The sequence below is a fragment of the Electrona antarctica genome, assembly GCF_951216825.1.
Source record: "Electrona antarctica genome assembly, chromosome: 13".
NCBI lineage: Eukaryota > Metazoa > Chordata > Actinopteri > Myctophiformes > Myctophidae > Electrona > Electrona antarctica.
The window spans coordinates 7,938,029-7,998,976 of NC_136794.1; the positions used below are offsets into that span (position 1 = coordinate 7,938,029).

At 44.2% G+C, this 60,948-nt stretch overlaps 1 protein-coding gene across 1 annotated transcript; it reads left to right on the forward strand.

Moving 5' to 3' along the window:
- Window positions 1–41,640: 41,640 nt before the first annotated feature.
- On the forward strand, window positions 41,641–42,739 carry LOC306935245 (transcription factor Sox-1a; the record flags this gene model as incomplete). Its single annotated transcript, XM_079518210.1, has 1 exon — window positions 41,641–42,739. One exon carries the CDS (start codon window positions 41,641–41,643, stop codon window positions 42,667–42,669), a length of 1,029 nt encoding a protein of 342 aa, XP_079374336.1. The 3' UTR covers window positions 42,670–42,739.
- Window positions 42,740–60,948: the final 18,209 nt, after the last annotated feature.

A 60,948-nucleotide genomic window follows, 5' to 3' on the forward strand; every position in this document is an offset into this window, starting at 1 on the left:
CTGCAGTAGCTGTGTATTTCCCATCGCCTAGTTAAGGCTGCGAGGCAGAGGCCAGGAAACTTAATTATAGCATAAGTGGATAGAAACTGCGGAATAATAAAGAGAAACATGCAGACAGATTGGGACTGGCAAGGACAGGTTTAACCCATTTTGGACTGAGATCAGATTCTAAAAATGTCTTCTACATCCTGACAGTTTTCTGAAAAAGGTATGTTTCTATGTCAGTCGTTCTTCGATTTTTCAAAAATAGCAGACCTACAAGCACGCCACTCGGTGGCGCGCTATGAGCTTGTAGATCTGCTATTTTTCAATAGCTAAAGCATAACATAATGCTAACACCAAAAGGGGTTATTTTGGACTGAGTTTGATTAAAAAAGCTTCAAAATCCTAATTTTTTTCTGAAAAACCAATGTTTCTATGTCAGTGGTGCTCAACCTTTTTCATGTCAAGGACCCCCAGAATTATCTCTATTGGGCCACAGACCCCCCATCTCAAAATATGTAGGACCTCCCCCAGAAGCCAATATTTTAGTTAAAAATGTTCGCTCTGAAATATATATTCAAAGATTTGCGCCACATTTTCACGACTTTTCAAAAATAGCAGACCTATAAGCTTGTGGCGCGCCACTCGGTGGCGCGCTATGAGCTTGTAGATCTGCTATTTTTCAATAGCTAAAGCATGACATAATGCTTGAAACACAAAGCGGTTCCCGCCCAAAATGGTTTAATACTATCTTCTCCCTGTCTGCCTCCCTCCCCACAATGCAAGCCGGGTGCCTGCAATCACACCCCGTATGCCCGGCGCTGACAATAACCCTTAATGCATATCAAAATTACATACTCCAACAAAAAGCGCAAGGCTCGTTCGCATGACCACTATTACATTCCAATTTTTGTGCGTTCGAAGAAATTTCCGCGTTGCCCATGTAATGGTGATATGAGGAGGAACTTATTTTCCGCGCCTGCCTATACCGTAAGTCAAAGTGTCAGATAAGGGGGTGCTTCACCTGGTGGTACACGCCGACCAGTGGCGCAGAGACAAGAGTTATTAACCCATTTAGGCCTGACATTGAAATTTAAAATCCTGACAGTTTTCTGAAATACCTCATGTTTCTATATCAGTGGTGCTCAATATTTCATGTCAAGGATCCCCAAAAATATATGTAATTGGCCGCTGACCCCCATCTGAAAATATGTTGTCCCAGGGACCCCCCCCCCCCCCAGAAGCAAAGATTTTAGTTAAAATGTTCACTCTGTAAGAATATATATTCAAAGATTTGTGCCACATTGTCATGATTTTTCAAAAAATAGCAGATCTACAAGCTCGTAGCGTGGCACTCGGTGCCGCGCTACGAGCTTGTAGATCTGCTATTTTTCAATAGCTAAAGTATAACATAATGCTTAAAACACCAAGGGGTTCCCGTTCTGAATGGGTTAAACCGTATCTAATGTAACGCGATAGGCGCACGGGAATAAATCAAGCCATTAGTTTAATTAATATTCCCAAAATGCAAATGATTTGTTCTACAGATAATTTCACATATCAATCTTGTTAACCTCCCATACAGAATGACGTTGGGGAGGGGAGGAAGTCTCGTAATTCTCCTGATTTGGATTCGGCCCAGTACGTGTGCCCAAACCCGGGGCAGCCCAGCCCCAATACACACTACTACACACACAGTACTACTGACGGTAATGCTCCCCGCAATCTATTTGCACTGTGTGAGATTTGCATATCTCCCGCTCATAAAGCAAGGGCTTTAACCCATTCTGGACGGGAAACACCCCTTTTGGGTGTTTTAAGCATTATGTTATGCTTTAGCTGTTGAAAAATAGCAGATCTACAAGCTCGTAGCGCGGCACCGAGTGCCGCGCTACGAGCTTGTAGGTCTGCTATTTTTGAAAACTCGTGAAAATGTGGCGCAAATCTTTGGATATATATTCTTTCAGAGCGAAATATTCTTTGCTTCTGGGGGGGGGGGTCCCTGAAACAACATATTTTCAGATGCGGCTCGGCGGCCAATTTCATATATTTTTGGGGGTCCGACTGACAGAGAACGACTGACATAGAAACATGTGTTTTTCAGAAAACTGTCAGGATCTAGAAGGCATTTGTAGAATCGTCCTCGGGTCTGAATGTGTTAATTTCCTCCTGGTGGAGAGATAAACATCACCTTGTTGGGGCAGATGGGAGGAGGGCAGGGAGGGTCAATGAAGGGGAAGCAGCACAATGCCATTGGTTCAGACGCCCCCGAATAGAAAGAAGTAATAAAATTGAACAATTTCCATACGGTGGGCCAATTTTATTATAATTTTCTTCTAATATAAATTAGGATCAGATTTGATATAGATATTGGGGAAATTCTCTGAGGCAGCTGCATGGGGGAAAAAAAGGACTTTGCAATGAGGTGAATGCAGTCGGAATGAGAATTATATTCCTCGTTTTTGGCATTTTAGATCACGGCACATCACGGGATGTCAGAAAGAAAGTTAAGATGGGTGTTTTGCTCTGTGCACGACAGAAATCTTGTGCTGCATGCACGGGTAACCGAAAATATTGTTTGCTTGATAGTTGTATTAGACTTTGATGGCCGTAATTGTGTGTGTGCACACGTGTGCGACCGTGCGTGAGTGCGTGCGTGCGTGTGTGTGTAAATAATAGTTTTGGGGCTTGTATGCCTTTATTTCTAGGACAGTATAGACTGACAGGGAATGGGGATTGACAGTTGACACGCAGCAAAGGTTGGTGGAACCCACAACACGCTGTCAGGCTGGATTAGCAGCCCTATAGGTGCCCGGACATCTACGCCATGAGCTGTCCCGGGCTGTAAAAAATATATTTTGATATAGTTCATTTATTCACACGATATGTCATCGTATGTGTACGTTGAACTGACTACTGTCTGTATTGAATTTAATTAACATTCTCACAAGTCGCCCCCCGATACTATTTCTTGCCACTGTTGGCACATTGTTTCCGATCAAACCAGGCGAGAGGTGCCATACTGTATGAATTAGCCTATTTAGGCCTGACGTCTTCTGAAAGAATATATATTCAAAGATTTGTGCTGCATTTTCACGATTTTTCAAAAATAGCAGACCTACAAGCTCGTAGCGCGCCACTCGGTGGCGCGCTACGAGCTTGTAGATCTGCTATTTTTCAATAGCTAAATAATGCTTAGTTAAAACACCAAAACGGGTTTCCGTCCAGAATGGGTTAGAGTGTCTACTAAGCACCTTTCTCGTGACAATATTGGACACAATAGAAATGATTAATTAGCCCCAGAAAGATGTAATTTAATCAATGTCTGAGAGTTAGAATTGAGTTCATGTTGTAAGTAGAGGATGGGGAGTTGGAAGTAGTGTTGGACATGAGTGAACTTTTCCTAATTTGACTTCTTTGACCCTATTGGACGAGGCCTCCACCGTCGCGGTCGCAGTGCATTCTGGGAACCGCACGACGTTCTTTTTGCACTTGTGTATTGGAGGGGCGAGACGGATGGGGATATGGTTGAGAATGGTTTCTGAATAATGATCTTGCTCACGCGGGACTTGTATATAAACCTCTCGTTGCTGTGGACGTGAATATACGTTGCAATTAAAGAGCTTCTACTGGGGATGTCTGCCGTTGCCTTGAGGAAAGGATGGTGTACGGCTGGAGCCTGGAGGTGGTTTTCGCAGTGGAGTCGAGTGGTTTGTGTGTGAGGTGCAATGGGGGGGGGTTATACGCTCTCGCTTGAATTATCATAGATACCTACGGTATCATCGCTGTCGCGTGGAAACCATGGACATCCAAAACTGTTCTTTTTTTTTAGGCCTGACATCGAAAAAAAAGGTCTTCTGAAAGAATATATATTCAAAGATTTGTGCCGCATTTTCACGATTTAAAAAAAAAAAGACCCACAAGCTCATAGCGCGGCACTCGGTGCCGCGCTATGAGCTTGTAGATCAGCTATTTTTCAATAGCTGAAGTATAACATTATTGCTTAAAACACCAAAAGGGGTTCCCGCCCAAAATGGGTTAAATAAAATATTGAAAATGGCCTAAATACAAGCTCATTTGTGAGCTTGTAGATCTGCTACTGTACGTCGTTCACTATACTTTTGTGCGTCACTCTTGTACGACGTTGGCATGAATTTACAACAACAACAAAAATAACATAGAAAAGTTGAAAATATATGAAGATACGAGGTTTCTGCCTGACAGCAACGATATGCAAATCAGTGCCCCGATGTAATGGAACCAACTAATAGTGCAGACAAGAGTAATTAATTAGCGTAGATCTGCACGCACGCACACACACACATACACACACACACACACACACACACACTGTAAGTGCAAATACTCTGATGGCTTAAGTTCAACAAAATAGTATGGAGGACACAATGTGGGCAGATAGGGGAGAGAAGAAAAAGACAGGGGGAAATCTGCATCACGGAGTTAATTTAATCAGACTTCTGTAATGCAGAAGCCTCGTCTTCTCCCCAGGCAGCTCGCGGCTTCTCTCCTATACCCTCAGGAGGAGATGAAGGGAAGCTTTTAGCCTCTTAAAAGACGAGGGTTAAGGAACTGAGAGATTAAGAGAGAGAAAGAGAGAGAGAGAGAGAGAGAGAGCGCAAGTGAAGAGAGGGCCGGGGAGGATTATGTCATCTGGAATTGATGTGTTCTCTTAATGTATCTTTAAACATGAGCAGTTTGGTGTCTACTTTTATAACGTCTCTTCATTCGTGGCTGGGTCAGCGTACATATTAACCCAGACACACGTATACTTGCAAGTCACACTTACACATGCGGTGCACACGCGGTTATCAGGGTAGTATGTCACTTTGATATACTGCGTGCGTGTGTGTGCGTGCGTGTGCGTGTGTGCGTGCGTGTGTGTGTGTGTGCACGTGCGCTCGTGCATGTGTGTATATATATATATATCCTCCTTTTCAAAGAAAGTCCATTCCAGCTCTCCATGCACTGTGATGCACTAGCGCTGATCTCCATATCAAAGGAGAGATCCTTTATCAAATGATCATAGGGACAAAATGTGTCTCTATTCCATCTTTTGGCTCCAGTCAGTGTGGAAATGTGCCCAACGATCCGGTCCAGGCTTTGGACCGTCTCAGAGTAAAGGATTTTTTTAATGAATTGACTGATTCTACATGAAACGCTTCCACTCTCCAATTGCTGCTTGTCTCAACAAAATGACACGAGCAAGCCGTGTGTAGGAGTTCTAAAGATCTTATCCCTATAAGAGTGTTATGGGGTTAAGTGTCCAATAAGGCGTGCACGCGTGTACACACACACACATACGTGCATGCACCATTGCATCGTGTGTGTGTGTGTGTGTGAGTGATTGTGAGTGTGCGCGTGCAACGTGCGCTCTTGTCTCCATGTCTGACTCTCTCTAGTGTGTGCAACCATTCGATTAAATCCACAGCTATCACTAACAGGATTAGCTGAGTGGACAGCAGAAGTCTATCATTGCTTATTGATTTCTCCCCAGCTGATTCCCATCAGCCCATCAGGGCCAGGACATTCTTGTGACCGTCCCCCCAGGGGGGGAATGGCAGCTCACAGGGGCTAACGCATTGTGTGAGACCAGTGGTTCGTCAAGGCAAAGACGACACCCATCTTTCTGTGTCAGGTGAAGTCAAATAAGTCAAAGCTATCAGTGGCAACAGATGCTACTGCACTTCCTATACCTTCCCTCTTGGAAAAAAAAAGACACTCCAACTCCATCTCGAGTCAAACGGTTTTTTGGGGGATCAATCCAATCAATGGATCTCGATCTGAGCCAACCTGAGCGAGAGAAACGCGCATCACGTCCATGAGTTGGCTTTCCGCCTCGCCTGGCCGTGCGGAAGATTTCCACATTCCATTTGGGAATGTCTTCCGTGCGGTGGTCAGTTTGTTCTTATAGGAAGCATTCGGTGTTTTCCCCTTCTCTTAGGGGGGGTGACACCTGCCTTCGCTGCCCCACATTGTCTCTCTGACATGCACTCATGCAACACTCTTTTGGTAAACCACCTGCAAATCACATACTGTATGAAAGTGACTGTGAGGCTTCCAGTGCAGATACACAGTGGACAGATTGACACAAAATAACACTACATGAACCAGACTGCAGTCAAAGGTGTCGCGGTCGCGGCGATGATGATGGCTCTGTTTCTCCAGGAGATTGCTTACACAAAATTGGAGCTCCACTGATGATTGTTGATTATAGCCATTTTGTCTCTGTCTGACTGTCTCTCTCACACTCTTTCTCCCTCTCCCCCCTCCCCCCCCCCCCCCCCCTCTCTCTCTCTCTCTGTGGCACAATTGACGACCACCATTACTTCTGTCCATCAGGGATGAGAGAGAAATGATAAAGCAATGAGAGAGAGAGAGAGAGAGAGAGAGAGAGAGAGAGTGGGAGCGCGCGGTGAGAAAGGGCAAGGACAGAGTGTGTTGTGCGTGTCTGCGTAAGAAGAAGAAAGAGATGGAGAGATACCGAAGGGGAAGGCATTAATCCGGAGAGGAGATGACAGGGGTTCACCCTCCATGACTCAGGTGTCAGCGGGGCTGAAAAGAGGGCGACACAAATTTGTGAAATTAATAATAGCGTTTGTCAAGGGGGGGGGGGGGGGGGGGGGGGGGGGGGGGGGGGGGGCATACACGAGGAGCTTGGTTTAACCCATTTAGGCCTGATTTAAAAAATGTCTTCTAAATCCTGACAGTTTTCTGAAAAACCTTATGTTTCTGTATCAGTGGTGCTCAATATTTCATGTCAAGGACCCCAAAAAATATATGTATTTGGCCGCTGACCCCCATCTGAAAATATGTTGTTCCAGGGTCCCCCCAGAAGCAAAGATTTGAGTTAAAATGTTCACTCTGTAATAACATATATTCAATGATTTTGAGGCACATTTTCACAACTTTTCCAAAATAGCAGACCTACAAGCTCGTAGCGCGCCACTCGGTGGCGCGCTATGAGCTTGTAGATCTGCTATAAGTATAACATAATGCTTAGTTAAAACACCAAAAGGGGTTCCCGCCCAACATGGGTTAAAAGTGTTCCTCTGGATGCAGCTGTGACAAGACTAGAAGAATTAGTCCAATTAAAAGTGGTAATTGCTTTGCTAATTTCTGCTGTTAATTCCTCTCCGAGTATACGGAAAGGGGTGATGGCATAATAGGCGAAATGTTAACCCCTCATTGTCTCCGTTCCTTCGCCGCTCACCTCTTCCATCCTGACGTCTGCACTCTCTCTTTGTGTTTTAATGGCTCATCTTTAGACTGCTGAAGTGACAGATATAGCGCCGTATGTAACATTGGGAAGCTACGTTTCTTAAAGCACATTGTTGGCTATAAAGCAAAGCGAGGCATGCATGGCGGCTATTGCTATTAGTATTTCCTTAAAATGTTATTTGTGGTTTGTTTGTTTGAATTAATCAATTAATTAATGATTTGCTTTGTTTGCTATTTTTCTCCACAATGTATTTGTTTTTGCCAATTCGTCAAATTCAACGATGAATTTACAAATCGGTCACTGTTGCCGCTAACCGCTTCAGGAGGGTGTAGATAACCCCATGTGACAGTGAGGAGTTTCACAAGGAGAGCATAACCAGGGGTTGGAAACAAACTAAGAAATATTTGTATTTGGTCTTTTTGCAAGCTCATGACTTTGCTACATTTGTACACTGCGCTACATTTCAAATTATTGTACTTTTGACTTTGACTTTTGATTTCTAGGAAGGAACTCTTAGTTGGGACCCAAATGTACAAAAACATATTACGAACTAAACCATTAACCGCCCTATTTTATTTCACGATTGATCGACAATTTATAACCATCACAAACTGTGCTGTGGTGCGTTGTGAACACGAACATGCCCAGTTCCGCTCCCTGCTGCCCAGGCTCCGCACCCAACCTGTAGGAGGCGCTGTAGCGCGGCGACAAAGAACGCAAACCCCTGCCGGCTTCCCACTTGTGAACACAGCCAGTTGTGTTTGTGGAGCGCCTCCCCAAGCCAGAGGCACTGAGGAAGGATTGGAACCCCGATCTGTGTCCATCGTGCACCATTCAGACACCACTCTTATTGCGACCATGTTAAAACCTGTCAGTCCGTCCATCCGTCACGCCTCCATATATGGCCGTCAGTCTGTCACGCCTCGTGACCGCGCTCCATATATGGCCATCTCCACATATGAAGATCACAACACTGATCTCATCAAACCCTGGATAGCCATACATGGAGAAGACTGGATCATCACCTACATCTGACCTCAAACCCTTAGATCTCCATATAGAGCTGACCTGTTCGGACATTCCAGATATTGATCCATCCCCACCCGTCCTTCCTCTTTGATGTCTCCCTTCTGACTGATACCTGGCCATTCAAACTCTAGATGGGCCTGCCCCAAAGTTATTAGTGCAGCCGCGCCTGGCAGCCGCCGAAGACTAGAGTTCTCAACAGGCCCGATTATTAAGGGGGAGGCGTCCAAAGGCGTCCTGTGGACGCCTGAGTGAGTTAAGGCCTGGCTCTACCTGGGCGCTAACTGGCCTGGCCTGAGGCCCCGCCTGGCCTTACTAATTAGCACACATTTTACGCGCTACCTGGCTCGAAACCGTCAATTAAATAAAAAGAGGTCCATATATGGGAATTCCCAGAGCTGTTGTTTCAGCGTGGCCTCGCCGTAAAAGTCGTTCATTGTCAGAGAAACACAAAGAGAGAGAGAGAGAACAATTATATTATAATAATAATGGATTGCATTTTTATAGCGCTTTTCTATGCACTACGCGCTTCCTCAAAACGCTTTACAATGGTTGGTCCATTCATTCATACATTGGGAGGTGAAGTGGCGAACAGTCAACGCCAGCGTACTCACTTCCCACTTTCACACACCAACAGTGTCAACCACTGCAGGCAAGGTGGGGTTCAGTGTCTTGCCCAAGGACACTTAGACATGTAGAACAGGAGGAGCCGGGATTCGAACCGCCGACCCACGGATCATTGGACGGCCTGCTCTACCTGAGCCACAGCCGTATTGGCCCTAGTATGCTTCCTTGGGGAACCCTACAGTTCACTGCAGGGAGGGAGGACGAAGACAGGGTCACATCGACATCACTTGTTCTCTTCCCTCAAGGTAGCTGGGCTCATGAATGACAGAAGCATAGCAGCATGAGACCAACAGACATTCATAATCAGCATCGAATGCCTTGACACTGGTGATGCATATCTTGTGTCTGGTCCATTTTGCCTTTTTACCCATTTTGGGTGGGAACCCCTTTTGGTGTTAGCATTATGTTATGCTTTAGCTATTGAAAAATAGCAGATCTACAAGCTCATAGCGCGCCACCGAGTGGCGCGCTACGAGCTTGTAGGTCTGCTATTTTTGAAAAATCGAAGAACGACTGACATATAAACATAGCTTTATCAGAAAACTGTCAGGATGTAGAAGACATTTTTAGAATCTGATCTCAGGTCAAAATGGGCATGGTGACCAGTCAGTCCTGCATGACTTGAAGGTGAAGAACAACACATTTTACCAGCATTTTTTTTCCTCCTGTGATGCATCAGGGCATGGCCGGCTGCTTTTGTATGGGAAAGTTGCTGAGCCCAGATTTTCTTTACACGTCTGACTTGGTTATAGTCAAAAAAACCAAAAAAAAACACACACTTGTCAAACAATCATTCCAGGATAGCCCACGGGCTCAAGCCCCCATACGGTGCCGGGGGCCAATGGGACGTGTGTCCCTCCATGGCCCCTGGTGTATAGAAGCAGGCGCAGTCCATTGAATTCCCATCCGTCATGGTTAGTTACACGCTTGTCAGCTGCTCTCGCTCGGCCCAGCAGCGTAGACCTCACCCCTGACCTGGAAGCATTATATCTAAATCACATTACATGCCCCTGTGTTCCTTTACTTACTCTTTTGAAGTCAACCGGAGTGAGACATCTGTCCGGCCCTGTTTGAGTTAACTCCCCACTCAGCCGTCACATCCTAATTAGCTGATCTGATTTTCTCTCTGTGTGTGTGTGTGTCTGTGTGTGTCTGTGTGTATGTGTCTGTGTGTGTGCGTGTATGCGTGTGTGCACATGTGCGTGTGTGCGTGTGTGTGTGTACAGTATGTTTGTTTGGTCTGGGGGGCGATACTATAGCCGTGTGTGTGTGTTTGTGTGGGTGGACAGTGGCTTTTCCGCCAGGCAAGGTGATTGACAGGCTTGATGGAAAGATAATATGCTGAGAACGACGACGACAGAAGAAAAAAAAAAAGCACAGAACCTGGAATTCATTCAATGTGACGATAATGAATCTGTGAGAGAAAGGCCCTCGCGTTTGTTCATTAGCTATTGAGTCTGTGTGACACGGCCTTCTAGGCTTTGTCAGCCGCAGATGTCCCTCACTGAAGGAGCTATAGCAGCATCAGAGTCCTTCCTGGCTAATAAGGATGTAATTAGCACACCGGCGAGAGAGATGTATGGCCTTGTGACTAACCTCTCCATTTGGGGAGGGAAAAAAAAAGAACCCTCTAAATGTAAACAGTTCTGTGCTCAACTCAAATCAAGGCCGTTTCTAGTTCCACTCAAAGCCCTTGTACCGGTTATTTTCTTTCTTGCCGTGTGTGTGTGCATGTGTGCGTGTGTATGTGTATGTGTGCGTGTGTGTGAGCGTGCGTGCGTGCGTGCGTGCGTGCGTGCGTGCGTGCGTGCGTGCGTGCGTGCGTGCGTGCGTGCGTGCGTGCGTCTGTGTTGTGGAGCAAAACTGCATGAGTTCAACTACATCGCTATTAGCCATATCCATCTGTGCCCTTTACACAATGTCCCTGGAATTTAATGCAATAGAATGTTGCTCTGGGTTTTTGTGGCTGCAAGAAAGGGGAAATCGGTTTCAGTACGGTTATATGTCCTTGTCAGTTCTGTTATTTAATTAATGTCCTTTGACATAGTTGTGAGCAACTGGCAGGAACGGGAATCAATATAAAATTTCAGCAAAATAAGCTGTGTGACTGTGCGCGTGCGTTCGTGCGTGTTTGTGTGCCTGTGTGCTTAGGCGTTGTTCACCTGCCTATACAAACCACGGCAGAAGTTTCTTTCCCTGTAAATGAGTCTGTAAGAGTTTGGCAGAGTGGGTAGAAGGAAGAAGAGGAGGAGGAGGAGGTATACGGCAGCAGACGTTAATGCTCCTTCAGTGCACGGAGGGAGGCCAAGGACCTGAACCCACCGCCACAAACACACTGCCGCAAGAATGGACTCTATTTTTGTCTGCTGGAAAACTAATTAGCCTGTTGGTACTCGACCCCTACCCCTCCTCTCCACACTAATTCTGCGTATTGCTGGAGGTTTTTTTTTTTTTTGTGCGTGGTAGTATACTAACTGTATTACACTGATTTAACCCATTTAGGCCTGAGAACGATTCTACAAAAAAAACTGTTTTCTGAAAAACATGTTTCTATGTCAGTGGTTCTATGTCAAGGACCCCCAGAATTATCTGTATTTGGCTGCGGACTCCCATCTGAAAATATGTAGTTCCAGGGACACCCCCATGCAGGGAAGCAAAGATTTGAGTTAAAAACGTTCGCTCTGAAAGAATATATATTCATTTGCGGCACATTTTCAAGATTTTTCAAAAATAGCAGACCTACGAGCTCGTAGCGCGGCACTCGGTGCCGCGCTATGAGCTTGTAGATCTGCTATTTTTCAATAGATAAAGCAATCATAATGCTTAAAACAGGGGTTCCCGTCCAGAATGGAATAACAGAGCGATCATGAAACATTTTGTACTGCCATGCAGGTCAGTTCCCATGAACTAGAAATGCGTTCAGGCTTTAGTTCCGAGACATACCTTTGGTGTCTCAGATAAGCGCCGCACGCGCACCACGTTTCAAATAAGATTTCGCTCTGAAACATACGTTGTCTGACTGCTGTTTATTGACTTTAACATCATGGTCCCCCACCAAGACTGACTGTTGAACTTCCTAACCTGGGACTGAACTCCTCAAGAATGCCTAGAACGTTGGTAAAACCAAAGGGATGATCGTGGATTTTTGTACACACCGACAGTGGACCTACACCCCCCCTAATGCGACCGTAGGTCGTATTTACTATGAAAAACATCTCCCGTCCGTTAGTTGATCACCCCACGCCTCCATGTATGGTCACGCCTCGTGACATCACGCCTCCATATATGGTCGTGACATGTCACGCCACCATAATAAATGGCCATCTCCATATATGAAGATTACGACACTGACCTCAACTAACCCTGGATATTATCCCTACATGGAGAAGACTGGATCATTACCTAGATCTGCATATATGGAGCCAGCCAGCAACTCTACATCTGACCTCAAACCCTTAGATCTCCATATATGGAGCTGACCTGTTCCATAATATGACATTCCATATGTTGAGGACTTGAGGACTTGTTGTGGACTAAGTACGCCAGACACTGTGTGGTGAAGAAGACTGGGCACTAGTGCCTGTACCACCTCAGACAGCCGAGTAATTTCAAAGTCTTACAGTACGCAGACACTGTGGTGAAGAAGACTGGGCACTAGTGCCTGTACCACCTCAGACAGCTGAGTAATTTCAAAGTCTTTACAGCAACTCCTCAAATGCTTCTATACTCAACTACCACTCAGAGCATTCTGACGGGGGCTATCACTGTTTGGTATTGGAATAGTTCCTCCTGGGTCCCATGCACAAGCCCTGCAGTGCAGAGGGTGGTGTGCTCTGCCAATGGACTGCAGGCACGCACCCCTTCCTGCATGACTGGTATACTCCTTTAGGCATTTGAGCAAAGCAGAAACATTTTAAAAGACATACATCATCCCGGCAATAGACTGTTTGGGCCGCCGCTGTCAGCCAAATGCCTCATGCTGTCACAAAGCCTCTATAGAAAGACACAGAAATACTGTGGCATTTTCCCCTCAGGCTATACCTGAACAAAATGACCAAACTGCCAGGTGCAAATACTCGCTCACCAACACAGCACACAGTTTTATTTCCCCTGGAAAATCTCTGCACATATCTTGCACAAATTATATGTTCGTTAGATTGTATCTATAGCTCATAATCAGAGATTAAAATAGGGTGCATTTTGCATCCCAAAACGCAGTTTATAGTTTATATGGGACGCAATAAAACAACGACCACTGCATCCACGGGATGCACTACAGTATTACTGTACTGTCTTCTTCTGTTTTCTACATGAATATAACCACATTATAACCATATAAAATGAAATGGGAGTAAAATGCTGCATTTGTAAAAATGGCAAAATATGACTCCTAACGTCGTTGAAGTGGGACTCATAAAATGTCCTTGGGACTCATCTAAAAGACCATCCCTGCATCCCGGGACTCATTACATTAAAAACCTATTTACATCACTGCATTATTGCTACGGTATATAGTCCAACACATATACTGCTATTTGTACTCATACTTAGCACCATTTATTCTCCCATTTATATTCTGTATATTCTATATTCTTTATATTGTCCTCTGGCAGCAACATACAATAGCTGTGCAGTATATCCTCCTATCAGTAACCCAGAGAAGATGCAATACCACGCCAACATTTCACTGCACATACTTGTATGAGCAAGTGACAAATAAAACCTCTTGACTCTTGCGTGACAGGAACAATTGGCAACACTGGGAGACAAATACAAGCATGAGCACATGCCACCTCGGCGCTATAGCATCATTACACTATAGCTGAGGTATTTGCGCTTGGAAATCAGACGGTTCCTGGTTGGATCCCAGGCTCCAACCAGGAGAGCCTTCATCACACTGATGAAGGCTGGGTAGCCAAAAGGTTTGTCTTCGATCCACCGTGCAAGAATAAAAACTAAAATGCAGTCTTGGTGTATGTGCGACCCATTGCCTTTATTTCCAGCCTTGCATCCCGGCCCCCCCCTCAATCACTGTCAAAATGTCCTTGAGCAATAAACTGTACCCCTAACTGCTCCCCGAGTGCCGTTTAGTAGCTGCCCATTGCTCCTAATAGTTGGACAAAGTATGTGCAAAATGATTTGGCCAATACATTTTCTTCACCGTGGTAGAAAAATCTAACATTTTTGCCATACACCCTTCTACCGGAGTACCAACCATCACATTTGGGTTAATTATTATGCTACTTTTGTTATGGTATTTAAACACATTAATTGTCCTATACTGTAATTTACTTTTAACCAAAATTAAATTACACTAAACAGTGAATTTTACGAGTTTTAGGATTTATGATTAATGTCAAAAGTAGATACAAAATGTAGCTACTATACTCTTTTCTTTTTTTCCTCTTTTTTTTCTCCTTCCAAAAAATATATTTTTGCCTGTAATGACATCCCCAAAATTTGGAGGCCAGGGTTAAAGTGATTCACCAGAATAATTACTTTTCTGATATATTTGTCTGTACTTGTTTCATTTTGCTGAGGGGCTTTGTCAGGCAAATTCAAAGGGAGCGCACACCTGTGTTGATGAGGTGCTGACCACGGCAGGTATTCGTGGAAAAGGATATATGAGGCCGCACAGCTCCTATAGCCAGACGCAAACATTTATGAATAGCTATTAGTAGAAACCAACGTTTCCACAATATAGTTTAGACTAACAGTGTTTATTTGTTGTCAGAAAATAAATTGTGGTGGAATATTCCAAACGTATTGGTTACAATTACAATACATATTCAAAATGTATTGGTTATGTGGTCTTCAATAAATAACCCCAATACATTGGACTTACTTGGCATGTTATAAAAAAGCATGCTACATATTTTAGCAGAAATTAGAAAGTGGAATGATTTTTTTTTTTACTATACTGGAACTCAATAGCCTGGTCTGATCGATGTTGCAGTGAGTGTGTGCATGTAATTCATGAATTCCACCTTGTTCACCCACAATCCTTCACTCACTCGCAGATAAGAAATAAGACATTGATGATCTCTCTCGCCATTTCTGTCTCACACACACGTATACGGGTCGTACGCAAACAAACCATCAACACAAACAAGTGTACATTAGCAGAATCTTTCTCTTTATCTCTGTCCGCAACACATGGGGCATGCATATACACACTCACACCGAGAGCATACAAACAGCTTTTAGCTCCTTCTATTATGGCATTCCCTGTCCAAGGCCGTGTGCTATTCAGACTGGGTATACAATACCTGTGCAATATTTGTGAGATTATCGCCGGCTAATACAATCAGATAATTGGAGGGTATATTGACAACTAGAAGCAGATTTATTATAGCACATATAGGCTGCTTTGATTACGGCTAGTTTTAATGAGATAAATCTACAATTGTTAATTGTTAATGTTAAGAACGAAAGTTTCCTGTAAATTGGTGGGCGTGAATTTCTGTAGTCCATTTCGGTTTTAGACAAGCTGCCATGACAAGTTGTTATGATGCCAGCAAGCACTATAGTCTAGTTAATAGTATAGTAAACAAGAACCCACAAGCTGTTAGCCAAAGTTCATATATTTACGATATGAAAACCATGCTCCTGTGACTTAAAACAATGTACACACTTTAGGAGTACGTTAATCATGGAACCTCCGCGACATTAGGTGAGTATAGTTCATTGTAAAGGCCTCTACATAGTCCGTTTTGTTCTAGCTATAAGTCTAGCTATAAGTCTATAAGCTATAAGTCTCACACTGGTAAAATCAACATCAACAACAGCTGCCACAAAAAAACAATAACAGGTATAGGCTACAGTACAGTACTTAGTACTGTTACTGTCACTGCCTGCAATAATTTGACGTTATTACATAAGTTCACTTAGCCTGCTTATATCATGCCCTTGGATAGTGCTTGTACTTGGAACTTTTTGGCCACCGTGCCAATTCTTATAAACACTTTAGTTCATTAGAATGAAGTGGGTCCGCCGTGCACTGTGGTGCTGAATTCTTAACTCTCAAATGGTTTGTATTTGTGTGAGAGAAAACTGTGGGGGGAGATTGACTTGTTCCGTCAGTGATTCTGTCTACAATACATGCTCTGTATGTGGTCTGTGGACAGTTCAGAAACCTGCCTATACCAATGACATCATTGGTCATTTCAGGCAAGATTTCCAAGTTTGTTGAATTGATTATTTCTGCATGCTGACTTTCCAAGAAGAAGTTTCCATTAGCTTGGAAACCCAATTGATGATTTAGGCAATTTTCGGAACTGTCCATAGCCCGCCACGAGTATGTAAATGGTTCCATCTTATATTGAGCATTCCTGAGGACCAATTATATGAAGATAAGGCTGAGAGTGGGTGAAGGGCTCCTTTTTTTTAAATGTTTTTTTGCGGACAGACAGTAGGCTGATAGGAAATGGGGGGGTGACATGCAGTAAAGGCTGTCGGGATCGGGAGTCGAACCCGCAGCACACTGCCAGACTCGGGCTACCGGCCAAGATGCCTGGACCGCTGAGCCACAGCCCAGGCAGGATGAAGGGCTCCTTTAAGGGTGATTTATACTTATAGCATAATTACAAGTTCACAACCTGTCGCGCCACAACGTAGTGTGAGCTTGTCATTTTGCCATTCAATCAGCTATTTTCAGTGTGTGACGTCACGTGCAACGCAACCAAGTATAATTCAAATCACGTAGCATTAGGACCTGGACTCGAATCTCGTTGGCTAAGTCAACCACAACACCACACTGAAGACTCCATCCCTCACTTTCCTATATGCACGTGATGGGCACACATGTTAGGACAGGGCTGCGTGCGTGCGTGCGTGCGTGCGTGCGTGCGTGCGTGCGTGCGTGCGTGCGTGCGTGCGTGCGTGCGTGCGTGCGTGCGTGCGTGCGTGCGTGCGTGCGTGCGTGCGTGCCTTTTATGTATGTATAGAGATACCTGAAGTCACCAGTACGACGTCATAGTACTGGCTGGCCGCCAAGTACTTTGATATATTACTGCACTGAGTACTGTGGCAACAGGTGAAAAATGGCTACTGCACGATGGGGGGGCACGTGTTCCCAATGGTGGGCATCATTCCCAAACACCATCACCGTCCCTCGCCTATAGTTTATATGAAACCAAGCAAAAATGTCATTGAAATCTGCAGTGGGAACCCATGGTGGAAGTCACCCCTCTGCAGCACTCTAGTCTATACTCTATATAGCACAGCCTGCTCAGTCATTTCACTCTCTTCACATGCGAGGCTCAAGTCAAATCTCGACAGTGCGCAACGATGGTAGTCCCCTAACTCTAATGGTTAGAGAGTTAGCAGTCATATGCGCGGTGAGAGAACTTTTGCCACAAATAACAAGGATGTGGCCTTGTTATGCGTGAAATGTGTGAGTGAGTGAGCGTGTGTGTGTGTGTGTGTGTGTGTGTGTGTGTGTGTGTGCGTGTGTGCGTGTGTGCGTGCGTGCTGGCACACACACACACACACACACACACACACACACACACACACACAACAGTCCATCAAACTCCTCTGTCTGCATGTCTATCCAAGGCTCTCCGGCGACCTTCCTTCTCCCAAGGCCTGACGACATTCAGACTGATTTATTCAAAGGGATGGTTTCTCATCCAATTTTCTCCATATTCATAAGCATGTTTCGCACCCCCGCTCTCGTTTTTCCTTTTCAGCTCTAAATTAAAGGTACAGGAACGAGCCAGGCCTTTCATCTAGGGCCGGGGGTGGAGGAGGAGGGGGGCTGGGGGGTGGGGGGGGGGGTTGGTTGGTTCGAGCCGAGTCTCTCGCCACTGTATTTATTAGCCCCCCCCCCCCCCCCCCCCTCCCCCCCAACGACACCTGGCGAAAATGATTCATTAATTCAAAAAAACAGCTTTTTCTTTTTTTTTCTTTTTTTGTCCATATTTCAAAGGCATCGGCAGGAAAAAGATAGGAGCGGAGTGGGCTGAGCGGGTATAAGGGGGAACGGCCGGGGGTTGGGGTGGGTTGGGGGGGGGGAGGGGGGCAGAACCGAGGTGTACTGTGAATGGGCAGAGTGCACTCTAAAGGGCCCTGCCGCGCCAAAGATCAAGCTGCTGCTGCTGTCTGTCTGTCTGTCTGGGCCGGCCGAGGCTGTTTTCTTTTTGGGGTGGAGATGGAGCTTGTTCACCCTCACCTTTCACCCTTGCTATAGGGCACTTTACAGCACTGGTACTATAGTGGTATAGTTGAGCCCCCCCTCTGGTGGTACACAGAGGATTCGCCCAAAAAAAGGAGAAAAAAAAGACAAAAGTGGAATGAAATATTTATATTAAGTAGTTCTTCTGACCAAGCAATAGGCCTATCTCACAGCCCGTTTTTCACGCCCACTTCCGGTAAATAGTGGTGACTTTAACATGGGCATTTACACGTTTTTTTCTCTGGAGAATCTAAGTACATTTTCTAATGTAAAAATGTGACAGACCAATATTATTATGAAGCAAACAAGATGGTAAATCAGGTCGAGCAGATAGAACAAACCTTACCTTGAGAAAACAAAAGTTGTAGACTTCTTAAATAACCTCTGTTAACATGTAGCGTCTATGGAGTGACGTCACGCTATCACCACTAACCCCGAAAGGGGGCGTATTTAGGGGGGCGGGGAAATTCTGTGAGATAGGCTTATTGGTTGAAATGCTGAAATGAGCATGACGACAGCACACCTTAACAGAAGATTTGAGAACGGATACATTACGTTAGAAATATCATCAGTTGATTAGCGATTAGACTTGAGTTTTGTCAGAGTAGCCACATTATTAGCTTAGGAATGGAACAAAAAGGGCAGGTATTACACTCCTGTGTTTTAACATCAGTTATTATGGTGGTGCGTGGAGAGCTAAATATTTTCTGAGGTGCAACTTCAGTGTAAAAAGGTTGGGAACAATGCTGTACAGCCACTGACAGACTCACTCCCAATCTTCCGCCGTAGTCTGAAAACCCACCTCTTCAGACTCCATCTTAGCCCGTAGCACTTACAAGTGCATGACTGCAAAGGCTCAACTTAGATAGCATTTTATGTAGACATACTGTGTAGCACTACAGTATATTGTATATTTGCATACCGTAGTTTCATTATAAATATTCCACACTGCTAGGTTCGTAGCTTACGTATGATTCATGATGACGATCTTTATGTATATAATGTATTATGTTTTTGTTCTTGCTTACTGTAAGTAAACATGACTCAATCATAACACATCATAACACATAACCGAAACAATGGCTATGGCAGTTTGACCTTGGCTGTTCGATTAACTTTTTACTTTGTATGCATGCTGACACACGCACGCGCACGCATGCAAGTGCGCACACGCACACACACGCACGCACGCACACACACACACGCACGCACGCACGCACACACGCACACGCACACACAGTCGCACACACACACACGCACGCACAGCGAGCACCAACCCCATGGATCATGTGTCGGCCACTCCCAGTCCAGCTGAATCTTTCATACGGCTGCAGATGATGCAGTTAATTATAGATGGCAGGACAAGCCGGGATCCTTAGCCTCAATTAGAGAGGGCCACAGGGTTACTGACCTGCACAGCGACTGACTGTCAGTGCCCATTACACCTTACACGTGGCCCACTGACAGAGAGGGAGAGGGAGAGAGAGAGGGGCTGGGGGCTGGAGGGCAGGGCTGGGTTACAAGGGCTACTACTGTATTCTTTTCTTTTCCCGGCAAAGGCGTTTGTGCAACAAAAGGCCCCACACACTCACATGTACATGCATGAGCAAGATAGATAGGCACATATACAGTATAACAAATATACCCGCACAATCGCAAACCAAATCTTAAGCCATTTTGGGCGGGAACCCCTTTTGGTGTTAGCATTATGTTATGCTTTAGCTATAGAAAAATAGCAGATCTACAAGCTCATAGCGCGCCACTCGGTGGCGCGCTATGAGCTTGTAGGTCTGCCATTTTTGAAAAATCAAAGAACGACTGACATAGAAACATAGCTTTTTCAGAAAACTGTCAGGATGTAGAAGACATTTTTAGAATCTGATCTCAGGTAAAAATGGGTTAATTGTTCTTACGGCGTACCTCTGAGTGTGTGTCTGTGTGTCTGTGTGTCTGTGTCTGTGTGCATGTGCGTGTGTGTGTGTGCGTGTGCGTGCTGCATGCTTGCGTGCGTGCGGGCAGGCAAAAACGAACCTGTAGTGGTCCACTGATGATTTTACTATGCACAACAACCAAAACACAAACCATCACTCCAACTAGAGTGATTGTGTGATCAAAGGATTGAATGAAATTATTAGCATGGCACTGTTACTTGAGTGTGTTTATGAGAGTTCTTGTCTGAGAGTCTTTGTATTCAGAGTGTTTTTTTGTCTGCAGATGCACTCGTTCACAATTTCACATAATATAATTTGAGCTTGTGCGTGTTCACCTTGTTCTAGCTTCAGATTTATTTATTAACTACATAAATAGTGAACAGGGGCTTGTTCTGTTGTCCGGGAAAAGTAATAAATCTCTCCGGACAAGTGCATACAATTTTTGCCATTGTCATTATTGTCTGGCTTTACTAATACTCACCTTTCCAATATTGTTAATTGCCCTAGAATGTCTGTGATCTTACATACATTTCATGTATTCCAAATACACAGCCATAGATCGGTCTTATCCGTGCACGGTTAGCAGATTAAACGTGTCTGCGTGTGTATACTCACCTAGTAATGAATTCCTAAGACTTGGAGTCAGATATTGTCCTCTAGTTTCATATCATTTGAAAGTTCTGGAAGAAAACGTGTGTTAAAGTTCAGAATTCTTGAACTTAAAGATGGAGTGCCACAATTTTTTTCAACCCTAAAACATGATCATCAGGTATTATTATAATATAAGGAGGAAGAACTTTTCCCAAAAAGTGTACAGTATTTCTTAAAATCATGCTTTTATGTGGACACGCCCACCAGTTCATTAAGTATGCCTGGTTTGCCTGGTGGGTGGTGATGGGTGGTGATCCACCTGAACTGAAGCCGCACCCACAGCTGTAGTTGTATGATAAAGGGGGAGGGGTTAGGGGAGGGACTGATAGTGTGGTGTTACTATATTACTGTTTATTTCATTGGCCCGTTTTACTGTCAAGGGTTCAGCCTCCAGGAAGAAACCCTAAATACAAAGTTAATACACCATTGCACATAAAAACGACTCCAGGGTGTCTAATGAAGTACTGTCACCTCACATGAAAAACTGGGGAAAAAAATTGTGGCACTCCATCTTTAACTCCATTATTGCCCGCTAGGTGGTAGCATGAGCACACCTAACCTGTACCACCCGTCCGCTCTCACTCTACGATCCTTGCTTCGTTTCCGGGTTATTCAGTGAGGTGGGGGCTGTTGTTGTGAGGACATTGATCGTTAGCCGTAAGCTCATACCCCTTAGCTCTCGTTACAAACAGTTACATGTGCGCAGCGATGCGATACAAACTCACAAATGATTTACGATCGTCGGGATGCGTGACATGATTTACGATCGTCGGGATGCGTGACATGATTTACGATTGTCGGGATGTGCGACAGCTCACCATGGACAAAGCTTTAGAGATACAAGACATCTTTTTTTTTTGTTAATGTTTTTATCCCACGATTTTGCAACCCAGTTTTTTCACCCAGTGCCAATTATCTATGTAATCCTGGGTGCTACACTTCCTCTGCCAACCTGGGGGGGGCAGCGGACTGACCTCATGCCTTCTTCTATGCATGAGGAGTCCAAGCTGCTTCTTTTCACCTGACTGGGAATTTCCCTGACTGGACGTAGCGCGTGGAAGGAACACGTTATTCCGACCAGTTCCTTCCCCCTCCATCAGGCGCCCCGGCTGGCCAGGGGGAGGCAGTTTAGAGACCAGGATTACTGCATGTTTTTGTGAGGGTACCTACCCTAGGGGACACGGGGAGAACATGCAAACTTCACACAGAAAGGCCCTTTCGCCAACCCCACCTCGGGTATGGGCACTGATGACGCGGAGGAGGGAACACGCCCCCAGCACCCACAGCATCCCCAGCGGGAATCGAACCCAGGACCTTCTAGCTGAATATCAACATCTTGTCCAATACTTCGATACAGAGGCGGGTGAAATTATATATAAGTACAGGACGTGAGGCGGCCATCCATTCATAGATTATAAAATAATGTAGATGCCTCATTGGTCGCTGCAGTTCGTTGCGACCAAGGGGCCAGTGAGGCACTCCAACGTTGAAGTACTGGGCCCTAGTGATAAGAGGAGGGACTACAGGCGGACCCGTGGATTCATGACCGGGAAACCCCGTGCAGCTGGGCTTTAACATTGAGTGCTCGGTTGCACTTCCGCATTGGACCACCAAAATGTGGTGGTCCAATGCGGAAGTAGACGTTTTGAGACGGTCCTTCCGGGTGCTTCAAAACGCCACTGAGCAACTTCCACTGACATGAATAGCGGAGGGGGCGGAGCTTCGTGCCAGATCAGTCTCTATCCTTTTATATACTCTATGGTTGCGACCTGTCTCCAACGGGGAGGAGGAAGTCAAGCGGAATCTTGAAGGCACGCGCCTCTGATTGGCCTACCGAACGTCCCCTTGCGTTCTTCCGTTTTGCTTCCGCTGTGCTTCGCAAGGAATCTCGGGAAAGCTTGCCAATGCAGTCACACATCGCCATCGCCTCCCGTTGCCTCCACGTTGCCTCCCGTTGAGATACAGACACCCCAGAGCCGGAAGAGGCGTCTACCTTTATGTCTATGTTCCATTTTAGGTGGTGGTTTGTCAAAAAGACTCTTTTAAGGCCAATACTAAACCATAATGAGATATTGATAATCACAGAGTAGTGGGTTCCGGAAAACTTTGAGATCTGAAGAAGATAAGTTTGGTCAAGGATCATATCTGAGGGCTTAGCTCTGAATCCATTTAGAGCTTTTGGATAAATTACGGGGAACCTGCTGTGGCATCCTGACTTGAAGGTTGGGTGAGGAATATACTTTTTTCCCTTTTTGAGCAATGCCTTGCCTTTTCATTTTCTGACTTATGGATTACTTGGTTTTCGGAAGATTCGATTACTTTTGGATTACTTTTGGGATTCGTTTTTTGATACTTGACTCATTGGAGACATTGAAAGGAGTTTGAACATTAAGATTAGTATTTTGAAATCTTGATTGTTCATCTGAATTGAATTATTATTTTGGTTGGTCAAGTTTAAGTCAGATAAAATATTGCAATTTAATTTCAAAAGCAATTTCTGCAATACAGTTTGGTTGCAGTAGTAAAGAATTACTGATGAAGGTACAGGAACTTTTTGGCATTGTCAAAACATTTTAGTTTTCATTGTATGGTTCAATATCATAATATCACCTTCTTAAACTAATGGCCTAAATATTTTTGATTGATTGAATGGTTTATTAGACAGAATGTAAAAACAGCAACAGAGTACAGTCAAACACTACAAAAGGGATAGCACAAAAAAAAGTATTTGCTGTCTTGTTTCTATTTAGGCCCTATGCAATCAATTCATTTTTCAGAAAAGAAAAGAAAAATGACCCAAAACAAAACTTTATATTTCTTAATAATTTAACCAAAAGCGTTTATAACTATGTATGACTATTAATATAAAAATAACACTGTCTGACAGCAATGTAGGATTAAATAGGATTAAACAACCTGACTTAGCCTGGCCAATTTAACAAACTTACCGGTACTCCTGACTTATAGGCCTAAATCACAAAACCGTGTGACTTAGGCAAAATAGGCCTTTTTACTAAAAGAGGCAGGATCTGCATGATCCTTTTCAATTAGGACTTTAGTTATTTTTTACCAGAGGTGGCCAGTACATGTCATGAGGAGCTGACCTTAAGCCAAAAAAAATAATTTTCCTCAAATGACTCAAGATTAGGCCATTATTTCAAGTAGGTGACGATGCAGAAAATGCTGCTCTCTACTGCATTCATGTTAATTTAACTCTAAATGAACTCTAAATGAATACTCTGTAGCAGGTTGTAAAATAAACAGTCATATTTGAGCTGGTCTGGTCCCCCCCCCCCCCCCCACCCCACCCCCCCGTGTTGGTCCTGTTTTCTCACAGAGGCAGCCATTGGTCGGTGTAGTATGTCTCATTCCCAGGGTGTTCCTCGGAATACTGTCTCTGGGAACAAAACCTAGGAAAATGGCCCTGAAATCCATCATATAATGATCCAACTGTAATGACTGTGGCTTCAGGAGGGGAGGACAGTCCTGGAGTTAATCACTCCTATCTGCCTTAACCCGTTCTGGGCGGGAACCCCTTTTTTGGTGTTTTAAAGCATTGTGTTATACTTTATAGCTATTGAAAAATAGCAGATCTACAAGCTCATAGCGCGGCACCGAGTGCAGTGCTACGACCTTGTAGCTATTTTTTGAAAAATCGTGAAAATGTGGCGCAAATCTTTGAATATTCTTTCAGAGCGAGCGTTTTTATCTCAAATCTTTGCTTCTGGGAGGGTGTCCCTGGAACAACAGATTTTCTGATGGGGGGTCGGCGGCCAATTACATATAATTTTGGGGGTACTTGACATGAAAATGTTTGAGAACGACTCACATAGAAACACAGGTTTTTTCAGAAAACTGTCAGGATTTAGAAGACTTTTGTAGAATCAGTTCTCACGTCTAAATGGGTTAAACTCTCTCTGTCTTGTAATTACCTCATCCCTCTGCCCCCCCCTCCCTCTCTCTCTCCCCTCCACAGCCTCTTTATCTCTTCATCTCCTACCGTCTCACTCATCCAGCCCCTCCTCTGCAGGTATACTGCACTGTACACTGATTCCCATGCTGTCTCCCATACCACACACTACACATGAGTTTCAATCTGGCACCCCAGTGTTTTGTGCATGTCATTATAGGAGAAGGTTTTTCATGATTTGTCCAAAATGTCAAAAAACAAACAAAAATAATAATAATAATAAATCAATAAAAAATAAAACACATTTTCAAACATTATACAAAATGGTGAAATATAGCAGATGTATATTTCCGCTATTCATTGTACAACAAAGTATTTAAGGCTTATGTGGTTAAACTCGTTGCTGTGGTTAGGAAGCCGCACGCACGCATGCGCGCACGCACGCACACACACACACACACACACACGCGCAAAAGCAAACTAAAATAAAAACAGTTTATGTAAGTATACCTGATGAAAAGTTTCTTTAGCAGAAGACGGCAACGGTGCATGTGATGAAGATGTGTATACACACGAGGAACAAACTGTAAAAGTTAGTTTTATATCCTTGCTGTAATCTACATCTCTATGACATCCACCCCCCCCCCCCCCCCCCCCCCCCCCCCCCACCCCTCACCCCTCACCCCACCCTCTGGATTTACCTGTAGACTCACCTGTGTCCGTCTGTGTGAGTGAGTGCAGAGCCAAGCTCCCTTTGGGACCTAGCTGATTAGGGTATTAAAAATAAATGGGTCCAGTTTAGGGGGGGTTTGGCGACACTGCGGTATATATTTCTGTAAATTTTTCTTCCCCCCCCCCCCTCCATCCCTCCCTCCCCTGCGTAGTGACTGATCAGGGCTGAATATGATAGCACGGGAGCTGTCACGGCAATAATTAGGCCTATTTTCCGTGAGGTCATCTTACAGGGACGCCGGGCGGCTGTGGTTCACACACAGGGTGCTCTGTGTGTTGTGCTGCTCTCCTTGTGCCCCAGAGCCCCCAGGATATGATCGTCCGCACAGAGGCAACAAAGAATCACTCCGCAGCAAATGAGAGTGACAAAACCCTCCTACAATCCGATAGGGATCGCGGTTCGCAAGCGCTTTGTACGGCAGTTTACCAAAGGAGTTACCTCACTGGGGCTCTCTCACAGGTCACAAGCAAACTCGCGTCTCACTCACACACCCATGTGCCGTGCTGTTGTACAGAATGTTGAATAGCAAATTCGATTGAATTGCCGTTTTAGTAAGATGGGGGATAACTTGTAATTAGTTTCCAAGGTCCATTAAGAGAGATGTTTGTATTGTACTATTGATTCACATCTGATCGAACTGTTGACTTTGGGAAACATTGTGTGTCATACTTCAGTCAATGAAAAATCCTCAATATTTCGCCCAGACATGAGAATTCTTTTAGCAGTGGCTCTACAGGAGCTGCCAGAGTGCCAACTCAGAGAGCAGTATATTTCAGCTCCCATTCAAAGCACTCCCTGGTTGGGTCAACAGCTGCAGGCTAGAATTAGAAATCAATTATTCAGCTTCGACAAGCTCATTAAGTCTCTGAATAGGATTTTCTGTTCTGAGTCTGCCTGCTCATTTCTCCTAGCTTGCGGTTTCTAATTAGTATTTCTTTTCTCTTTAAAGTTTGATGGGGAGAGTTTGGGTAAAAAAACGTGGGCATTGACTTAACGCTCCCCGGGCCCGTCGGTGTCTGAACAGTATCATTAGCAGTAAAAGAGGGCTGTATCGCCACATTGGAAGACCACTAAGGTTGTTTTGCTTTCAGTTTGGGCACTATCTAATGATTGGAGTCATCGGGCTAAATCAACCATTAATAATAAAAGGAGTGTAATCTGGGTAAATTAGGCATTAATAATCAAAGAACAACTCAAAATTATCACACAAGCAGCAAATGAAGCGGGACTAATCGGCATAGAAGAGGAGGTGGGGGGTGAGAAGGAAGGAGGACGTCGTAGGGTTTTGAGAGAGAGAGAGAGAGAGAGAGAGAGAAAAAGGCAAAATGGGAAATACATGTAATCAGTTCTTGCAGCCGGGACTGCTCTAGCGCTAATATGATTTATGTAAACGCAACATGTGACCCATTTTCATCTTTCTGTTGATGTCCGTTGTCATAGCGATCGGCCTCAAACCCACCTTGTTAGATCCCTATAGCCTAGCCTGTACTAGGTTTACATCACCTACGGTGCTGTGCAAGGTGGCCTTTCACCAACCCAACGCCATCCATCCCTCCTTTCTCTCTCTCTCTCTCCCTCCCTCCCTGCCTCCTCCTCCCATTCCTCCTCTCTCTCTCTCCTCCCTCTCTTCCTCTCCTCCCCTCCTCTCCTCTCCTCTCCACATTGTGTGTGTCTATCTGATCCCGTGGCCTTTTGTTGTGCTATGAAAGGGCTGATGCCACACTCATTATTTTCCCCTTTATCTCTCTCCTCACTGCTCTGATTAGAACAGTCGCCCCTGACAGACGCCCTCAGCCAGCTCCTATCCATTACAGTGTGTGTGTGTGTGTGTGTGTGTGTGTGTGTGTGTGTGTGTGTGTGTGTGTGTGTGTGTGTGTGTGTGTGTGTGTGTGTGTGTGTGTGTGTGGTGTGTGTGTGTGCGTGTGTGCGTGACTGCGTGCGTGCGCTTGCGCTCATGTGTGAGGCTACACTACTTCTATAAATCATAAATGTTTACAGTACAGTAAATGGCCGTGTTTTAACAGAGCATGCACAGTAAATTCCTCTCAGTGTCAATATACTGTAACTCTGAGAGTGTATAGAAATGGACCCATATAAGGGTATAATTCATATTCATTTTGGCTCAATGGTAATTCACGTTGCGGTGTATATGGAGACGAGATGAGTGAAGCGGTACCCCATGACAAGAGGGTACCGCTTGGTGTGTTGAGTTTGTCGACTATATACTATGACGAAAAATGTTCGGCGGCTACCTTTTTTCACTGACGGAAACTAAATGAAAACTACATTTTAGTCGAGTAAATCAATTGTAGATGTAGTCGACTAAAATCTTATGATATTTAGTCGACTACAACTAGACTAACACTAAAACATTCCAGGTGACTAAAATGTGACCAAAACTAAATGAAAACTATTCAGAAGACTATGACTAAAACTAAAAATTTGATGTCAAAATCAACTAAACTCTAAACTAGTGTATTTTCTGTTTTCGGGCTACAAGCTTACAGCATGTCACAACGTGACGTGTTGTATAGATCTGCAATTTTCTGCAAAGGTTTTATCCAGAATATGCGGATGCTGGATTTAGGTGGTTAATTTCAACACGGTCGACATAACATTAGACACTTTCATCCCAGAGAGTCTACTAAAATAACTGAGAGTGTAACTAAATGGACCCTTACACATCCAATTGTTTACATTTGTTACAACACTCAGTTTTTTCAGCAATGGTGCTCAGCCTTTTCTGAATCTCGAAAGCATCGTCTGCATGCAGTGTGTTAAGTGGTCAGATGGGTGGGCCGCGAACTTAACGATGAATCAATTGATTGTGTATAGCAGCTTGGACTAATATATTTTAAAGGTAGGGTAAGTGATTATCTTTGGTTAAAATATAGCTCTTCTGATAGTACTCTATTGCCATAGAGCAGTATAGCCTGGCTAATAAGCCATAGACCGAATACCGCGACCATGTGATATTAGTCTGGCTTATTAGCCAGGCTAATACTAACCCATTTTGGGAGTTTTGGTGTTAGCATTATGTTATGCTTTAGCTATTGAAAAATAGCAGATCTACAAGCTCATAGCGCGCCACCGAGTGGCGCACTACGAGCTTGTAGGTCTGCTATTTTTGAAAAATCGTACAAATGCGGCACAAATCTTTGAATATATATTCTTTCAGAGCGAACGTTTTTTTCAACGTCAGGCCTAAATGGGCTAAGAAGAGGTTCCCAACCACTGGTACTAGTACCACATGGTGGTACTTGAGCCCCCCTCTGGTGGCACACAGAGGAGTCGCCCCAAAAAATGAGAGAAAAGACAAAATGGGTTGAAAGAGGCTCTCCAGCCGTGCTGAAATGAGCATGACGGCACACCTAGCCGTTAATAGAAGATTTGAGAACGGATTAATCACTATTAGAAATATCATCAGTTGTGCTTGATTAGTGATTAGACAGAGTTTTGTCAGAGCAGCAGCATTATTGGCTTATAGGAATGGAACAAAAAGGGGGCAGGTCTACGCTCCTGTATTTTAACATCAGTTATTATGGTGGTACTTGGAGAGCCAAATAGATTCTGAGGTGGTACTTCAGTATAAAAAGGTTGGGAACCATAGACCACTGGTTTTAAACCAGAGGTCCTTGAGGGGGTTTCAGGTGGTCCCCAGCTAAATGATGGAGAGTTGGTAACCAAATGGACCCTTATAGAATAGAGCATGGACCCTTATACGGGTCCTTTTCCTATTTCCATCCATATTTGCCTGTTGTTTCTCTTGTAAAACCACGTATTGACCATTTGCAGACCGCGGCCATCTTGCCATCAGAGTTTGGAAGTACTCGTTTTCAGTAAAGCAATGTCCTGCTGCCTCTTGCATTATGTGCAAATTCAAAACAGGTGGTACGCAGGGCAGTTGAGTCATATCTAACGAGCACTTCCAAACTGCAACACTTAGAAATAGAATCACCTGCAAGGACAGAAAGTAGCTCATAACATGTCTGCAGTGGCCTCTTTGAGGATAGAAAGAGGATAATTCAAGCTTTTCGTACAGCTTTTCGTACTCAATGTTGGTGAGTTTGACGTTGTGTAATACAATCAGATAGGACTTTTCTGTTTGGATGAACGGGCTGTCAATGGGAAGTTGCACCTTGTTAGCGCCTTGCCATTAACTTATATGGTAAGATGGCTGCGGTCTGCATATGGTCCATAGAGTGTTTGTTCAGTCTCCATGTCCCTCCGGGATACAGAACTCGGCAGGATACAGTCTAGAGGAAGTTAAATTGAATCTGATGACACAAAGAAATGAGCAGACAAAATTAGAACTGGAACACTTTTATTTTTTCTTTAAAGCTGATAAATGGGTGGCTCATGATTGGCTGAAATTTTACAACCCACCTGGAAAATCTGTTTATTAAAACTGGACAAATGCTCTATAACAATGATTATTATCAGAATATCCTTTGTTTTAACCAAATCAATATCACTTACATCCTATATTTATCACAACGGAAACACTCTTTTTCAAGGTTTTAAAGAACCTTTAAAACCTTTTTTTTTTCAAACATTTAAAAAAATATATTCACGTTTAATTATGAATCAAATCTTCGACAATTATCTGTGGTCCCACTTGTAATATATTCACGGCCCACCAGTGGTTCCCCGGCCCACGAGTTGAGAATGGCCTGTTTTATATACTAGTGTACAGAGAATACTCTCTCTCTCCATGACTGAATGCCACAAGCAGAGTGTTCTGTTAGGGCTTTTGTGTTTCCCTGCAGCACCACAGTTAGAGGGGGGCTGAATGAATGCTGATGCTGCTGAACTATTCTGGAAAAGAAAAAAAAGTGCTCAGACTTTGACCATTGGTTGGCCTGACGTGTGTGTGTGCGTGCGTGCGTGCGTGCGTGCGTGCGTGCGTGCGTGCGTGCGTGCGTGCGTGCGTGCGTGCGTGCGTGCGTGCGTGCGTGCGTGCGTGCGTGCGTGCGTGCGTGCGTGCGTGAGCGCACATAGATCAATAGAGAACACCCATTCACACACCCTTTCGCTACAAAAAAAAGGAAAAAGCCAAAACGCAAGCAAGTGCTCTACTCAACGAGAGGGTGCAGTGGGGTGGGTGGGGGACGGTATAAGGTCTAAAGGTGGAGGTCTTTCTTTTTCACCTTTTAAAAAGAAAATTGTGGTGAGTTTGTTTTGTTGAGCAAGTACCCTCTTGTCGACGGCAGACCTGGCGGTTTCATCCTGAAGGTATCAGGGTGAATATGGCGACATGAAATGTCATCAGTACAATGTAGAACATTGAGCACATAAGGGAAGGATAAGTAGTTAATCTCAAATAAGCTCTTTACACTTTAAATATGAATGTATGCATAAACCAGTCACACATAATGATGGAAACACTTGTAAATATTTACAATTACATGTAAAAAAAAGAAATAAGGCTGAAGAAGCATTTTACCCATATCCCCATTTATTTTCTCATAGTTGTCATTTAAAATACACCCACGTCCACCCCCAACCCAGCAGCCTGAATATGTCATTTGCCTTTAAATTGCATTATCATACAAAATAAAGCAGAAATTTGATGAAACTCAGATGGATTCACCTGAGTTAATGGAATATGGGTTTAACCCATTCAGGCCTGACGTCGAAATTTAAAAAAAAAAGTGTTCTAAATCATGACAATTTTCGGAAAGATTTGAGGCACATTTTAACGATTTTTCAAAAATAGCAGACCTACAAGTTCATAGCGCGCCACTCGGTGGCGCGCTATGAGCTTGTAGATCTGCTATTTTTCAATAGCTAAATTATAACAATGTTTAAAACACCAAAAGGGGTTCCCGCCCCAAAATGGGTTAATGGTTAATGTGGTTAAACGCTAACGTGACATGGATGCGTTCCAGGTCTCAATGGATTAAGAGGGAACTAATTATCCCAGTTTAGCAGGCACTGAATGTGTTTCTTTGGAAGGGGGCTGATTTTGAATGTAAACATTAATGGCCTCTTTGATTAGCATTAGAATAGTGTGTTATTGTCCTGTTGGATATGCATCTGTGCAGCGCCCGTTTGAGTGACACACACACCGGCACAGACACACACACACACACACACACACACACACACACACACACACACACACACACACACACACACACACACACACACACACACACACACACACACACACACACACACACACACACACACACACACACAGAGTGTAATACTTATTACCTCGCCTTATCTACAGACGATGCCATTTCTGTTTCTAATGTTTTGCTAATCCTAAATATTCATTTCCCAAATCGAATTACAATATTAAGGCCCCAAAGCCATCACTGAAAGTTTTTTTTTTCCTTCTTCTTCTGAGGCTGTAGAGAGAATAGTAACAAAAACACATTTAACCCATTTTTGGCGGGAACCCCTTTTGGTGTTAGCATTATGTTATGCTTTAGCTATTGAAAATAGCAGATCTACAAGCTCATAGCGCGGCACCGAGTGCCGCGCTACGAGCTAGTAGGTCTGCTATTTTTTTTAAATCGAAGAACGACTGACGTAGAAACATAGCTTTTTCAGAAAACTGTCAGGATTTAGAAGACATTTTTAGAATCTGATCTCGGGTCAAAATGGGTTAAACCAAACTGAAGAGGTACGGGGAGTCGTTGTGATGTACCTCTTTCTGTTTGTCTTTGACTTCTTTGAGACGCCATGAAAGTTACTCCATCCGTTGTGGACCATTATTGTATATAGAGGGGGAAACAAGGAAGAAATAAGGGGCATAAGAAGGGGTGAAGAAGGATGGATGGGTGCCTGGAGAGGAAGAGGGGGATGAGTCGAGTTAAAGGGCAAGGTGAGGAAGCAAAGCTTTGACTTGGAGCCTCCTGGGACGATGACCTTATTTCAAATTCTGGGTGAGGGAGTATGGGCCCAATCATAGTTTTTAGACACAGAGGACCCCCCTATCCCATGCACAACACACACGCACACACACACGCGCGCACGCACGCGCACGCACTCACAAACAACATGCACTCTGGAAACAGTGACGCCCCCCTCCCTGTACTCCTTTACTTCCCTCAAAGGCCAAGGTGCTCCCATTGTAAGGTTAGTATACGCACATACAACTACACAATATTATTTCATGGCAAACTTCCTGGCATGGCATTGACTCCTTTTTCTTCTTCTTCTTCTTTTTTTTCTTCTTTTTTCAAGCTTGGTGACAACATTTTTGTATGATTTTAAAGTAGTGCAACATGTTTGTTTGTGTCTGTGTGCTCGAGACCTTCACCTGATGCCCAAGACAGTTTAGACGTGTATAGAGATTGGGAGAATGTATAAACATTCCAGCAATTCAAAAAATTCAATGGCTGGACGGCATTGCTTATATTATTGTATCTTTTCCAGGAAAAACTTGGATGATTCCAATGCAGAAACATATATTGGGGTAACTATACCCTGCACCACTCTTGACTCTATCTCTCTCTCTCTGACATAGGTTAGAGGGGGAACCACCACACACACACACTATTTTGCTCACTCGTCAGTTCTCCCAACAATGTTTGCCCGTCATCCAGCCTGTCAGCTTTAGCTGTGCACTCCATGTATTGCTACCGTAGCTGCGGTTTAGTGCTGACAACCATTTAAACACACACACACACACACACACACACACACACACACACACACACACACACACACACACACACACACACACACACACACACACACACACGTCACTGGCTGTAAGCGCTGCAGAGTGCATCAGTGCTCACAAGAACTAAGTGCCAAAGTGGTTAACTAGGAGACCATCTCACTGCCCGCCCCTCCCTTGACTTCATCTCGGTCTCTCTTCCCAGTTCCCACCACCACCTCCACTCGCCTCTTAAACTCCCCCCCATTGCTTTCTTTCCCTTCCTATCTCTGGCCGTGATGACAGATATATTGGGCATCATCCATTAATGGTCTCTGACCTCGCGGCTGACTAACAAGTGTGCATTAAAACATTAAAAACCGCCCTCCTTCTATAATCTCGCTTCTCGTTCCCTCTCATGCTCTTTCTGTGCACTCACTCACTTCCATTTTTGCCTCAACTCCTTAACCATAATCTCTGGACATTTTCTCCTGCTATAACATTTTCTTTTTCTTCTTCTCCCACCCTTTTCCAACCCTTATGCCCGCCACACACACACGCACGCACGCGCAAATTTGTGTTCTTGCTTCCTGATTCCCATTAGTGTTACACCGTGTTACAGTGGTAATGACTGACTGTGAGCTCTAATTAGAGATATGTTAGGGAGACCTGACTATATCGCCACTTCCACCACCACCACCCCCCCCACCCCTCACCCCTCTCCGCAGAGCTGTTACTGAGGAGCCCATCGTCGTGGCGACACCATTAGCATGGCCCCTCTAAAGAGTTGTGACTCCCGACTGTTAAAAGCATTACGCTCATTACCGACCAATCAGAGGGGAAGGTGTTATGGCTAATTGATAAGGCGAACAATGCATAAAAAAAATCTTGTCTCTAATTGCCCTGCTGGGAAAAAGAGAAAGAGCTCTGGGGAGGAGGAGACAGCGAGGGAGCAAGAGGTAGAGAGAGCAGAGCCGAGGAAACATAGAGGGAGAGAAAGAAAGACCGGCGTGATTATTTCAAAATCTGATATTTTACACTCCTATTATAGGCCCATATCTTTCTCTAAACCTGATGTGTAGGTTCTCTCTCTCTCTCTCTCTCTCTCTCTCTCTCTCTCTCTCTCTCTCTCTCTCTCTCTCTCTCTCGCTCTCTCTCTCTCTGTCTCTCTCTCTCTCTCCTCCCTTCTCTCTCATCCCTAATAATGGGATGTTTCTTCGAGGTTTGTCATCTGTGATAAGATGATTATCTGAAAGGTCTGCGGCACATTGTGAAGAGAGTCTCACCCTCTCCGCTGGAGTAGGTAATCCTGGGTAATAGCATTATGGACACTGTTTTCCCAAAGCCCATGATTATCCATTGCTGTTTGCCATGGGATTGACACTGGTCTCTCTCTCTCTCTCTCTCTCTCTCTCTCTCTCTCTCTCCTCTCTCTCTCTCTCTCTCTCCTCTCTCTCTCTCTCTCTCTCTCTCTCTCTCTCTCTCTCTCTCCCTCCCTCTCTCTCTCTCTCTCTCTCTCTCTCTCTCTCTCTCTCTCTCTCCGTCTGACTTTTGACACTTTGCCTCTGCCTGCCATAGACACACTTTATACTCGAGTCATACATAGTCATTGTCACTCAAGGTTCAAGGTTGTACTTTATTGAATTTGTTACATCTTGTGCACAGTACAGTTACATAAGGAGCACCACGGCTAGGGTTGCACTAGATTGGCTTTTAGATTTCAGTCCTTTTTGTCAGGTGAAACCTGACTAGTGAAAGCTCATGAAATGTAGAAGACCTAGTCATACTGAGGACCTATAGTCCTGATTGGCTGCAACACACACGCTTCTGTCATGTATTGGTTACTGAGGTCACATGACCAGGAAACAGGTAACAGAAATCTTTAGAGACGCCCCAATGTTATGTAATCTAATGTTATGATTGAGACCGGACGGTTGAGAGGAGCGTTCGTTACTAAATAACGAAACCAGTGCTTCTTTCACCTGACAAATATCACTATGTGATCATTTCTTGTTTTAAATGCACACCCATTGCCTCTGTGTCTGCCTGTGCTTCTAACTATGTTAACTATGTTGTTAACACGGTTAAATAGCACGGATTGGCAATTCCGTACCCAAGAATCGTACATCATATACTACTAGTACTGTTTTGACCGCGACGGAGGCGTGAATTTAACTAGTGTAGTATGTACGGAATTGCCAATCCGTGTTTGGGTGAGACCGGATTGATGTGTGTGCATGTGCCTCCTTTGATTTGCACGTGTTATTTTTCATGGGGCTATGGACTTTTAATGCTAGTTTAGGGCAGCATTTAAACAAAGAGACGATGTAAGACGTCATTTGGCCGATATAAATACAGTTTTTTGATTTGATTTATTTAGAAAATAAATCATAATACATCATTATAATCAGCGATTCAAGGATTTCACAGTAAAGTCCAAAGACTTATTTCCACTGAGGTCCTCTCACACTGAAGTACCCCTCACAGTGTGATTTTTGAGGGGCGATAGCCCCTCCTATGTCCAGCTTTTGGTGTGTGTATAAGCCAAATGTTGTCCTAACACAAACATTAAATGCCATTGACAATGAATGGACAATTTTGAGTGTTTGTGTAAACACAAACATTGCGTAACACAAACACATCACGCCGATGATGTACGATGATAAGAGCGTCCCTCACTTCACACGGGTGTGATTTGATCTTTTTTAGAGCTGCTTACCGGTATGAAGATGTTTTAGCTGAACATGGACCAGGTGAGAGAGCTATGGCCCATATTACGTTGAGCTGATTGGCTCGCTCTTACCTCATAGCTTTTATAGGCCTGACCCTGCCTCTCTTTCACTGACTTCTATTCCTTGATCTCCCTGCCAATGGTTTCAACTTTCCTGTTACCTAACTCACCATTCCGTATAGTCAAAAATAGCAGATCTACAAGCTCGTAGCGCGGCACTCAGTGCCGCGCTACGAGCTTGTAGATCTGCTATTTTTCAATAGCTAAAGTTTAACATTGTTAAGTATAACCTTATGTTGCTTCATCCTTTGATTCTTCTAACTATAACTCAAGTGATGAGTTGTATTGAAATTATTTTCACCATTATACACCCATACATCAAACTGAACCCAGAAACTTAATTCTAAAGGATACAACAGCTCAATTTTTCTTAATCCCTATGGACAGCGAGAGATTTAAAAGGGTTGCCTTCGCCTTTGGTTATTGAACACCTCTCTGGTCAACCAGAGCCAACAGAGAGACATACGAGTCTCACCATGGCATTGTAAGCAGGGCTAAACTGAGGTGAGATGAAGAGTGCTGAACAATGCCCCCTCCCCTTTGTTATAGAGCCCATTATGAAATACTAGCAAACCACATATTGCAAAGGTAAATGTGGAGAGAAATGACATAGCTTATACGTCTCCACTGCGTGTCTTTGTTCAAATCAACCACTTATTGTAAAGTTATCTCCGCACTGTCATTTGTTACATTATATATGCCTAAGGCAAGCAAGCAATTTTGCATGGTTTGCCTGTCTGTGCCGGCATTATGGTGTTTAAAGCTACGTTTTTCATGGAATTAAATGAATATAGGTCATTTTTGTTGTTGTTGAAGCATTGAGGCTCCACATGAGACATCACAGACACCTGCCATACTGCAGCCACAAGTTCAGCACTATAGGCCCTCATGTCTGGCAGCCCCTTGGTGGGTGTGATAGGAATCAACAGCCATGGCATCAGCCAGACACTCACTCACTGCATGCGTCACTGTCAGTGTGAGCAAATAAAAAGCAACTCAAAATATGATCTCAAGGAGACATGGGTGGTATTTGTATTTTATTTACAATATTACCCCGGCTATTCATTTAGCTATTGGTTTACACTGCTATAGCATGCAGCCTATCGCCTGCATCCATGCACGCGCGTCCCTCCTGAAAGCTCATGCCAGAACCTTATGCTGGCAAGCTGTTCGGGACGGGTCCACAACATAGCCTACACACTAAAAAAAATGTTGCTGTGACGTGTGAAAGACTGGCTGTGCTTTTATTTAATGTAACACTTCTGATGTTTGGCTATAGTATTATTATTACCGGTAGGCAGACGGCAGCAAGACTATAGAAAGTGAACCTGCGTCGGGCTAAATGTAATTCTGTGGAAAAAAAAGCATAGCCTCCAAAGTCTTTAGTCTCACAGCAGTCTCTCTCTCTCTCTCCTCTTTCTCCTCGCTTTCTCGCCGTCTTTTACCAGAATCAGTAATGCGAGTCAGAGTATCCTGGAGGGAGGACGGCGGACGAGGCTCGCCGCCAAGTCCCCGCCCCTCCTCCCCGAACGCGACACAGCTGCCTTTCAGAACCCAGCCGCTCCGACCCATTCATCGTCGAGAGCGAACAAAAAAGTGGCTATTTATTAGAATAGTTGTTTTGTATTGTTCCGTGGGCACACAAAAGCCCTGCTTCATTATGTTAGAAGCAAAAACCCCCCTCTTCGTCGGGGAGAAACAATAACTTGAAATTGTCTTTTGGAGTGTATAATAAAATGTCATTTCTTCTTGTCTCTCCCCTCAGTGTGTGTTGAGTGGTGGGTTTGGGCACCGGGTATGGATGGCCTTGGCACGGAGGCGGCCAGATTTTAGTGGGAATAGCCGGTGTTACATGAAGCTTTGGAGGGTTTAGGACGGCTTTGGGAGTTATGGAGGGAGAAATCTTCCCACTTGGTCTGAGAGGAAACATGCATGGGAAATATGCGTAAGTTTGGACTTCTGACAACCTTCTCCGTGCATGCATGCGCAAAGGGTTATTTATATCACATGCGTATCAATATTTAACCTGGAGATGCACATCGTGGTGGGAAAAGTTCCGTGCAAAAAAAAAGGTAATATAGCGAAAGTGAGAGGCTCTCTCCGTGAGTCCGTGCAATGATTGCTTGCATTGCACTTTATTTCTATGCTTATTATGTTCTTTCAGTGCGGATAATTGTGTCATGTTAGCGTAAGGCTTGTATTTTGGGGGTTAGTCTCCGTACGAATCTGGCTGCAGCGCAGAGCGCACGGTGATCCGTCTATCCAATGGTATACCTTGCAGTGCTTGCTATATCTCAACTCTCTTTTTCAGTGTGTCCTGATTGTTGTTTCGGCATTATTCAGTAATGTTCTTGAGGGCAAACGGCTTCCATGTCATTTCACGGCACTTCTCCTTTTGCTGAATTTAAGATAAATAGTATAGCCTATATATAATTGTAATGGCTGGATACTGAATTATATCACTGCATGGTGCTTTTTTAAACCTTAAATAAAATCTTTAAAGGTAATTGCCCGGTTTTGCTTTGTGCATGTGTGCGTTGTGCGCGCGTGTGCGTGCGTGCGTGCGTGGTGGGTGTGTGTGCGCGCGTGCAACGGTATAGTTGCGTGGATGTTCAACTTTCTTTCAACAGGCTGTGCACCGTGCATGTATAAGAAGTTGATCAACAGATCGCTGTGTGCGTGTGTGTGTGTGTGTAGGTCAGAGCCCGTTATATGGATCTCTGTGAAACAGGTGTTTTCGTGCGATAGAAGAGTCAAATAATTAACCCCCCGCGCGACCACCTCTTATGCATGCATTGTCTAATATGTCGAGGTGATCAGTCCCCTCTCTCTCTGTTTATCTCTCTCACACGCGCACGAATAACGCGCACACCTGAATGTTATATATTTTAATGCGAGTCAGATCGAGTGAGAGAGGGAATATATATCCCTCTATATAAGGCTATAAGCTAGATGAGATATTGGCCTATACATAATTTAATTAATTGGGTTAACCTTGATTGGGCTTACACAACAATTCGTTTTAAACGTGTCTTTAAAAAAAATAGGCTACAAAACCTTCCGCATAGCATGCATATATATATATATATATATATATATATATATATATTCAATTATTATGGATACATGGCAGAGTTTATTCATTTATTCATTCTCGTTAGCGAAACCTTGATTTGGAGAGAGAGGAAAAAAAGTCCCCGCGTTGCCCTTGTTTTCTTTGGGGGCTGAATAAACGTACCGTGACCCTTGACACTTGCTCGTGCACCGCGGCAGTAAAGCACACAGCCCATTGCGGAGAGCACACTGCACAGAAGCAGGGCGCATTGTAAAGAGAGAGGCGAGTGATCGAGAATGACATGGGAAAGTAAATACGGGCCACGAGGGTCCCTGTGTCATTCTGCACACTAATCCCTTATGTAGTCCTACAACGCTAAAGATACATGCAAGGCTATACACACTTTGAGTTTTCACTTATAACAATGACAATTATGACCAAATGATAACACAGGATTATATGATTATTATTATGTCATAATCATATTATTATTATTATTATTATTATTATTATTATTATTATTATTATTATTATTATTATTATTATTATTATTATTATTATTATTATTATTATTATTATTATTATTATTATTATTATTATTACATTATTTGACTAGATAATGTATACGATCAACAATACATTTTATAACAATGAAAGTCCACGTGCTGTAGCCTTCATGAAGAACATTGCTTGTGATTGCTTGCTATATGGACTAAATCCACAACGCGTTAATAATAATAATAATAATAATAATAATAATAATAATAATAATAATAATAATAATAATAATAATTGAAATGGTGCACTAGGATATTCATTAACTATGAACTAGTTAAAAGCTTGGCCTATATCCTTTTGATTGATTAGGATTAAATAATGTAATAACCTGTCATTGAAAACGGATAGATTATTTTGGTTTGTATTGGGCTGCCTTTGGGACTAACGGCTATCAAGAATATTATAAAGGCTATAGGCCTAAAACAGAACATTAGATTGTATACTTATTTTGATATAGCCTATTAGTGGTCTATTCATTCAGGGCCACATGGCTCGGGAATCGTTGGCAAATGATTTCATTCTTATTGTCATTAGTAGCCTATAGTTGTGTAGGACGTTATTGTAATATTAGCAGCCTGGTTGTTGTTACATTGTATATAGCTTAACGGTTTTTATTGTGCTGTTATGGGGTATTTTTTATTGGCCAAACAAGTTAAAAGAGTCAATTTACTGGGATGTATTCCTGGTCCAGCACATCAGTTTGACGGGAGGGCTCGGGGCTCTCTCTCATATATAATGTGATCTAGCTCGGGCCATAAGCCACATGGCGTGGATCGCTGGAATGTTATTTGACCATTGTGATTCCGTTAACCCTATTACCGAACGCACATGCTGCAGCATCGTCTGATTCTGAATGATCCCGGCTCCCACAGGCCTCGGTCTAAACTGTGAGCTACATAAGGCTCTATCAGGAGTATGCGCTCCTAATTAAAAGCAGCCAAAGTATGATAGAATGATTAAATCGTTAGTCTCGCCGCGGGGAAGGGATATGTTGTTTTCCCTTTCAATTAGCGGTTGATTGGGCTTTTCAGAGGAGGTCAGCTGTGAAATTTGAATTATATGTGGCTAGGCTGGTGGTCATAAGCTGTATACCTATACTCAACAGATTTCCTTGCATGATTTCATATAGCATTCGACTGGATTTCCGAGCTATATTATCTACTTAAATCAGAAATCAGTTATAGACTGTAGACCTATATTTCTTGCCCACGCTGCCCATGGGAATCAGCAGGACTAATAATTCACCACCACCTCACCAGTAGACGGCGATGACACGTCTTTGCCCCGAAACCAGTGGGGCCTTATATTGGCCTGCTCTGTTTCTCTATTCATCATGTTAACCAAATCCCTCACATAATGTGCATCGAGTGTATAGCTTCCTCTGAAATCACAACCTCTATCTTTACTCTCTACGAGAAAGACATCGGAGAGAGATTCTGATGAAGAGAGAGAGAGAGAGAGAGAGAGAGAGAGAGAGAGAGAGAGAAAGAGAGAAAGAGAGAGAAGAGGAGAGAACAATATTTTACAATGTGATTGATTTGAGTGTTATGTGCAAACAGATTTTTTCGGATTGATTTGCTCCCAGCATGGTGTCAAAACCCAAAATGTCAGCTATACACTTTCGCTTATAGCATATAGCTATAACCATTGCTGATCATGATAGGAATTTGTTTTTATTCAGATCAAAAGTGTCTTAATGTAAAGTGATATCTAAACTTAAATTGTCGTGGGGCTCTTTATAACGAACTTTTATTAACGTCATGAATGATTATTATAGTGTGTATTTGTGAGAATATATGTCATATATGCCACCTTTCCAAGCTCATGCCATTCGGGGGGTGGGTGGGGGCGGGGGGTGGGGGGGTGCGTCCTTTCACCCACCCCACCCCCCTCCATCCTGCCAGCTTGTTCTTCCCCCCTCCACGAGCTCTAGAATCACGTGACCGAAACGCCATGCAAATCATCCTGCTTCTGGAACGTCATTGGCCGCTTGTGGCTCATTTAACCGCTGTCAGAGAGCATCATATGGCCGCCGCTGTTTTCACTAACTTCTCAACTCCGACAGAGAAAGTGGCTCAAATGCGCATTCTATCGTAGTTGGACGTGAACTATCAAGCGAAGAACAACGGGTAAATATTTTTACTTGGAGAACATCTTTTTTTTTTATATAATATTCTTTTCGGATTATTTTGTCGTGTTGCTACTTGAATTATTTGGGGGTTATAATAGCGCGTTGTTGTAACCTCATTTTGTGCGCACCTGCCGATCTTGTGCGTGACTAAAAAGTCTGAATAGACTTTTTTTTTCTCTGTTGGTGGCGAAGTTTGAACAACCAGGTGAATGTATAGCATGATGATGGAAACCGACCTTCATTCCCCCGGACCCCAAACGAACACGAACACGGGGCAAACGGGGGGGCCGAACAGTGCGTCCAAAGCGAACCAGGACCGGGTGAAGAGACCGATGAACGCGTTCATGGTGTGGTCCCGGGGACAGCGGAGAAAGATGGCACAGGAGAACCCCAAGATGCACAACTCCGAGATCAGCAAGCGGCTGGGCGCCGAGTGGAAGGTGATGTCCGAGGCTGAGAAGCGACCGTTCATCGACGAGGCGAAGCGGTTGCGTGCGATGCACATGAAGGAGCACCCGGATTACAAGTACCGGCCCCGACGGAAGACCAAGACGCTCCTGAAAAAGGACAAATATTCCCTGGCCGGTGGACTGCTTTCCGGGGCCGGCGGGGGCGGAGTGGGTCTAGGGGTCGGCATGGGTTCGTCCGGGGTCGGACAGAGGTTAGAGAGCCCCGGGGCCCACGGGGGCTCAGCGGGTCAATACGCGCACATGAACGGCTGGGCGAACGGCGCGTACTCGGGCCAGGTCGCAGCCGCCGCGGCGGCCGCGGCCATGATGCAGGAGGCTCAGCTCGCCTACAGCCAGCACCCGGGCAGCGCCGGGCACCACCACCACTCGCACCACCACCACTCGCAGCACCCCCAGCCCATGCACCGCTACGACATGACGACCCTGCAATACAGCCCCATCTCGAACTCTCAGGGCTACATGAGCGCCTCTCCGTCCGGCTACGGCGGGATCACCTACACCACACAACACCAGAGCTCTGGCGTCTCCTCCTCGGCCGCCATGGGAACGTTAGGGTCGCTGGTGAAGTCGGAGCCGAGCGTAAGCCCTCCCGTCAGCACACACTCACGGGGTCCTTGCCCCGGAGACTTGAGAGAGATGATAAGCATGTATTTACCGACCGGAGAGCCGGGGGACCCGTCAGTGCAAAGTAGACTCCACGCCTTGCCGCAGCATTACCAGAGCGCGACGGCTGGAGTGAACGGAACGGTCCCGCTAACTCACATTTAGAAACTCATTATAGAGTAAACTACAAACTGCAAACTCCAACACATAACCAAATATTTACCTCTTTTCTAAATTATCCCGGCCCCCCCACAACTACCTGCATTTTGTACAGAATGTTTATGATATTGTAAATGAAAAGGGTATAAATACTAAATAATAGCATATTCATCTCGGCTTTTTGAATAGCCATAACGGTGGAATTATAACGATGTTGATATTGGTTATTGTGCTATTCATTTTTGTCCATTGATTAACACACTCTTAGTTGAGGGCTATGCCAAGTTCACGGGAATCTTTGGTTACTGTCTTATAATTTGGGGGTTCTTGTAAGTTATTGAAAATGAGATAAGATGTGTCATACTACTGATAAAAAAGTGCTTTAAAATATATGGGAAAAATCGCAAACATTTGTGTTCATTTGCAGAAGCTTATGTCTATTAATTCTCGGAATCATATCATTTTATTGTAATAACCTAAGTATTGTAAATTGTGAATACTTTTAATATTTCGAAGACTGACGGGCGTCTGCTGTTGTAATTTAAGTGCTTTTCGGCAAGTGAAAGGCCATGATATTGCATTGAAGAAGAATTGAATAAATTTCACATATGTTGCTTTGATTCTTAAGAGAGCGGTCTTAGATTGATTATTTCCACTATATGTCTTGCAAAGATATTCCAGGTTTTAGTCTTGAGAATGACATTCAAGTATAGAATTTTGGCCCCTGCCTATACATTATTCATATTTTGAGTTTGTTGTTTAATTGGCCATAGATCACACAGACTTTCGAAGAATCTAATTGTGTGTAATTGTGCGTAAAAGCACGTAAACGACCTCTTGACAGGATTATGTGATTTATATGGCTGCAGATAAAGCTATAGATTTTCATAATGTATCTTTAGGGCTATAGTTTTTTTTAAAGCTTCATTTTAGTATAATGTGAGACAACATCACAAAATCATCAGAACTATTGGTGCATTTATTAAGTCATCTTGATAGCCTTCTGCATCTGGGATTTTATCCTATTTCAGAATTATTCCACAGTCGCAAATGTGCAGTTTATTTCAACGTTCTTTTTTTTAATTCAAGGGGGATTATGTGCACAAACGACCTGTTATGCCTATACGCGACAATATTCTAACTTATTATGTCATATAGCTTAAGTTATTAATGTAATTGCAAACAGCATGAATCCCATGACGACATTTGAAAGCTTGAACAAAAACACATCTGTCATGCACTATACCTGATGATCAAGTTGTCATATCGATTTGGTTTTATTTGGAGGCTAACATATACCGCATTAAATCAAGCCATAAGCATCAGTTTTATGAATCACAAAGTCCCTTTTCAAACAAACTCGAATCTCGATGTGTTTTTAAATTACTTCTTGCAAAATGGTTAGGAAGTGAAGTGGTGGAGGGTGTCTTTACACACACACACACACACACACACACACACACACACACACACACACACACACACACACACACACACACACGCATTAAACACATCGGACTTATAGCGCATATAGTGGCACAATTATGAGAGAAACTTATTTTAATGCCGAAACAGATTCTCTTCTATTTTTGCAACATTTGTTGCAAAACTCTTCAGAACAATTAGTTGCACATTATTGCCTATATATATATCGTGCATGCCATTTGTTTGGGTTTGATTGGGTGAATACATATCTATCTTTTTGGCTGAAAGATAATGAATTAGATGAGTGGAAATATATTTGATTGAGTCTAAACTCTTTGAATTCTTTAAGGTGCATTCTATTTAACATTTCGAGAAAAATAAAAAAGATGTGTAAGATAAATCAAGCATCTGTGATGTCAAGCGTTTAGACAATAAGGCAACTATACTTTGTCCAGATGATGGATTGTGACTTGTTGTCAGCAAGATCCTGAGTGTTATATAGTTTCACTCTGATGGAACAATCATGGTCCACTGAAACTAACACTGAAACTAAACAGGTATACGTGCTGCTCGTGCACACGCCAACAAGTGCCCGATTGCCTTCTTGGAGAAAGTGGCCTTTTTATGTGGCCTGGCCTTCATTTATATCTCTCTCACTGATCCACAGTTGCTCTCCGCCCTGCTCTCATTCAATATAGGCGTTTAGTCCCCCCCCCCCCCCCCCCCCCCCCCCCTGATAAATCTGGTATTGGGTATATATTCCCCATAGAAACAACAAGGGAATTGGCGTTCTCTATCAAACGTCTTCAGAGTATGATGGGTACCGACTACCGACCAAAAAAATAACTCGCTATTATAACACGTTACACTTGTAACGACAGCAGAAGGAAGCACAATCTCCATCAGCGTTTCTTGAATCTGATACATGTTTGTATTCAGTCTCTTATAGGACATGGCTATAGCACATTTATTCTCGTGCATGTCAAGACCACATGTGAACTTAATTGCTATAGGTTCCATTAACAGGCGTTTTAACGATGTATAATCTGTCAAAAGGATTAGGGTTTGTAACTGTCTATTAATCATTATTATCAGTTTTGCTTGACTGGACCTATTATATAGTTGTTTAGCTTCTCTCTTCTAAATGTGCAACTGTCCCTCCCCATATATATAGGCTATAGGCAATTTTCTTCAGGGGGGGGGGGGGGGGGGGGCTGCCCTCCGCACTCCCTGACTCCCAAAAGTCTGTGCATGAACCCGGTGTTGAACTTTTAAGAATGTGGGATATATATTCCATATTTTACTTAAATGGAACTTGGTTGTGAGTTAGAGAAGTGCAAAGGGAAAGTGCAGATGAGTCATTCTTTCAATAATTAAGGACAAAAGTGTCAATTGCTAAATGAAAACGTGAAAACAATAAGGTTTTTTGGTTAAAGGTCACTCCACCTCCTCGAGAACGGTTGCAGTCTGCAAAATAAAATACATTCAATTCACAAAGCAGTGCATGACGCAATCATTTTGGATTATATACTTTATTGTCTATAGAAGAACAATATAGTGCTTAACTGTTGTACACTGGAAATATAGTCCCGGATATTTCAATTAAGCTAAGCAGGTGTTTCTTGTCGAGTTATTGATGACTCATGCATGAATCTCAAATCTAAGATGTTCAATGTCGCAACATCGCGTTGTGTTTGGTTTTAGAACACTGGAGGTTATTCGGACCTGCGGTCACAGTCACCTCGTTGTTGATAGGCCTATACTGTATACGGCATTACAAGTAAAAGTCTAAGCTTTTTTTCCCCCTAATTGGCCCATATATATAGCATATAGCAGATTAAAGAACTGTATACGTGCACGGATATTTTTAAAATACCTAGCAAACACATGCATGTAAAGGGTACATTTCACAGTGATGAAGTGACGAAGTGATGGAGAGTTGCATGCATGTCACGTCAATTCAATCCGTTTGGCCACGTATAGGCTAAACTGCGCAGTAGATATAGAAATAGGTCTATATCTGGAACTGGAACATTTGAAATGTCACTCTGGAGTCTGCATTGGACAACTGAGTCAGAAGTAGCAAAAATCCAGGTGAAATGCCATCTCTACATGGAGACATCTCATTCAAATACGACTGGGTGTAATGAACACGATGCTTTCCTCTGTGTTCTGCAACCCATTTCTATCTTATCTTGCTAATGTAACGAGACGCGGCTTAACACAGAAAACCCAGAGAGGCGGAGCGCGTCACGGTACGTCGCCATGCAGGCTAAAAGGAGGAGCGTTCTGGCAAATTTAACCCGAATAAATTACACCTTTTACTTGAGATGGGGAGGTGACTAAGGTCGAAAAGTGTAGTGGCGTGCGTGCGTGCGTGTGTGTGTGTCCGTGCGTGTGCGCGTGTGCTGGGCGCGCGCGCGTGTTTAGGGGGCGCTGACCAACCAATAAATCTCTCCACCATGCGATAGTCTGCTCTTATCTTGTAGCCACCGATATATTCCACACTAGGAGCAGACCATCAGCTTCGGCGCGCGCGCGCGCACACACACACACACACACACACACACACACACACACACACACACACACACACACACACACACACACACACACACACACACACACACACACACACACACTGCACACACACACTCGGTGCTCGTAAAGCCCCGATCCCTTGCACTCCCTGTCCTAAATGGGGATAATTAGCGTCACTTTATCACGCCTCTGCATATTTTCTCCGTTCTCCCCCTAAAAAAAAAAAAAAATTACCAAGCAGCAGCCTGCTCTCGTCGCCCGCTCTGTCACAGAAGATTATGGAGACAGATTGCACAGAACGAATGTGCCGGGCGAGATTAGCGCGGAATAGAGAAAGCAACTGGGCCAATGAATTCCTCGCGAGGGCCTTATCGTGCAATTACACGTTGACATGTTTAACAATCTTGCTGCCTCTTAATCCTGCGGTCTTCCAGGAGCGGAGAGTGCAGTGTTGCTCTATCTACCCACAGCTACCCATGCTGCTGCTGTTGTATATGCCGGGCAAAAACGACCTAATGTACCAAATCGCAGCTCAAAATACACTGAAAATTACAAGATTACGCTTTATTTTCAAACTTTTCCCACATAAGGCCTATAGTAGTTTTTTTTACCCATTGGTTGATTTCCATTGCAACGTTTTCCGTGCGCCTAAAACCATGTAATTGGTGATCTGAATGTAAAAGTACATCCTGCTGTAGGTCTATATATCTGACCTGCCTGTTGGTTAAATAATCATTCAAGAATATATTTGTAAATAAAAGCATATAGCGTCGCTATACATGTCCGTGCCAAACAGTGATGATATAAAAACAGGCATTTGTTTAGAGTTCATTTTGGACTTTTCTCATCTCTCCATTCTTTCTTTTACACCCACCCCATACCCCCTCCCTCCCCCATATACATCCCTCTCCTCCTCCCACTCCCCCCCATCCCTCCTGCCTGGCGGTATAGCGGGGCCTGTGTGGGAGTGATTGTGAAGCGCCACTGTAGGAATTTGGCAGCGGCCGTGGTTTGGAGAGCCGCCCCACGCTGAGCCTCATTCAGCGGCCAGCGCGCTGTGAGGTTGGGAAGTTTCAGTCAGCCGTACTACAACTCAATGCCCCCACAAAGGCGATTACAAGCCCCAGCGCATTCCTGAAGGGACCTGGGAGCGACGCAGGTGCGAGGGGACCGGGGGTAACCCGTCAGAGAAGTGATAAAAACGGGGGGACAGTGTTGGGGAGTCGGGACCACACAAAACCTGCATGCATGCACGGGGCGGGCACCGCGGGAACCGGGCTTTCTTTTGGAGGTGCGGGGGGAGAGGAGGAGAAGAAAAGAAAGAATGAGTTTGAAGGAAGATAGAAGTTTTTTTGGGGGTGTTTTATGCCTCTCTGCCCTCCCTGTCCATCAATGAATGAAAAGAGCAGAATTCCGATGTGGACGGAAATTGTCTTAATGGAATAGGCTAATTTGCAAGATCCTATTCTTTTTCTGATATCAGGTTAAAATCAGTAGACAACTTATATTTTCCAATGGTTTTTATATATGGACTTAATCATAACACATAGCTTTCCTTTATGTGGAATAAAAAGATAGCCTATACTCTTCTAATTCATACTCAAGTGAAATAACATGGTTCGGGGTTTAACCGCTTTTGCTTAAATCGAAAATACCCCCTTATTGCAGGCAAAGCGTATACGTTTTGGCCGGCCAATAGGTCTCTATCACGGAGACAGCCGGTATATTTGATTAGGGCTGCGCCTAACTATCAATTACCGGGGAAAAACAGAGGGTCCCAGAGGAGCAGTAATCAGCGCGCCAGCAGCTCGCGGACCTCTCATTTCCCACCAGTGTATCATAATGAAGGCGCGAGGCGTCGCATGAGAATGAGCCCCACTCGTAAACGAACTGCCACTCACTAGCAGGAGCAGCAGCAGTGCACACAAGGCTATTCCACTGTGTGTACTGTGGACACACGCACACAGGCACACACACACACATGTATACCAGTAAAGAAATGGAGGGGAAAAGAACACTGCATGTGGGCCCGTATAGACGTTAATTTCACTCCTACAAAACCCACGGAAAGACAATTAGACTGAAGCTTGCACTAGCAGTGGGACTATAGCCGAAATGGAGTGAAAACGGTCATAATGAATAGGGCCAAAAAGCTTGTAAATCAAGGGAACTGTGTCGCCCTTATAGGCCTTTGTTAAGCAGCGACTGTCAAGTCTGTCTGTCCCTTAATTTGGTCCTATGGCCTATACCTCTGTCAGATTGAACCTTTCAAAGTGAATGCCCTAACCTAGCAAAAAATAATAATACAAAATCAAACGGCTTAGCATGAGCGTCTTCAGATTTATTTTCTTAGCCTGCATGAAGTCTTGCAAAGGAATCTCAATCCAGGTCAGTAATGCCTTTCCATGTGCCTGAGGTCAAGTGGGACACCAAATGGAAACGAGACCATTTTTAATCAAACATAAAGAACAGGGCGTGGATGGTGAGTTATGTTAAGCCAATTGACATCAAATGGCAGAAGATCATTTTATATAACATATAATTTAATGCTGCTTGAAAATCTTCCAGCCTGCCATTTACACTGTCTGTGTTGAAAGGTATAATTGTTACACTTATAAATACAATAAAACGTAGGCCTACTGTATATTTTTCAACACCCTCTATTTGCACAGTGCTCTGCTCTCCACATCTGAGGTGAAATTGTATACAAAATGCTTCGAGTTCTATCTATTTGAATTGGAAAACAGTGCTGAGCATATTGCTGACAGAGACCATGGGCTTTATAAGATCATCATGAGTGACATTCAATAATAATTCTCAAATAGAGACTCCAAAGGTCAATCCATTTGAAAGGCCTGGAATGACAGTGATGTCACTTGACCGAATGAGAATAAAAGCAAAGACAGAGACAAAACTAAAAACAACAAACAAAAGTGATGCTATACCCATATCATCAAATAAATAAATAGTTTTAAGACATTCAAAGGTCATTCCAGATTATTTTTTCCCTCTAAATCAAACTGAATGATTGGCTACACACAATTTGTCCTTCACTCTACTATTGTGGGCTACAGGTAATTTGCAGGAGCTGTCCAGTTCTGAAATGACTGTTTCACCATAATATTGACCAGTATAGTGCTCTTTTTATATTACCTCTGCATGTGCAAAATTAATCAGCTTGTTCAAGTTTCAACAATGAATTGTTTTCAAAGGCTGCCACGTAAAAAAAAGAAAAAAGTTGTTGGATATACTGCGTATAGTTCATTCCAAAATGAAATGAACCTCCATCTCTTCCAGCTCGTAGTATAGCCTGCATATATGCCTATTTATAATCCATTGTGATGGTGTCCCGCATGCCGTAAATAGCAGATCTAAGCTCACAACGTGTCATGATGCAATGCATTGTGAGCTTGAACGTCTATTGTCGTTGTGGGACGCCGCCATACAACAAAGTATAAATTATACTTTAGGGACGACAGCACACTGTGTGATAATATATAGGCCTAAACATGACTTTATTAAATGTAATTATTTGCAATAGAGATGTACTTCATTCTTTGGAATTAATTGGAGTGAGGGAAAAAAAAGACTTGATGCTGATGGATCACACATTGATGTAGCCTATAGCGGTTTATTTGTTTAAGTTGACAGAACAGGACCATTCTAAACAGACAGTGTGGGGCCTGGCTGTTTGTGTGTGTGTGTGTGTGTGTGTGTGTGTGTGTGTGTGTGTGTGTGTGTGTGTGTGTGTGTGTGTGTGTGTGTGTGTGTGTGTGTGTGTGTGTGTGTGTGTGTGTGTGTGTGTGTGTGTGTGTGTGTGTGTGTTGGGGGGCACCGGGTGCATGGTGCATGCTCGCAAGGATGTGCCTTTGTGTGTGTGTGTGTGTGTGGGGGGGGGGGGGGGGGGGGGCTGTGCCTGTGCATGTGCCTGTGTGTGTGCATGTGCTATATTGGTGGGAGTGGAGTTGAAATAGTTTGGCGGTAATGATGCCTCCTGCAGAGTGTCATTATTTAGACCACATGGCCTTGAAATGGGTCGAAATTGGCTTCTTTCTTTCTTTCCTTCCTTCCTTCCTTCCTTCCTTCCTTCCTTCCTTCCTTCCTTCCTTCCTTCCTTCCTTTCTTTCTTTTACTCTCTCTCTCTCTCTCTCTCTCTCTCTCTCTCTCTCTCTCTCTCTCTCTCTCTCTCTCTCTCTCTCTCTCTCTCTCTCTCTCTCTCTCTCAGTCAATCCCATCAGGGACGTAGCTGACCATTTTGTTGCCCTATAGGATATTTGTGCTGCCCCCCTCCCTCCCGTCGAGAGTGCAGATCGACTATTTTCGCTCGTTTAAATTGTTATTTTGAGGGTCGGTTTGGCACTTTTTGGCACATTTTGTTGCCCCCCTCGGCGTGTTGCCCTACACAGTGCGTATTGTGCGTATAGGTAGCGACGGCACTGAATCCCATACTCACAGTATACACAAACCCCCAATGACCTTAGCATTGCATTGTAAGCCTCTACAGTATTGTTGCATTCACACGCGGGCAGACACAACGACGCAGACTGTCTACCATTGTCAATGGAAGCCATGTAGCGACATGATGACGATGCAAAGACGCAATGATGCATGATGTATGTAGCTGCTCCAAATCATACCTCCGTTCACCGTTGCATTGTTGAACGCACCATATCTGATAGATACATTCAGTCAGTACTAGTCAGGGACGTGCAGAGAGTGTTAGAGAGGCAGGGGCTGAAATCCAGTAAGAGGGGGCACTTTTGGACAAAAATAGCAAAAATAGCAGATCTACAAGCTCACAACGCTATAACAGCTATTTCCGGGGCGCAACCCAGCACTCTTTAGCTATAGTGGAGATGCGGTGTAACGACATGGATTTCGAAACAAATTTTGTTCAACGCAAAATGCTACGTTCAAGTTCAGGAGACGGAATGCTGCATGGAGGGGCATGTGCATTTCTTTAGTAAATGCTGCATTCGTGGTCTGGAAAGGGCAGTTGTTTTACAGACGGGTAAAAGGGCAGGGGCTGAAGCCCCCTTTGATGTCTATATGTGTGCACGTCCCTGGCTGGTACTACTAGTATGTTCTACTAGTATGTTCTACTAGTACTAGGCTACTAGTTAACTGTCTGTCCTGAGCAACAATAGGAGGTGCAGTGCTGCTTGCCGGCAGGATAACTAATCCAATCCATTTAGTAACACATAACTGCTGGAAAGTCTGTCTGTCTGTCTGTCTGTCTGTCTGCCTGCCTGCCTGCCTGCCTGCCTGCCTGCCTGCCTGCCTGTCTGTCTAATTTTCTTCCTCATACACTATATGCATGGTATAGCCGAGGGACTGACTGACTGACTGACTGACAAGCTGATCACCATCAGAATGATCAGCAAAATCACACCTGCTCGCTCACCGTGTTCACTTATACTCACTCATTCGCTCGCTCGCTCACTCGGTTGTTTACTCGCTCGTTCACTCAATAGAGCATGATGTACAACAACACCCTTGCTCTCTATCGGCTGCCCACACACATGCACATTGCACACACACACACACACACACGCGCGCGCGCACACACACGCACGTCGCACACACACACTGGATGCTGTAAAGGATTTCTATACGTCGGCGCAGGCAGGTGATCATTCCCAACCGCGGCAGGGATGGGGTTAATGGGGGGTCAAAGGGTTCAGATAAGAAACAGCAGTTTTATGGTTCCCTGCAGCGCACTGATAGCTGTTTGAACCAGCTGACCTTTGAACCCGCCGGGGGTCAAGTGATCAACAGACCGGGGTCATTTAGATAGGTCAGCGCGGAACATGTGAAGGATGTGTATTTTGCGGCAATCTGTCGGAAGCGGCGCAGATAAATCAGATAAATTGCCCTTAATGATTATGATAACACTATACTCAATTTGTTTTCACTGCCATTAGATTGCTGTCGGGCTATCAGACAGTTTAGCGAAGATGGGTGATATGGGGGATACATTTTTATCCATTTATAATTGAACTGATAACCTGGCTGGCTATTAAGCAAATTTGCCTGATTGCACTGTATGAATAATTGATTTTGTGAGCTTGTGCTGTGTTTATGTGAGCATCTGTTTGTCCATATCGGCACAAGCATGCACAATTATGTGTGTGTGTGTGTGTGCGTGTGTGTGCATGCGTGCGTGCGTGCGCGCGTGAGACATTATGCATTGTGTTGTGCTCCCAGTCACTAAATATATTTCCCAAAACCTATAGCACTGTGTAAAAACAAGGCTTGACTGCTCCTCAGTAAACTGCACGCCACACAAAATTCACTATTCTGTATGTATGTCTGTCTCCCTCTCCTTCCAGGAGGACCATCACGGCTACTGCTAGGGAAGGCCGGCCATGTGTCGCCACGGGGACCTGTGGTGATTGACGGACGGTACCTTGTCATCGTGAGCTGACAAGGTCAAGGTCGTCATTATGAGCAACACTAGAAGATATATTATGCTCCCATGTATGGGCGAGGAGGAGGATATACCTTATGGAAAATGTCAGTGACAACCCAGAACCCCCAAACTTAACCCCCCTCTCTCTCTACACATTCTCTGTCTTGTCTTTTCACTGCACTATACCCCCTCCCTCCCTCCCTCCCAGTGACCTAATGTCTTGTAGAATGTTTCATTTAATTTCATCAGAAGTTTCAAATTCCTGTGGATTCCTCAGCCAAAGATCAAACTATACATAACCCAGTTAACTATATATACCCCCCAACACCAGCCCATGTATAACCCAAATGAATTTCATCCATCTCTGCAAAGGACGCCCCCCCCCCCCCCCCCCCCCCCCCCCCCCCCCCCACACACACACACACACACACAACCACACACCCCCTCCCCCCCATTGCCTAAAAAACACAAAACATCCCCTCACTCAAATTCCCTTTCACTTGAGCCAGCCCCGCACTGTCTTAAAGCCCCTTTAGTCTCTCGGTTGGCATGTATTCCAGGAATCCTTTGCATATTCGGGATTTGTAAAATCCATCAGAAATGCCTGTAATGGATATTTGTAAAGCCCTCGCATATATTTAACACATGCAGTTTGACCACACAATTAGGAAATGTGTACACACACTTGTATCTGGCACTTGCACCTATAGTCTTAGTAAAGTATTAATTATTGTCCCTCTTAATGTAAATGGTGGCAGGAACCATGAGATAACTTTGTCTATGTTCCAGAATTGATCAATTAAAGGGGAATTTCTCCCTAACCCTTTTTTAACAAAAGTAAGTTGATAATTATGTATATTGACCAAAAAAATAAAAAAAATAAAGATATAGGGGAGCTGAAGCTGGAGCTGGTCCTTCAGCTGCTTCTGGAGGGGTCTAACGCTAGAACTCCTATTCAATCGCGCAATTGGTTTTTGTTTTTTGCACTCTTCCTGGTCTACGTGAGCTGATGTTAGCAGCTCCAGCTCCTTCTGCTGCTTCAGCTCCCCTATATCTTTATTTTATTTATTTTTACATTATAATATACATAATTATCAAAAAGGGTTAGGGAGAAATTCCCCTTTAACATTGTGCCACGGTACCATTGATAGAATATTGGATAAGAGGAGCAGCCAATATAAGTGGGACTGATACGTTGCAAACAAGCCGCTGCAGGGTTTCTGCTTTTATCCTCATTAATTATCCGTGGATGTGCTGCTGTGGCTCTAATGAATTAGCATTGCTTGTGCATGAAACTGCATGTAGGTTCTGTTTCCTTTCTAAATAAAACAATTAATTCCAAACCGTTTTCTACAGTACATGTTTTCTATACTGTTATCCAATGGCGTACAGTTACAGTACCTATACTGTTCATATTGTCTTGCATTATATGCCCCAAAAAGAGCGGTGTAGATAGATGTTAATAAATTGGTCGAGGTGATTGTGAATTTTAGTTTAAAAAAATATATAATAAGAAGAAATAAAACTTTGTTATTGCTGTGCAGAATCCTATATGGAAACACATTTGAGTCATTCAATTTATTGATTATTCAATTATCTTTTTTTTTTTTTGCCATTGCCACAAATGATTTTGTAATAAAATGGGGAATGTCCTGTGTCAGGAAAATAAAAAAGGTAAGACATTATTAATCAAAACAATAAAAAAATGAAATATTTTCATAATAATTTTCTGCCTTGAAGAATGCAGCCTATTTTCTGCACAATTCATAACATTTTAAAATACATTTATTTTGGTTCCCTTTCCCTTCCCCTTTTTCACGCACGCATGTGCAAACAAAAGCAAAGGCGCGCAGCTGTGAGGTCATGAGCACTGCAGTCAGTGGTGTGTTTGTGGTGAAACTATGTCTACAAATCTATGTGGAGGGAGCAGGCAGAAAGCATGTCTATGTGGAGGGAGCAGGCAGAAAGCATGTCTATGTGGAGGGAGTAGGGACCAGGCAGAAAGCATGTCTATGTGGAGGGAGCAGGCAGAAAGCATGTCTATGTGGAGGGAGCAGGCAGAAAGCATGTCTATGTGGAGGGAGTAGGGACCAGGCAGAAAGCATGTCTATGTGGAGGGAGCAGGCAGAAAGCATGTCTATGTGGAGGGAGTAGGGACCAGGCAGAAAGCATGTCTATGTGGAGGGAGCAGGCAGAAAGCATGTCTATGTGGAGGGAGTAGGGACCAGGCAGAAAGCATGTCTATGTGGAGGGAGCAGGCAGAAAGCATGTCTATGTGGAGGGAGTAGGGACCAGGCAGAAAGCATGTCTATGTGGAGGGAGCAGGCAGAAAGCATGTCTATGTGGAGGGAGTAGGGACCAGGCAGAAAGCATGTCTATGTGGAGGGAGCAGGCAGAAAGCATGTCTATGTGGAGGGAGTAGGGACCAGGCAGAAAGCATGTCTATGTGGAGGGAGCAGGCAGAAAGCATGTCTATGTGGAGGGAGTAGGGACCAGGCAGAAAGCATGTCTATGTGGAGGGAGCAGGCAGAAAGCATGTCTATGTGGAGGGAGTAGGGACCAGGCAGAAAGCATGTCTATGTGGAGGGAACAGGCAGAAAGCATGTCTATGTGGAGGGAGTAGGGACCAGGCAGAAAGCATGTCTACGTGGAGGGAGTAGGCAGAAAGCATGTCTATGTGGAGGGAGCAGGCAGAAAGCATGTCTATGTGGAGGGAGCAGGCAGAAAGCATGTCTATGTGGAGGGAGCAGGCAGAAAGCATGTCTATGTGGAGGGAGTAGGCAGAAAGCATGCATGTCTATGTGGAGGGAGCAGGCAGAAAGCATGCATGTCTATGTGGAGGGACCAGAAAGCATGCATGTCTATGTGGAGGGACCAGAAAGCATGCATGTCTATGTGGAGGGACCAGAAAGCATGCATGTCTATGTGGAGGGACCAGGCAGAAAGCATGTCTATGTGGAGGGAACAGGCAGAAAGCATGTCTATGTGGAGGGACCAGGCAGAAAGCATGTCTACGTGGAGGGAGTAGGGACCAGGCAGAAAGCATGTCTATGTGGAGGGACCAGGCAGAAAGCATGTCTATGTGGAGGGACCAGGCAGAAAGCATGTCTATGTGGAGGGAGCAGGCAGAAAGCATGTCTATGTGGAGGGAGCAGGCAGAAAGCATGTCTATGTGGAAGGAGCAGGCAGAAAGCATGTCTATGTGGAGGGACCAGGCAGAAAGCATGTCTATGTGGAGGGACCAGGCAGAAAGCATGTCTATGTGGAGGGAGCAGGCAGAAAGCATGTCTATGTGGAGGGACCAGGCAGAAAGCACGTGCACAGGGACGGCATAATGAGCATCTCAGGTGACTTAACGCAGCGATTACCAGGTTGTTGGTGTTATAGCAACTATATCACATAAACATATGCTCCCATGCTGTGCGCGTGCACGCACGCGCAAGCGTACACAGTAACACACACACGCACACACACTCCTGAGAGATCCCTGGTTATCACACCCTTCCAGATTGTTCTGAACTACTTATGGAAAAACACACACACACACACGCACGCACGCACGCACGCACACACTTCAAGATGTGGCCACTCTTGCCAATGTGTGAGCCCAGTGTTAAGAACAGTTGTCGTTGTCGTCGTGTTCTTTTTTTTTTTTAGCATCTCTAAATTCCTAGCGTTGCTAAGGTGCTTTGGGAAGGGATTAACGGAGGCTGGCGCCGATGAGCAAGCCTTGCAGATTTCCAACCAACGGAAAAAGACAAAGAAAACGAGGGGAAAGGAGGAGGGGAAAACAGCAGAGGGTTAGACAACAGGGAAATAGCAGTAACAGCTTGTGTAAACATGATGACTTGAGAGAGGTAAAGAAGTAGGATAGGAGTGATTCAAGAAGCCGGGCTAAAGAGACGGAAAGCAAGACACGGCCATGAGGTTCGCTGGCAGGTAAATTGAAATACCGGTAATAATTATCCTAAAATGAAGGCCTCAACTTTCACACGGACAAGAGAAATATCTCTCTCTCGCTCTCTCTCTCTCTCTCTCCCTTTCATTTTCTCCCTCACACTAAGTTAACTAACAACCTCTCTCTCTTCCTCCCTCTTTCTCTCTCTCGCTCCTTCTCTCTGTCTCTCTCTCTCTCATCGTGTATCCGTTACTTGCTCTCTCTCTCTCTCCACTCCCCCCAGAGGGCGACCGCTTTAGATCCAGACACTTTTGTCTTCTCCCTCTTGTCACCGACTTCAAACGGTGGTGGTGGTGTTCAGGTCACACCGCGGTGCCCGGAGCATCATCGCTGACTCTGCCCCCGTCTCAGGTGTACACAGACAGCACTAACATCCCCCAGAGTGTCCTTGATGACACTCCCGCGTCTCGCTGTTTTTTAATTAGTGCAGCCAAAGAGTGGAGACAGTCGGAGACAGCTGAGCCGCCGCGTTTTACTCAATTATCGACCTGCACCTCTGGGGATGTAGCCTTGCAATGCTTTCAGTACTTTTTTGTGATACAAAACTAATTACGAATGATTCAAATGAAGTGACTGCACTGTATACAGAAGTATATCTTGATTTTATTTATTTTTTCTCCCCCCCAAACATCCCTTGAGAGTCGCTGCAGGGTATATTATGTGCCTCTGGTGACACCGGGAGGGGTCGTCAGAACTCGTCAGAATATTTCTTAGTGTGAAATATATTTCAATCATGCAGGTTGGAGTAGCTAACGGTGGGAAGGAGGCCCAAACACTCTTAACCCATTCAGAACGGGAACCCCTTTTGGTGTTTTAAAGCATTATGTTATACTTTAGCTATTGAAAAATAGCTGTTAGAGCTTGTAGGTCTGCTATTTTTGAAAAATCCTGAAAATGTGACACAAATCTTTGAATATTATATTCTTTCAGAGCGAACGTTTTTTTTTTTTTGTGGCTTCGCCTTTATTTTATATTTTTTATGGAGGGACAGACAGTAGGCTGACAGGAAATGGGGAGAGAGATGGGGGGAAGGCATGCAGTAAAGGCCATCGGGATCAGGAGTCGAACCTGCGGCACACTGCCAGACTGGATTACCAGCCAAGGTGCCTGGACCACTGAGCCTGCATGGCCCAGGCCAGAGCGAACGTTTTTAACTCAAATCTTTGCTTCTGGGGTATCCCTGGAACAACATATTTACAGATGGGGGTGGGCGGGTCAAGGTTTTTCAGAAAACTGTCAGGATTTAGAAGGCATTTGTAGAATCGTCATCAGGTTTAAACGGGTTAAGGCTCGGTGTCTCAGGTAGAAGGTAACTGGATGCGGTATGTTTGTGGAATAGAAGGCACTTGACTGAGGGCCAGCCCTGCACCTCCCCTCCCCTCCCATCCTGCCCTTACCCCCGTCTCCCCCTTCCTCCTAATCTGTCTCCTATACCTGGGTCAGGTTACCCTCCTCAGCCCTCTCTCACTCTCCTCCTCCTTGGAACAGTGGCCGTCAGCTTAGAAATGTTTTCGTCCCTCTGTCGGTGTATACGCATGTGTGTGTTTCATATGCACGTGCCGAGACATTTTCTTTACTATAACCTCTGTAATGGGAATTATGAAGATGAGAATACTACATGTCTTGAAAACATTCACATGAGTCATCACAGATATAGCGTCCCTTTTTGCATACTGGGAAGCAAGGCTTCCACCTGTTGGTTGTCTGTCAGATGACCTATTCTTACTGTACATAGACCCTTGTTTGACCATGTACACTGACCACACCTCCAGTGTATCTTTGCTATTTCGTTGTGTATAAGAGAGACGCATGTAAACAGCTCTGGAGGCTTGCATTCGTGCAGTCTCCCTGGGCTGGTCCGGACCACTCCTTGTAATAAAAGTGACATTGTTTCAGTCCACTCTCTACCTTGATTATTTCTTAAAGACTCTGATGTAAGGTCTAAATAAGCCACTACACCTCACTGTGGGCCGCGCATCTGGGTTTCTGTATAACTGTGCCTGCGTGTGTGTGTGTGTGTGTGTGTGTGTGTGTGTGTGGGGGGGGGGGGGGTGATACTGGCTTGTGTGACTGAGTGACTGCATGGCCTTGGCTGAGGTGTGGCTGCTGCTGCTGCTGTCTATTATCAACTATATACTGATCCCTCTGAACCGCCCATCTGACCAAGCATATGATCCACGCTTCGCTGCTGCTGGGGTCACACAACCCAACCCGCGGGGTTAACCAGCTAATTACAGGACACCCCATCTCTCCCGTCGCCCCCCCCATCTCTGCCCTCGTCACCCCACCCCACCCCATCATCACTGTTGCATTTAGGGGACAAAATAGAGAAAGGGAGGTGGTTGCATAGATGTGTGTGTGCGTGTGCGTGTGCGTGTGCGTGTGCGTGTGCGCGTGCATGGGTGTGTGTGTGTGTGTGTGTGTGTGTGTGTGTGTGTCTGTGACAGACAGACAGACAGACAGACAGACAGACAGACAGACAGACAGACAGACAGACAGACAGACAGACAGACAGACAGACAGACAGACAGACAGACAGATAAATGGAAACATGGGGATGCTCACTTAGCCATCAAAATGGGTCAATTGTCAAACAGAGTAGTATAGTGCCTTCTTTCTATTCCTCAGTTCTGTGGTCATGAGCGTCAGCAGTGGGCGCATGCGACAGAGGAAGAGACCCAGGGTCTCTGGTTTCCTCAGTCCCCCGTCCCACCCTCACTGCCTCCAGGCAGGGGATATAGGAGACAGACCTGTGGTCGATCTGTGGATGATGTGGATTTATGTGCCAGGCTGCCAGCCTCCCCTCCCCTCAGCTTCAACCAGCATACATGGTTCTGTGTCAGTGTCCAGGTTTATATCGTCATGTATTTGACTCTGAGATAAGACAATATAAAGTTGTCTACTCTAATATTATCTCCTATATGAGCCCTTAGCCAGGCACTTTCTCTGGGAAGACTTTTGCTGGGGGGGATTAAGGATGCTGCAAACTGCAGCCTGTTCATCAATCACATGCAGTATATTGGGGCTTCCTAATCAACATGGCATTTTATATATACAGTATATATATATACCTTCACTTAATGTGGCCCGCATGTTAATATCAGAATTCTGATATAGGATTTCAGCTGTTACAATTCCAAACCCGCTTTAATTACTTCATGACTAGTACTTAATGACTAGTATTCAAATGTTATTGTCTTTTTGTGTCCAATGTAGTTATGTTAACAGTTCATAAAGTTAACATAACTATAACTAAATGCAATTGAAATTCAATAAAAAGGTTAGCCTACTTTTCAGGATTCCAATTCAAAAATAGCAAAACATTATTCAGGTTTTCAATTCAAATATAGCAAAAATAGTGTGGAAATATATTGGCCTTCGCCATAGTCAAAGTTGCCCATCCCTGCTCTATGCTTTCCTTGACATGATAATATACTGACCATGAGGAAATTGGTTTTATGCTCAAGTTTACTCGTTTTGTTGGTTTCCTGATGGCTAGGAGGCCTACAGTATATATAATGCCTGATAATGCTGATGAAAATAGACAATCTAAACAGCTTGTGAGCTACGACACTGTTGTACGGTGGACTATATAATTAGGTGTTACTCGCACTGCTTTTCGGATGGTCATATTGCAACCCTGCATTGAAATTCTATTAGCCTCTATTCTATTAATACCTCTACAGTAGAGTTGTTAGTTGATTTATTAGCTGTTGCCCGCGTAGTCGTGTACAGGTGGGGATATGATCTGTTTAAAACAAAATGCTAGTGATGCTGGCCGGCTACATTTACAGAGATGTAGAGATTAACCAAGATAGACTTACATGGGGCTAATATAAATAGTAACATTATTCATGTGTGAGAGCCAAGGAAAAGGGATGGACATGAAACATGGAAATAATCAAAAGAGTCATGCAAAGGGTAACGCCAATTATGCTTATTTTACATA